This window comes from Zingiber officinale, chromosome 8B (genome assembly GCF_018446385.1).
Source record: "Zingiber officinale cultivar Zhangliang chromosome 8B, Zo_v1.1, whole genome shotgun sequence".
Classification (NCBI taxonomy): Eukaryota; Viridiplantae; Streptophyta; class Magnoliopsida; order Zingiberales; family Zingiberaceae; genus Zingiber; species Zingiber officinale.
In genome coordinates this window covers 21383278-21455366 of record NC_056001.1, presented here as the reverse complement: position 1 = coordinate 21455366, position 72089 = coordinate 21383278, and the positions used below count along the sequence as shown (strand labels likewise).

Sequence of the window (72089 nt, the reverse complement as noted above, 5' to 3'; positions counted from 1 at the left end):
TTCTGAGAGATTAGTCTTCAGAAAATCCCCCGGACAGAAAATCAGAGAGCAGATGAGCCAGCCAAACTAGTCAGCACATATCAAATTGAAGGACTGAATACTATGTATCCTAAGTTTTATTGATCTCCCAAATCAACCAAACCACAAGCCAAAGTGCACTTACCGACTAGAGAGTACTCATCATCGCCTATCTACAGTGTGGAGTCTGTCAATCTCGGGCAAGCTCGATTACTCAAAACTCAGAAGGAGAGCATCCCGTTTCACTTTGCTCCGGGATGTATTATATTGGTGGTCATTTTCTCGACCCCTCAAGTTCCTAGACCACAACGATGCTGACTATCTCATGCAGAAAATTCATGAGGGAATATGTGGTAATCATACAAGAGGAAAAATACTAGCCCGAAAGGTATTGTTGGCCGAGTACTTCTGGCTAACTCTATAGGCGGATACGACTGGATTCATTGTTGTTTGTCTTTATTGTCAGAAACACCAAAACCTCTCTCATCGCCCAACTGAGATTTTAAAAACTTCCATCTTGGTTTGTCCCTTTGATCAATGGAGTATGAATATTGTGGGTCCCCTTCCTATCGGATGGCAACAAAAGAAGTTCCTCTTGGTAACAGTGGACTATTTTTCCAGATTGGTAGAGGTTGTACCGTTAACCCGGATAACCGAACAGGAGGTCATGAAGTTTTTGTGGAAAAATATCGTCTGTCAATTTGGTCTTCCTTACAAACTTGTTTCAAACAACGACCAACAATTCCAGGACCGCCAATAGATAGAGTGATGCGAAAGATTTGACATTTAGCAAGCCTTCACCTCGATAACATATTCTCTAAGCAATGGGCAAGTCAAGGTGGTCAACAGGGAGATAGTAAGGGGGTTGAAGGTTAAATTAGATCATGTCTAGGGGAGTTGGGTAGATGAATTACCGAGTATCCTCTGGGCCTATAGAACGACCCCTCGAGAGAGTACAGGAATGACTTCATTCCATCTCGTTTATGGTGGGGAGGTGATGAATCTATCAAAAGAAATATTTATGGGCAAGACAACGATGAACTACGTCTTCTTGACTTTACCTAATTTTGAGACCAGGGAGAAAGCTGCCATCCGACTGGTGGCATACCATCAACGGATGCATCTCAACTACAATAAAAGGGTAATCCCTCGCTCATTCCAAGTCAGAGATTTAGTCTGGAAGAATGTGAAGCTAGTAGAGGATGTGGGCAAGCTAGAACTTCAACGGGATGGACCATTTTAGGTAATGGAAAATTTGAACTCGGGAGTGTACTACCTTGCAAATTCAAGTGGCAAGAGGCTGGATCGACCATGGAGTGTAAATCACTTGAAGCCTTATCATTCCTAAGTGTAAGGACACCGTGTTGGTTTTGATATGATTGACGAAGTCAAGTTAGGCTCTGCGTTACTTGATGCTTTTCGTCTGAGTGTGCAGAGACTTAGGAACGTAAGAAGTTGAGCGGAAGGTGCGACAGACGAGAAGGATGACATGGAAAATGAGTCGATAGGCTCAGTGCATCCGAGGGACGAGAAGTTGTGGAAGAGTATGCTGGTAGAGCGAGAAGGACATGTGCTGAGCTTCCGAGGGACTAGAAGTCGAAGCAGAAGCTTGCACGAGGAGAAGGCCGAAGTTGGATTCGGGTGAACTCAACTTTGGAAGGCCGGAGCATCACCTAGTAATCGGAGAAGGCGTCAGACGGTCAACACAAGGTAAGGTTGACTGATCCGGGTTCCCGGATTAGTTGGTACGGGCTCTCGGACAAGATGGTCTAGGCGCCAAAACCACTTTGGTGCCGAAAGGGCGCCTAATCACTATGGGTCACATTTGGGTCCACATCAGCACAGGTCCGGGCACCCGGACATGGTCCAGGCACCCGAAGATGAAAAAGTCTATCTTCTTACTGTTGTACAGCCGTTGCGTGGAGATAGAATTTACCGCACTAGGGGCACCTGGAGAGGGTCCGGGCGCCCCTACCGTGCCACGTCAGCAAACGATCACTTTGATTAGTGAGCCTATAAAAGGAGCCCTAATACTCTTCATTTCAACAACACTTTCTGTATTCGAGTTATTTCACTTTGTTCTTCAAAGTTTGAGCTATCAACATCCTGTACGAGGCTTCTTCGCCTCCGACTTATGTCGAAGAAGGAGTTGATTAGTTGAGTTCCGTTTGTCTTGGATTAGCAATCTCCCCAGTTGCAAACCAAGTAAATCGTTTGTGTCTCGTACTTATTTTATGCATTTCAGTTTTATTTATTAAAGTATTTTTCTAATCTAAAGTCGAAAGTTTAGAAAGGGTATATTTATATTTTAGGACAATTCACCCCCTCTTGTCGGCCGCACGAAACCTACAAGTGGTATCAGAATAAGGATGCTTCAAAAGGACTAACTGTCGACTGAAGCACATAAGAAATGGTCAGACCAAGCATCTACCAGCCTAAGTTCAAGGAGAAGTTCACGACTTGGAAAAGAAGATGGTGTCACGCCCCGGAGGAGTCCCTGTCCGAAGAAAATTTCGGTAGCATCTCCCTTGTATGGAGGACAATCTGAAACTTTCTACATCGTCCTCTGGGCCACATATACCTCGGCTAACACGACCGGAATAATAACAGATAATAAAACAATCACCCACGCAGTTAATAATTTAACAAACTGTAACAGTGATAATATGACTAAAAAACAACCCTACTCAACTACACCCATAAAGCTCAAAACATATTCCTACTCCACTATACTCATAAAGCTCAAATCCGACGATAAGATTAACTTACCTCTTCTGCCGTCCAGGCAGACATGTAGTAAAACAAATCCAAATAAAAACTCATCGACAATGCCCATATAAGATCCAAGTGTATCAAAATAGAACAAGTCTCAACATAGTGTAGTAAAAGACACCAAAAGATAAATAAACATCCTCGTGGACTGTAGGGGACTAGCGACTAGAACTCTCTCCGGACAGCATCAACCTGAAAATAACAACGGAGGAGGGTGTGAGTCCAACACTCAGCGGGTAACAACTGATATACATAATAAAGAAAATAACAACCAGCACTAATCATGCGTACAGTCTCCTGATACAAGAAAGGTAAATGCAACTGAAGAATGCAGGAGAAAACTGTACTAATCAGGGCTAAGGTATAAGGATAACAGGGTCGTCAGACCGAGTGTCATAATCCTGTATGCATGTCAATCATATGCATCCATATAAATGCAGCAAGTAAATGCAGCAAACACAAGCAATAAATGCATCATGCATATGATGCCAATGACATGGTCACCCCTGATGTCAGTCAGCCATCTCACACACAATGGTGAGACCGAGTGGGTAGGGTTGTGACAACCGTGCACTCTGACATCACTGCCCCTGATGAGTGACCGAGTGGACGGGATGCTGTCGGAGTACACACATACTCCTACCCCAAATCATAAATGGGGGAGCGCAATGCTCTCATCTCCCGGTACACGATGACAGGGAGGTATCTCTGCCAGCTACCACGCTGCGTCACACTACCCATGAGCGGACCAACGGAGCCAAACAAAGTCTAACCGCCTGCCGGCTACCACGCTGCTACTCTAAACCAGCGGAGCCAAACATAGCAGAACTGTCTGCCGGCTACCACGCTGAGTCACCAGACCAACGGAGCCAAACAGCAGAACTGTTACACACCTGTCTGATCTACCACTAACTCATGAGTGGTGGTGTGTACGGATACATGTAACTGACGATGTGCTCGACAATAATGGAGCAGACTATCGCACAGCATGCAATCATACAAGATGATGCATGACACTAAACATGACAATATCATGAACAACATAACAAGATCCATATATAAATATAAAATGTGTACCACAGGACAATGTATCAAATGAAAGGTATACAGATCAGATAGGGTATTAAATAAACCCTAGGTCCTGAACATAATATATAACATGGTTGTGTCACTACCTCTATAAGCATGTATGATCAGGTAATACTAACATGATGTGCATAACAATAAACAAACAAGCATATAACAGGTCGGGTAGTGATCAACCGAAGCAAATGAGAAACATAATCATTGCTATATGTTAAAAACATTATTATGCATATCAAAAGACATAAAGTCAAAGTACCCGCCTCCAAATAAGAAAAGTCCAAATCTGGTAATCGAGATACTCGTCTCGCGTCAAAGTCCTGTGATATCAAACATAATGTCTAGTTTAGCTAATTCTATCATACCACAATTAGTCAAACTAAATTCTAATCCAATTTAAGAAGTTCTAAATTAGATCCAACTAATCCATCCAACACAATTAATGAACCCTAATCAACACATAACAATCTATTTCTTAATTCCAACTCATACCTAATTCAACCTATACATGATCAACAGCACAAATCAAATCCCTATGTCATACCTTAAAATCTATAGCCGTTCTTATTGCTGGATATACCCGTTGTCGGAGATTCGTTGTCGGAAACTGTGAATAGTTGCTGCGGAGAACACACAATCACTGTACCACAGCGATTAACCCTTCCGGCTGAAATCTTCACTGAACAGAACATGAGGAGATAAAAAATCTAACTAAATATAGCATTAGATCTCAAATTCCAATCCAGTACTCCCTTACCTTCAAGATCGCCGGAGATCAGAGAGTAACAAGAAGAAGGATCGACCACTGATGCTAGGGCACAACACTGTATGGTGGTCGGCTGTGGCCCAAATCTAGGGCACGGTGCGGCTCGGGAAGGAGGTGAAGGTGAGGCCGGTGTCGCTGGCAGAAGGCCGGCGCTAGGGCTCCTGTGGCCGGTGTCAGTGGGCAGAGATCAGACGGGAGAGGGAGGGGTTTGAAAGTGCGGCATCGGCGAAGATGCTAGGGCACAGAGGAGGTGGTCGTCTGCCGTCTCTAGGGCTGAGGCACCGAGGCATCTGCCGGTGACGGCGCTGTCGAGTGGAGAAGGCGATCGGATCAGCGCCGCGCAAAGGAGAGGGGATGGGATTCGGCGACAAAGAAGAAGAGAGGGTTCGGGAGGAAAGTGAGAAATAGAAGGGGAGGAAGGTAACCGCCGCCGGTTAGGGCACGGCGTCGGGCGCGAGGGGGAGAAGGTCGCGGGCAAGGGGTTCGGCAGGGTCGGGCGACTCAGGCGCGCACGGTTTCGGCGAGGAAGAGAAAGAAAAGAAATAAAGAAAAGAAGAAAAAGAAATAAAAAGGAAAAGAAAACTTTTCCTCGTTAAAATGGGGTAGCCTAAACAGGCTTTTCCGGGCCCCATTTTTATCCCCGTTAACTCGTCCGTACGAGCTCCGAAAAATTCCCGAAAATTTTTCAAAAATTCCGAAAAATTCCCTTATTATTATTCTCTATTTTCCGGTATTTTACAGATGGAGGTATTGTTCAAAACATATTTTGATTTACTTTTAATTATGAAATATGATTTTGTAGAACCTTAGGATTAGCAAGGTGCCGAAAAAGAAGAATATCACTAGATGAAGAAGGAGCAAGCCAACTTCGTGGTAAATGGTAAGGTAGAATTCCCATCCGCTGAGCATTTTACCACCACAAGAATTCAACTGGATTGGAGTCTATGAGTTAGCCAAAGAGTTCTGGGAGAAATTCTTGGAACTACACGAAAGGACCTCGGAGGCAAAACTTGCAAGACGTGACCTGCTCCGGAACTAAATCAACAACCTCCGGATGGAAGAAGGCAAAACAGTCGCATATCTACACTCAAGGATCAAAGAACTGATCACTGGACTCACGAATCTCAGAGAAAAGGTAACAGACCAAGATTCGTTAAGGTACGCTTTAAATTCATTTCTGAGACACCTAAATAGACATCGATAGTCTATTGGGGTTGCAAGGTTACAAACATAGTCTCACATTGAAAATACATGGAAAATATCATGAGTTTATAAAAAAAAAAAAGATATCTTCATTGGTATGAGGCCTTTTAGGTAGAGCCCAAGAGAAAAATAATGAGGGCTTAGACTCAAAATGGATAATATCATGTCATTATGGAGATATCTAAATTCTTTTTAGTCCTAACATATTCGACTTGTTTTACATCTCTAAGGACTTCGAGATTAGTACCATAGAACATTTATTTTCTACATTTAAACTTCACGAATCAAGATGTGCATGCCTAAAAAATAAAGAAGAAAAGATAACACAAAACATAGCACTGAAAGCTAACCAAGAAGGCGAACCAGATTCTGACACATCACTTGACGAACACAAGGCAGCATTTATGGTAAGGAAATTTAGTAAATTCCTTAAAACTAATAAATTTAACAAGCTGTAAGATAAGAGACATGCACGAAGCAAACGAAAGATAAGATGCTACAAATGCTAAGAAGAAGGGCATATAAAGGACTATTGCCCAAAACTTAAAGACAAGGAAAAGAACAAAAGACCGACTCAGATGAAGCACAAAAATCTAAAGGCGATGTGGGATGAAACGTCGTTATCAAAATTGGAAATCATAGACTCGCGGGACTTGCACTGATGACAAGTCACCAAGAAGATGACGAAGAAAGTTCATCCAAAATGAGCATCGACGAAAGGAGAGCCACTTTAGAAGAAGCAGCAATACAGGGGAATATCAAATAACGAGATCGACAAAGTAAGTCAGGTACGATCTTTACCTCTTGATAAATTATATAAGTTTATAAAAATACTTTCAAAAAATTCTTGTAAATTTAAATTGAAAATGAAAAATTTTAAAAAGGAAAATGTAGAATTAAAAATAACTTAGCAAAAACTTGTCGATTAAAAGATTTCGACAAGGTAAAATTTAAAAATAAAAAATTAAGGGATTAAATAGAAAAACTTGAAAAGAATCAATTTCTAAATTCTAGGAACTATCAAAGGCTAAATTAGTATTATAGATTCCATAAGGATCAAATAAAAAAAGTAAAGTAGGAATCTATATTGGGTTCTAAAATAATGATTAGATTAAATTTTTATGCATGTTCTAATTTTATTTGCTTTAATATTTTCATTGCATACTTAAAATTATCTAACTTTTTCAAATAAATTTTTTCGATTTCTTTCTATTCAAAATTAATTAAATCTTAATTTTTCTGTGAAAAAGGATTTTATTACTTATCTGTAAGAAAAAATTTTAAAAATTTTGACCGTTATTTAATTTTCTATAATTTTTTTTATCAAAATACTAATGTTTAATATTAAAAATTTATTTTTTTATAGATATAATTCTTATTTTAGATACTCATAAAATTTTGTAAAATTTTTCGAGCTCAAAATATTTTTTTTTAAAAATATATCTCTCTATATAGAATAATTAATTACTGTTTATTTTAATTTTATTATTCATGAAAGTTTTATCACTGTTTTAGATAAGCATGTTTGACCTTTATAGAAATTTCTAGAATTTTTCAATGATTAAAGATAATTTTAAAATTATTTATTCTAAAAAGGTTTTTAAATCATAAAAATTTAGTTTTTCTAAAAAGAATTCTCAAAAAATTTTCTAAGTGTTAGTCACTATTTATGTAATTCTTAAAATTTTTAGCCCTATTTTTAATAGGATGGAGAATATTAGATTAAGTCTAAAGGGAGCTATATTTCTTGCATATTAATTATGTTAATATTGCATATTTATTAATTGCATGCATGTTTATTAATTATAATTATTTTATTGTTATTTTTCTATTCTTTTTAACCCTAACTTAATTTGAGTTGATCATATAAAAAAGGAAGAGATTGCGAGTACTCCATGTTGATTTTGATGTGATCAACCAAGTCAAGTTAGGCTCTGCGTTATTTGATGCATTGTGTCTAAGTGTGCAGCAACTTAGGAACGTAAGAAGTTGAGCAGCAGATGCGGCTGACGAGAAGGATGACATGGGAATTGAATTGATGGGCTCGATATATCCGAGGGACAAGAAGTTGCATAAGAGTTACAGGTGGAGTGAGAAGGATGCGTTCGACACTTTTGAGGGACGAGAAGTCAGAGCGGAAGCTTGCTCGAGGAGAAGACCAGAGTTGGGTTTGGGTTTGAGGAGAAGTTTTAGTCTTAGGACATTCTTTCTGTTTTTTTGAAATATTTGAAATGGTACAAATCGAAGGGTTTAGTATTGTCGCCCTCCTCTCTTCAACGGAAATGACTTTCCATATTGGAATAAGAGAATGGAGGTCGACCTGAATGTTGACATCAAGTAGTGATTCACCATCAGATGAGAATACTGTTGGGACTCGTTGGCCGGCTAGAAGGGGGGTTGAATAGTCCTACACAAAATAAAAAACAAACCCTTCTCAGACTTAAAGGAACACTTGTATAAAATAAAATAAAGAAATAAACTAAAAAACGAGGCTCACAGTTTTTACTTGGTTATAATCGGGGAGGTTGTTAATCCAAGGAATTGAATCGCACTAAGTATCTCCTTCAGGCGGAGAAGCCTCTTACAACAGTGAAAGCACAAAAAGATGAATCTAAACTAATAAAGTGAAGCGCACAAGTGTTGGAACTCAAATTGATTGTTGTTTTTTAGCTTCTGGACCAAGGCTGTATTTATAGCCTTGGTCAGGGCGCCTGGAAGGGTTCTAAGCGCCTAGAAGGGGACAAAACTTTATCCCCTTCACAACGGATTGTAGTCAAATGCAATCTCGATAATATCACATTTTGGGTGCCCGGACCCTTAAAGTCAACAATGTTGACTTTTTCCGGTCTGGGCCCTTTGCTCCACTCCGACTCCACTTGCTTGGGTAATTTCGGCCATTCGGAATAGGACTTACCCGAACCCAACTTCCGGCCTTCTCGAGCAACCTTCCGCTCCGGCTTCTCGTCCCTCGGAAATGCCTCGCGCCTCCTTCTCGTCCGCCCGCGTACTCTTCCACAGCATCTCGTCCCTCGAAAGCACCGATCCCGTCAGTTCTCTCCCGTGTCGTCCTTCTTGCTAGCTGCGTCTTTTGCTCGACTTCCTATGCTCCTAAGCTCCTGCACACTTAAACACAGGGTTAAACACAATAGGACCTAACTTAACTTGTTTGATCACATCAAAACAATCTTGGGGTACCAACAGATACAGGGCGTCGATAGACGAAGCAACTAAAGTACCCCTCAACTCAGACAAATGAAATCCAGAAGATAAGAAGAAGACCTAGATTGACTCGAAGGCATTGAATACGATCTAGTGTAAACTCACGAAAGAAGAACTCAGCCGTGTCGTCCCGCACGTGAATGCAAAGGAGTTGTGGGACAAGCTCATCGATTTACATGAAGGAACCAATAATGCTAAGGTAACTAAACGAGACCTGCTTCTAAATAAGTTGTTTAACATTAAAATGTTGGAAGGAGAAATAGCGAGCCAACTACACGCGAGGATCAAGGGCATCCTCAACGGGTTCCACTTAATCGACCACTAGATGGAAAACCAGGATATAATTAGGTATGCCTTAAATTCCTTTCCTCAAAATGAATTGTGGGCATCTATATTTGATGCTTATAAGGTTTCGAAGAATTTATCTTAATTAAAATTAGATGAACTCTTTTATGAACTCGAACTCCATGAACAAACTAACTCGAAAAGGTCCGAGAAAGGTGTTACACTTCTTGCAGTCCCTTAAAAGAAGTCAAAAATAAGAACAAACCTGAGCTGGAATCTGAGCCTGGCCCAGACTTAGATAAAGAAGAACAACTGATAAACATGGTAAGAAAGAAGTTTATCCAAAGAAAGAAGGACTTCAGTAAAAAGGATATTCAGAAAATTATCAAGTCAAATAAATCAAGCGTCACCTGTTACAGGTGCAACAAAAAGGGATACTACAAGCATAAATATTCAAAGCTGAAAGAAGACAAACCCAAGATGACCAAAATAAAGAAGGCATTAACAGCAACATGGGATGAATCATCGTCCGAAGAATCGGATGTCGAAAAACCAAAGCAACTGAATTACCTCGCACTGATGGCATCTGGACCGGAATAAGAAAGCAAAGCTGATGAAGATAACAAGTCAAGCCATGAGTCTGTACTCATTTTCGAAGGTCTCAACGAGGTAAATTCTAACCTAATTGCTAGCTTTTTCAAATCATTGCATGCTTGAATAAAAAGTTAAGAAAATCAGAAACTCAAATTAATCAACTTCTTAAAGAAAATTAAAATCTAAAAGAACAACTTAAAACAAATCTAACAGCTGAATCAGTTTAATCTAGAATTCCAACTCAAGTCCTAAAACTTGAGGAGGAAAATTTCAAATTGAAAAATGAAGTAATTTAACTAAAAGAATTTTTAGAAAAATTCACAACAAGATCCAAGTGTTAGTGTGTGCATTTATATGCCAAGACACTCCTTATATATTTTGTGGATAATTATTTAATAAAGATAAGTATTTATTATTAATTATTTACTTTTCTGTACGTATATAATTAATGATAAAGTCCCACAGATTAATGGGTATACTAATATGAAAATAGTCCTTGATCGGACAGATATCTAAAGGGGATATGGATATCTAGATCAACGCTGAGTATGACTAGGTCAAGATAGACCAGGGGATGGATATCTAAGTTGTACTTGGGGGTGCCTTGAGTTTAGAGGTACACTGGACACGACCCGTTCAAGAGGAGACCACATATTAAGCATCATTGGTTATTCCTCTTATGAACGAGTGTAATTGATCTTTTGACTTGAGATCTTCATTTATTTTATGCGTGGAGTTATGTGCTTTGACGCCGTTAAAAGCAGTCTTTAATCGGATTGTGATTAATATGGTAGTTGGGTGTATGGCAAAGCGTAGAGAGAATAATATTGAGTCAATAGAGGATTTATCGCTCTCTTGGATTAGGAGTTAACATCCTGACCGCTTGATAGAGATATTAATGACTCAAAATCCATGACCATGGGAGGAATGATTTATCATTCAAGAGGAGTCTATTATATCTTGGAAATCAAGTAAAACAATTAATTTGGTAATGATGCATAATGTATCGAATTAATTGGGATGTAGACTTAGATGAAGAGATTGAATTATACAGTAATCGGTTCATAGTGGTTTACAGTTTATGACTGATATTAATTTTATCGCGTTGGGTGGCTAAAAACTGTTGCTAGATGGTTACCTTAGTCTGTGTATGGATTTACACTGCCTTCGTGTATAAAACCTAGAGGGTCGCACGTATAGTACGTAGACATGAACAATGGTATCGAAAGCTAGTCGAGATCAATATCAAATATGGATTTATTTGATACAAAGAAGAGAGAATTCGAATAGCCATAATCATGATGATTAATGGAGAATTCGAAGAGTCATCATAATGATAATTAATGAAGAATTTGAAGAGTTATCATAATGAACGTTGTAAATGAAGAATTTATGGAGTCTATAACTCTTCATCTTCCTAATTAATGAAGATCATAAATGATGAATTTATTGAGAACTTAACTCTTTGTATTCCTTGGAGGCTATAAGTAGTCATCCTCGGAAAGATGCAAGGTGAGAATTGATTCTCTCCGAGTTTCCCTCGTCAACTTCTTCTTCGTTCGGAAGAGATCGTAGTGCTTCCAAGGCTTTGTCGATCCAAGAGGCTAGCACCTAACGGATCATGCCAAGTTCGTGATATAGTGTGCGTGGATACCGCTAGAGGAGTCACACGTGGGGCTCTTATCTGTCTTATCTGTTTGTGATATTATTCACACCTATCGACGACTCAAGGTATATTTTATATTATTTTGTGTAAAACTATATATACCATAAAAGATCCATGATTAAATATATGTCTTCCACTGCGCTCCAAACCCAACACCAAGTACCTCAACATAATACTTAGATCACAACGCAACAAATCTGGACTCGAATATAAGTTCAACTCAATAAAAAAAATATTTATATCACTTATAAGCCAAAACAAGAAACAACCCAAAGCTTGGGGTTCCAAAAACTTGTCTAATCAAGCAAGTAGGACTCAATCAATATTACATACATAAAAATAAAATTCATTATCTAAAACCAAATCAAAATACACCCAATAATTCAAACTCAAACATACAAACAAGATTTAAAACTACTAATTCAAATTCAAAACTAAAATGTAAAACTAAATCAAGTAAATCAAATTCCAATCAAAACCCTAAATTTAAATCAACTAACTATAAATCCAACTTAAACTCAAACTATAATCAAATTTATTATAACTATAAAACAAGTCGATATAAACCTAAAACTTAACTCAAGTTCAATAATTCAAGTGGAGACACCAAATTAGTTGGCACCTTCAAAATAATAATTTACCCGACAGGGTAATTATGACTAGGTAAATTAGGGACTAATTTAACTTGGCAAACGGTACTAAAGAAATTTGGGATGATAGTAAGTTAAAGAAGCTCTGTTGGATTGATTACACACGTGAGAGGGGGGAGGGGGGGGGGTGAATCACGTGGTTTTCAAAAACTCTATACTTTTTGATTTTGAAATTATGAGTATGCGTAGCAAAAATTAAAAGGGCAAACAACACAGGAAAACACAAGTGATTTTACTTGGTTCGGAGTCTTTGGCTACTCCTACTCCAAGACCTATGTCCTACGGACCTATCGATTAGTAATCCACTAAAAACCTCTTACGATACCTTCAGAAGAGGGAATCGAGTACAGAGAAAGTTCAAAGAAGTGTAACAAACTACACTTTCTGTTTAAATAATTTAATTACAACTAGAAATCTTGTTACCGACACTTTAGGAATTGATGTGAAAGCGCTCGTGTCAGAGTCGGTCTGCTTGTCATAATTGGAAGTCCTCAGAGCAGTCGTCGGATGCAACATCTTTATAGCAGAGTCATAGCAGGAGCTCGGAGCAGTCGAAGCCTCAAATGAATGCGTAGTAGCTCGTATATGTGTTATGTCTTGAATCATGCACAAATAGGGCTTATATAGGCTGTGGAAGGCGACTTCAACCTCCTCTAAGGCTCCTCCACAAGTAAATATTATCCCCTCATCTTCGATGATGATAAAATCTGCAAACTGCAAGTTTTATCCACTGGAAGGCACCTTCAAAGCACTTGAAGGCGCCTTCAAAGCAAGCTCAAGGCGCCTTCCACTACTTAAAGGCGCCTTCAACTGCTAGTCCGACACAACAATCTTTCAAAAGCCATAACTTTTAACTCCGAACTCGGAATCAATCTCTGTCAGTTGCTACACGTGAAGAATTCAAAGATCTATATTTTTCTACAACATGGAGTTAGAAAAATATATTTATGAATATTTTATAAAGATTTATGAGCTAGATCCTGTCTTCCCGATCAGGGTCTCAATTTAGATTTTTGAAATAGACCTAAATTGAACCGACGCCTACTGTCCCCTCAAACGAGGCGAGTCCTCACCGAGTCACTCTCCTCTAGTGACTTACATTTACTTACTAGCTTGTCAGTTGTCCGGTCTGTAGACCCAACTAGACTTCCTGCCAGATATCTAATCAGCTCGTCGACCTATCTAGACTTCTTGCCAGATATCCGGTCGGCCCATCGACCTATCTGGATTTTTTATCAGCTATTCGATCGGCCTGTTGACCTAATTGGGTTTCCTACATGGTGTCCGATCCTTTAGACTTGTCAATTTCTACACACTCAGTAAAGCAATTAGACAAATACCACATCTAGCTTTAACCTATTTATCATACATCAAAATTAGATTATTAGTCCAACTTGCACTAACAATCTTCCCTTTTTTGATGTAATGATAACCTGGATTAAAGTTAGAAAAATAAATACAAATAAGTATTAAGCATGAAATATTTAAAGTGAGTTGATTTTCTAACCTAACCCACTATCCTCCCTCTTTGGCATACATCAAAAAGATTGCATAAAGCATAATTAAATAAATAAAGGTTTAGTAAGTAGGATTTTGCAAACTTTGTTCTTCAAGCAAGTTTCAAACAAGTAAGTCAAGTATTTCAAGAATTTTTGAAGCAAGGTTTGATAAACTAACTACTTTTGCAAGTAATATTTTCAAATAAAACTTTATAAAGGTAAAAACTTAGGTTCATTTTAGGGAGGAATAAATGTTTTTAAGGAAACATTTTGGATACCAAGTTCATTTGAATAATAGTTCTAACTTTGAAAAGAGATTTTTACAAATAATTTTCAAAAGTTCAAATTAAAAAAATATTTTACAAAGATAATTTCAAAGATTTTTTTTTAATTTTCAAAGTAATTTTAAAAAAGAATTTTCTAAGAAAAATTTCCAAGATACTTGTAACGAAATAACTTTTTAAGACAAACTTTTAAAGTAATTTTTAAAGAAAGATTTATCAAAGAAATATTTTCAAAGTAATTTAAAAAAATTAAAGTAAGAAAAATAGTCTCACAAACTTTTAGGTAAACATTTCTCAAACAAAAATAATTTTTTAAAATATTCTAAAAATATTTTTCTAAGAGATTTTCAAAATATTTTCAAGGAAACTTTCAAAAAAAAATTTAAGGAAAAAAAATTTGAAATATGATTTTGAAAATAGTTTTTTTTTCAAATGATGTATTTTCAAAATATTTTTCAATGCGATTGTTCAAAAATTCCTAAGTAATTTTTTTAAAATTTCAAGGTAAGTTTGAAGAGAATTTTTCTATAATAGATTGTCAAAATAATTTAAAGAAAAAGTTTTTAAGTAAGATTTTCAAAGTCGTTTTTAAAGAAAATTTTTCCAATAAAAAATTTTAAAGGAAAACTTTTTTCCAACAATAATTTTTAGGCATACATTTTTCAACAAAAGATTAGTAAATGTTTTAAAAATGATTTTTGGTAGGAAATATTTTCAAAAAGTATATATATATAGTTTGTTTCTATAGTATCAATTCAAAACAATTTTTAACTATTCAAAAAAAAAAATCTGATTATTCAAACACTTTTAAAGTTGTGTATTTTCTTAAAAAATAATTTTTGAAAAACATTCTTAAGTTGTCCAAGAAAATCCTCCCCCTTAAGTTAACACTCACTCTTAAATTGTAGTAGGATTTGGGTATGTTAAATTTCAATGCAGATGTGACAAAGTGAATAATTAACACATTTTGATTATTTTTGTTAGCTATAAAAAATTCTACCTAAGTGTTTAGAGGATTTACTGTTCCTAACACTAATGTTCATCAAATATATTATTTTACACCTTATTTTGATTGTTCACTTATGTTTGATTAATCATTAATCAATTATTGTAAAAATAATTAACTTTAGGTGTATTAAGTTTCAGGTTAAATGAAATAATTTGTTACTAATTCAATAACAATCAATCATTATTAATGGTTTATTAATTATCTTTTACTCGACCCAATTCAATACTTATTTGATTAAAACAACTTACAACTAACATTTCATATTAACTGATTGAGTTAGTTGACTAGTGAAATCATTAGTTTTAATTTTAAGTGTTGATTAAGTTTAACTTAAACAAATTATTGATTAAAGTTGAGTTAGGTTTAACTAAGTTGTAAGCCTGAGTTAAATTTATTAAATAGAGTTAAGTAAAGTTAAGTTGAATTAAGGTTATGATTTTCGGTTAAGATTTTGATAAGCGTTAAAATTAAAGTTGATTAAGTTAAATTAAGGTTAAGTTTTAATTAACTTTTTAATGTAAAGTCAAATTTAAAGTGAATTAGAGTAAAGTTAATGTTTTAAGTAAAGTTAAGTTTAGATTAATATTTTGAGTTTTTAATTTAATTAAATTTTGATTAATTATTAATTCAGTTTAAAGTTTAAGTTAATTAAATTTTAATTGATTTAATTATTTGTTAAATAAGGTTTAAGTTTTAAATTACGTGTCTAAGGTTTTTATTAAAATTTTTAAAATGATTTTTTAAAATTATTTTTAAAATATTTTTTTCAAAATGATTTTTAAATAAAGTTTTTAAAAGGATTTTTAAAATAATTTTTAAATAATTTTTTAAATAAATTTTAAAAGGATTTTGAAAATATTTTTTAAAAGTATTTTTTAAAAGTATTTTTAAAAAGGATTTGTTAAATAATTTTTAAAATGATTTTTAAAATGATTTTTAAAATAATTTTTAAAAGACTTTTTTTTTAAAAAAAATAGCTCTTAAAAGATTTTGTTCTTAAAATATTTTTTTTAAAACTAATTTTAAAATTAAATTAATTTATTTTATTTTATTTTAATTTAGTTTAATTTAATTTTAATTTAATTTAATTTAATTTAATTTAATTTAAATTTAAATTAATTTAGTTTAAATTCCATTTTAATTTAATTTTAATTTTAAATATTTTGTCTTAGTCATCTCACCCGATCTATATTTTTAATCAGGGAGTCCTATGATTTTGTGAGATGAATCAAGTTCAATTTAAAGGTTGAGTTTAACTTTGTGTTAAATTCAAGTTTAGCTTTGACCTTAACAAATAAGCATTCTTTGGATAAACTTCTAGGCTATGGTGAGTCACCTAGACAACATTAGAGTAATCATGTCTTCGAGGTTTTTTAAATAGTCTTATCCGCTGAGTTTAATACAAAACCTTGGTCTAACTGTTAGGGTCGAAATGTGCTAGAGGGGGGTGAATAGCTCGTCATGCTCATCGTTGCTTGCTTCTTGGTGATGATATGCAACGAAAAATACAAGAAAACACAATTACAAGGATTTACTTGGTATCCACCTCAAGAAGAGGTGACTAATCCAAGGATCAACACACGACATACACTCTCCACTATGAAAATACTCTTCTACGGTAACTACCGAAGGCGGAAAAGCCTGTACAGGACTCACACACAAAGATACACAAGAGAAACAAACTACAAGCTAATAAAACAGTAAACCTTACAAGATTTACACGGTAGAAACCCTAGCTTGCATGTCTTCTTGCTTGTTGTTGCCTCTTGAACCTTGGAAATTGACCAGCACTTGTTTCCAAGAGTCTCCAAGAACTGGTCGTGAGCTATGGAGAAGTCGTTGTATCTGTTGGAGATGAATCGGGCGAAGGTCTGCTGATGAAAATGCTCGCAACGGCTTTATCTAGCGCCAACAGTCGGATCCCAATCGATTAGATTACTCCCAATCGATTGGGGAGGCTTTGGATCGATCGGTTGATCGATCTAGAGTGCCTCTGTGCTCTCTGAAAATCTCCTGAATCGATTGCCCGATCGATTCAGGGTTCTCGCGTGATTTCCTGCGCTCCAATCGATCGCCCGATCGATTGGAGGCTCCCAATCAATCGGGTTGGGAGGCATTCTGTGCGACGTCGATTCCTTCCCAATCGATTCATTGATCGATTTGGAGGAAATAAATGTCGCGGGACTCACCCAATCGATCGGGCATGAGTCAATCGATCGGTTGATCGATTGGACTCACTTGTGACTTGCCAAATCACATCTAAAGTCCCTAAAATCAACATCCGGTCAACCATAACCTGTTGGGACATCATGCCTAGCATCCGGTCACCCTCGACCTGCTAGAACTTCCTCACCAAGTGTCCGGTCAATCCCTTTGACCCACTTGGACTTTTCTCCTCATGCCAAGTATCCGGTCAACCCTTTGATCTACTTGGACTTCTCAATACCAGGTGTCCGGTCAACCTTGACCCACCTGGATTTCCACGTGCCTGGCTTCACTTACCAGGACTTTCACCTAGCTTCACTCACTAGGGTTTCCCATCTGCCTGGCTTCACTCACCAGGACTTTCACCTGGCTTCACTCACCAGGATTTTCCAACTACCTAGCTTCATTCACCAGGACTTCTCCTCTGCCTGACTTCACTCACTAGGTCTTTCACCTGGCTTCACTCACCAGGATTTTCCAACTGTCTGACTTCACTTACCAAGACCTCTCAGTCAAGTATTCAGTCAGTCTTGACCTACTTGACTCTTCTTCACATCTAACTGGCCAACCTTGATCAGAGGAGAATTGTACCAACAATCTCCCCAAATGAACGATTGCACCTGCAATCTCCATGTATTGTCAAATATCGAAACCCAAACATCAAGACTCAAGCTTGAGTCATCTCAAGCTTAGTCAACCAGGTCAACCTTGACCTAGGAAATATTGCACCAACACTAACTAGTTAGGATCCGTAAAGGGTAGCTTCAGTTAGTTCTACTAAGCTAAATGTACCAGGTCGAAGCCAAATCTTCCTAGACAAGTATAGACAGAGTTTCCCTAACTTATTATTATCCAAAACTTCACCAGTACCGTTGGTCAAGTTAAACTTTTATCCCTTTTTAAACTAGTCTTAATTACTCTACCGGGTAAGTTATTGTTTTGAAGGTGCCAACTAGTTTGGTGTCTCCCTCTAAATTATTAAACTTTTGTTTTGTTTAATTAAAGTTAATCAATTTTTAGTTAAGGTTTAATTAATTGTAATGTAAGTTCAAGTTTTTAATTTTGAATTAATTAAGTTATCTTTTCTTAAAAGATTATCTTTAATATTTGACTTTTTATTAATTTTGAGTTTTGAATTTTCTAAACTGGTTAAGTTATTTTGTTTAAAAGATTATTTAAGTTTTTATTAATTTTTAATTTGTTAAATTAATTGAATTATCTTTCCGATTTAAATTTTTATTAATTAATTTATCTTGATTTTGAATTGAATTTGTCTTGATATTATTTAGATTATTAAATATCTTATTAAAAAATTTATTAATTTTATCTAAATCAATATTAAATTTATCATTATTATCATTTAAAATTACAGATTTGTTTAAGTTTAAATTTAAATTTTTAAGATTAATATTTAACTCTTATGAATTTGTTAATTTGTTTGAATTATTTTTGTGTAAAGCTATATTTTTTGTATTTTGAGTTGAATTTTTCTTAGGAGTAAAGTTACTCAAATTGATTTCATCTATATTATTAAATGTTGTGTTAAGAAATATGTTGATTTTGTCTATATTGATTTGGTCATCATTTGAATTTTTAGGGTTATTAATTATTTTTGAATTTTCTAAATTTTCTAAATTAATTAGATTTATTTTATCAGATAATATCCTAGGGGTATTTTTGAAAGTATTGTCAAATACACTATTTTCATGTACATTTTCAGAACTATCTAAATTAAGATGCATATTTTTTAAACTATTACTAACAGGGGTATTTTGGTAAATATTATTAACCTTAAGTGCAACCCCTAATTCTGTAGTCTTCTCCATTGGGTTTAACTCGAGTATGGATTCACTTTTGATTTGCTCCTCTAGCTTCAATAACTCCGTGAAGTTTGATTAATTGGGTCTAGGGATGACAATGGGTCGAGTTCGGGTCGGATTTTATATCCTCTGTACCCATACCCATCGGGTATAGGATCTCCGATGGGTATATTCATACCCATTAAAGGATCAGATATCTTCTATAGTTATAATTTTTTTCTTTCTATCCAACTATTATCATTCAATAAAAATATATTAAAATTAACATCCTATTAAAAATATATATAAGTTTAAAAAATAGATTAAACATCTATATACTCTTCTTTTAATATCAATAAAAATAGTAAATTGATTTTGGAAAAAGAAAATTTTCTTTAATATATGTATATATATTATTTAATCGGGTATTCGGGTCGGGTATCGGGTATTGATAGTCCCTCCATACCCTCCTCCATTCGGGTCGGATATCGGATCCTCCATCGGATTCGGGTGAAATTGTCATCCTTAATTGGGTCCAAAGTTCGTATGCATTCTCGAACCTTTTTAATCTCCATAAAATATTGTTAGGTAAAATAGTACAAATTGACTCAGTTACCTTTTTACTCAACTCTGAGTCCTGAGAAGCCCTTCTTAATATCAGCAAGTAGTCAATATTTTTGCTTCCCAAGAAGCATTCCATTCCTTGCCTCCAGTAGTTGAAATCTTGATTATATGGTGGTGGTTCGTTGACGTTTCGTCCGAGCATCTCTTTGTGATCCATTTTTCTTGCAAAAAAAAAAAATTTAGAAGGAATGCCCCAAGACTAAGTCTTGGATTAATAGAGTTTGAAGTAAAAAAAAAATATCGATGACTCAAGTTGTGTTGTACCAACTTTGAGTAAAAACTGAACGAGAAAGAATTGCTTGAAGAGGTAAACTTTAGCAATTCAAACAAAATACGAAAAACTGAAATCCAAAAAGAAAATAAAATAATTTCCGCTGGCTTGATTGGTGCTTGCACCAATTCAGAGCAGAACCTGCTCTGATACCACTTGTTAGATCGATTACGCACATGAGGGGGGGGGGGGGGGGGGAATCATGTGGTTTTCAAAAACTTGTACTTTTTGGTTTTGAAATTACGAGTATGCGTAGTGGAAATTAAAAGGGAGAACAACATAGGAAAACATGAGTGGTTTTACTTGGTTCGGAGTCTTCGGTGACTCCTACTCCAAGACCCAGGTCCTGCGGACCTATCAATGGGTAATCCACTAAAAATCTCTTCCGGTACCTTTGGAAGAGGAAATCGAGTACAGAGAAAGTTCGGAGAAGTCTAACAGACTAACTTTCCGTTTGCAGAATTTAATTACAACTAGAAATCTTGTTACTGACACTTTAGGAATTGATGTGAAAGCGCTCGTGTCAAAGTCGATTTTTCTATCACGATCGGAAGTTCTCGGAGCAATCGTCGGATACAGCAATTTTGTAGCAGAGTCGTAGTAAGAGCCCGGAGCAGTCGGAGCCTCAAATGGACGCATAGTAGCTCGTATATATGTTCTGTCTTTAATGATGCACAAATAGGGCTTATATAGGCTATGAAAGGCGCCTTCAACCTCCTCCAAGGCGCCTCCACAAGTAAATATTATCTCCTCATCTTTGATGATGATAAAATTTACAAATAGTAAGTTTTATCTACTAGAAGGCGCCTTCAAAGTAAGCTCAAGGCGCCTTCCACTACTTGAAGGCGCCTTTAACTGCTGGTCCGGCACAACAATTTTTCAAAGGCCATAACTTTTGACTCCAAACTCAAAATTAAGCTCTGTCAGTTGCTACGTGTGTAGAATTCGAAGATCTACATTTTTCTCTATAACATAGAGTTAGAAAAATATATTCATGAATATTTTATAAAGATTTATGAGTTAGATCCTGTCTTCCCGAGACTAGAATCTAGTTAAGGTCTCAATTTAGGTTTCCGAAATGGACTTAAATTGGATTGACACCTACTGTCCCCTCAAATGGGACGCATCCTCACCGAGTCACTCTCCTCTAGTGACGTACCTTTACTTACCAGTTTGCCAGTTGTCCGATCTGTAGATCCAACTGGACTTCCTGCCAGATATCTGGTCAGCTCGTCGACCTATCTGGACTTCTTGCCAGATATCCGGTTGGCCCGTCGACCTATCTGGACTTCTTGCCAGATATCTGGTCGGCCCATCGACCTATCTGGACTTTTTGTCAGCTATTCGATCGACCCATTGACCTAGCTGAGTTTCCTGCTTGGTGTCCGATCCTTTGGACTCATCAATTTCTGCACACTCAGTAAAGCAATTAGACAAACACCACATCTAACTTTAACCTATTTGTCATACATCAAAACTAAATTTTTAGTGTAACCTGCACCAACAAGCTCTATCTATGGATGTCTAAGAAAAATCATATGTGTTTGACCTGTGCATTTGACTTAGCGGAACTAACTGAATCAACTCCTTACCAATCTAAACAAATTAGACCAAAGTTTGGTACTAAATTCTTTAGGCAAAACTATTTAAAATTTTTTAAAGCACGTGGTTTCTCTAATGATGTTCGTGTGACTCACCACAGCTTAGAAATTTATTCAAAGAATGTCTGCTTGATTAATCCAAAGCTAAACTTGAATATAACCCAACTTAAACCAACCCTTAAAAATCTAACTTAACTCATCTCTCAAAATGATAGAATAACTTTGTCTGAAAACTTAGACGGGGTGAGATTATTAGAAAAATTAAAATTAAAATTAAAATAAATTAAATTAAATTAAATTAAAACTAAATTAAAATTAAATTAAATTGAATTGAATTAAAATAAAAATAAAAAATTAAAAGTAAAATTAAAATTAAATTTAATTAAAATTAAATTTAAAATTAAATTAAAACTAAATTGAAATTAAAATTAAAATTAAAATTAAAATTAAAATTAAAATTAAAATTAAAATTAAAATTAAAATTAAAATTAAACTTTAAATTAAAAACTTAAACACAAATTTGAACTTAAATTAAACTATAAATTAAAACTCATGTTTTCCCAAATTCCCATTTCCCTAGTATTTTAAAATTTATTTTAGCCATAGTTTAGGATAAACCTCTAAAAAGTAGATCTAGGTAACAAGTATCTTACAAACACATTAGGTCTACTTAGATTGTGTATTCAAAAAACTTAGAATGATGTGAAATGCATAGGTCTCTTGCCAGACCTTCAGATGCTTATATTAGTACATCGATATAAGTTTGGATGAAAAATATAACAGTATATTAATCAAGTTAAGTAGTCTTTTTCAATAAATTTCTAACTCGACATTAGTACTTAACTTGACTAACCAAGTGAACATTATTATCTTCTGATAGTTAGTTAGTAGCTAAAGATTAGACATTTAAAGATATTTTTTAAATGAATATTATTTTTTAAAGTAATCTCAGATTTAGGGGAGGATATATGAACATTGTTAGTTAGAGCCCTAGAGCCAATCATTTGATGATTGTATTATGGACTTGTTGTATCATATTCTTATATAAATAAAGGCATTTGTTTTGGTTATTATATTTACTTGTATTGGTGCCAAATAAACTAAGTATAATAGTGTCCTTGAGTAGAAGGTTCTCACCTATATCAATCGGTTAGTTGAACCGATAGTGAGATGATGTAGGGAACACTACTCTTAATCATTCCTAGTCGAGTATTAATATTCATGGACAATGTTAATGCAATAAGACTGTTGGATCGTGAAACGTCGATAGAGGGGGGGTGAATATCGATTCGAAAAACAACGAGTATAAAAGAGTTAAGCGCAGCGGAAATAAAATAGCTTAGACAGATGAACATGATGAATATCGTTCGGAGCCTGTGATGACTCCTACTCGAAGGCCCATACTCCTTGAGTACTTTCGTTGGGCAATCACTAGCAGTTCGTATATTATTACAATTTAAAGTACAGAAATGCTAATGAAAATAAAACAAATACCGACAAGAATTAAAGACGAGGAAAAGAGCGTATTGTCGGATCTTCGTTAGCGTCGCAGGAGCGCAGAGCAGTAGAGCAAGCAGTCTAAGAGTTCTGAGTTGATTCTGATCTCTGCCTCCGCCCCATTTTTTATATGAAGCTCGGGGCGCCCTGGATCCCTTCTAGGCGCCTTGGTGAGACGTGGCAAGTCCAACCAGCGAGCTCCAAGTGGCGACGCGCGGTCAGGATAATTTTTGCCTCCAGGGCGCCCGGGTGCCTCTCGGGCGCCCGAACCACCTTTTTCCAGTGAACAACTTTCCTGCAAAACAAGGTTAGTCCGAGACAAATAGATCCTGTGAAATAAAGTGTTTAGCACAGTTTATGAGTTTAGTATAAGAAGTATGACTTAGCAAAACAGAGTATGACCTAGATTCCGTCTTTCCGAGACCGGAATCTAGTCACGATCTCGACTTAGATATCCGAAATTGATCTAAGCCGGATCGACGCCTAATGTTCCCTTCCCGGGAACGCGTCCTCGCAGTCACTCCCCTCCAGTGACTTACCTTACTTACTTGCCAGACGTCCGGTCAGCCCTTCGACCCGTCTGGACTTCTCGCCAACTATCCGGTCAGCCTGTCGACCTAGCTGGTCTTCTCGCCAAGCGTTCGGTCAGCCCGTCGACCCGCTTGGACTTCTCGTCAGCTATCCGGTCAGCCCGTCGACCTAGCTGGGTTTCGTGTCAGACATCCGGTCAGTCCGTAGACCTGTCTGGACTTCTCCTGCACACTCGATCAGAGTGTTTAGACAACAACAGACTAACTTAACCTGATTTGTCATTCATCAAAATCTAGGTTAAATCGTTAGTGCTAACCGCACCAACAATCTCCCCCTTTTTGATGGAATGACAACCTGGTTAAGTTAGTGAAAACATATGCAAGAAACAACATGTATTTATGTGGTTTTAAAGTTAGTTTGTATTTTTCAAGTTGGTCAAATTGGTTTAGCTAACTTAACCACCTAACCCTCCCCCTTTGGCATTCATCAAAAAAAAGTATGGATTAAGTAAGCATCAACATAGACTTCAGACAAAGTAAGAAATAATGTCAAGTTAATCTGGGGGAGTTAAACTTTTGAAAACTTGTTTAAAGCATTAGCTGTTTAGAAAAATAGCTAAGTTTAGATAGTCTGATTTTCAAACATAATTGTATAAGTTCTAAATTTCAATATCAAGTTTAAATTTTCAAAACAAGTTTCAACTTTGAAACATTTTTCAAACATAAGTTTACAAATTCAAAATTCTAAAACTAAGTTTTAGATTTAAGGAAACAATCAGTTTTAAAACTTTGAAATTTATTTTTCAACAAAAAGATTCACTTTTCAAAATTAAGGAAAAATGATTTTGTAAACTTAAGTTTTTTTTAAAAAAAAACTAATTTTCACAATTTTCAATATCAAAGCAATTTTTACAACTAATTTAAATCAAATTGTCAAAATTAATTAAAATCAAATTTTAAGAACTAGATTTTTAAATTCAATTTTCAAAACTAAGTTAAATCTAATTTTCAAAATCAATTTTCAATAAAAAGTAAAACCCAATTCTTAGAAACAACTTAGTTTTATAAGACTTAGTTTTCAAAAATAGGTTTAAGAAATTTTTTAAAAAAACATTTTTCAATACGAACATAAAATGTTGAAAGTATTTGCTAAAAATATTCAAAGTAGAATAATAATTTTTAAAACAAAGGAGTTTTCAAAATAATTTTGTAAAATTCTTTTTCAGAAATTTTCAAAAATAAGTTGAGTTTAAACTTTTGATGAAAAAATAAGTTTAAAATTCAATTTGAAAAACTGAAGTAGTTTTATATCTCCTCCTGAATCTGACATTAAATCAAATGTCTAACCAGTTTGTTACTGACTGATTTATCATAAGATAGCAGCTTTCACTTGGTTAGTCAAGTTAAGTTCAACCTTAACTTGATTAATATATATTTTGTATTTAACGCCCAGATTTATATCGATGCACTGAAATAAGCATCTTAAGTCTTAGGCAAGTGGCATATACATCTCACCCCTTTCTATGTTCGTCAAACACAAGCAAGGTAAGCCTAGGGTTTTGGTGAGATGTTCAAAACTAGTCCTATGGGTACATGCTTTCTAAGGATTTTAAACTAGTCTAAGGCTAAAAATTCATTTAAAAATCTAAAAATAGGAAAGTTTTGAAAACGAAATATGTTTTAACCTATAATTTGAGAATAACCATTTTTGAAAATATTTTTGAAATTTGAAACTCCTAGTCTATTAAGATCAAACATAATCAATCCATATCAGAAAGAACACTAGATAGATCAATAAGTATTCTACAAGTGATGTAGATAACTGAAGTGTCACAACTAGAGCTACTGAGATGAGGAAGGGGGTGGTCCAGATCCCAAGGAGCGGAGTAGTGTCATCAGCTCAGTGTGTCGGGTTTGCCCATCAGCTCGTAACTCGGAGACCTCTCGCCGCATGTCACGCTGAAAGTCAGAGTTCTCCTGCTGGAGACTCGCCATGGCTCTCTCTAGTCCAGTCATGCGGTCGGCTAGAGTGCGTGGTGCGTGACGTGGTGCTCGAGCTGGTGGTGGAGGTGGAACGACCTCCTCCGGAAACAGTGCAAGCATGAACTCATCCTGCTCGGCCTCCCCCTGTGCGTCTGGATCGTGCTGGTGTCGTGCCCCCCTCCGCCAAGACATAGTACCGTCACCCTCATCTATGTGGATACTAGCTAGAGAGAAGTTCCTAGCTGCTATGACGTCAAACTCAGTCATATAGCGAATGTCTCCTCTAGTGACATCAATGTGCAACGAGGACATATATGCTGTCAGAATGTGACAGAAAGGCATGTGGACTAGTCTATTAGTCACGTATCTAGCAGAGTAGATAATAGTGGAGAAGATATGTAGGCTGATGTCAATATCTAACCTATGACTCAGGGCATAGAGTAAAAAAGAATGGAATGTGCGCATCACAGCGATGTCCCGTGTAGTCAGTGGTAAAATGCAGAAGACTAAGACCCTGTAAAGAGCGTAGTCCTGGACTCGAAGTTCTACCGACCTAAACTGGATCACAGTGGGATCTCGCTCTCCCCCAAAAAAATACGAATAAATCGTATCAAGAGTGATATGTGAGTAGGGATCCCCGAATGGTAGATCCCCGGGAGGATAGCACAAAAAGGAACAATTGGATGGACGTAACCCTAAAAACTCCCGGATTGTCGTAGGGGATAGTGTGATATCAGTACCCGCTGCCCTAGTAGTATAGGTAAGGTCGTCTACTTTCACTAGGTTGTTATAAAATTCAGCACACAGACTTATGTTTACCGGACTAGTACATTCAACAAGGTTCCGTAAGTTATAGTGGTTTATAACCTCCATAACGGGAGCACAAGAAACTAGAAAGAACGATCTATCTATACATTTAGTCCTAATGACCATATAAATGGTTGACTCAAACTTGACTCTAAGTTCATCTGTGGGAAACCTAGGGTCAGTACTAGAGTTAGAGGGCCCAGCACTAGTATTTGTTCGTTTCCTACTATTATATCAAAGAGATATTCTAAATAAAAATATCAAGACAAATTTAAAGAATTTTTAGACAAGGAAAAGGATTTACCGAGGAGCCATCGTAAAATATAGAACTGATGACCTCGGTTGAGTTGCGGCAACGTCTTCACCGCAAGAAAATTTAATTTTAGAACACTCTCACACTGAGGTTCGGATAGAACCTTGGTAAGAGTGAAGAGATTTGGGGCAAGTGTTGGGGGCGTCTGCTGCCCCCTATTTATAGGGAACTCCGGGTGCCCGGAGCCTTTAATTTCCGGGCGCCCGGGGTTGATTTCGGGCGGGGCGCCTGGATCCCCTCCCGGGCGCCCCCGAAGGGAATACTAGGGGCGCCCGCCCTTGGTTTTTGACCCTTTAAATGATTTTTTTTAATTTAATTTTTAAAATAACTTTTAAAGATAATTTAATAATTTTAAAAGGGTTTTTAAGGTTAATAGTTTTTAAAGTTAATTTAATAATTTTTAAAATAGTTTTTAAAGTTAATTTAATAATTTTTTTTAAAGTTAATTTAATAATAATTTTTTTTTATTAAAATAGTTTTTAAAGTTAATTTAAAAGAATTTTTAAAATAGTTTTTGAGGTTAATTTGGTTTTAAAATAAAAAATAAATTAATCGTAATTTATTTTAGTTATTTAATTCAAAATTTGATTAGTTCAAAATTTAACTTAACTAATTCAGTTCGAAATTTAATTTGATTAATTTAATTTGAATTTTAATTTAATTAATTTAATTTGAAATTTAATTTTGATCCTTAGTCATCTCACCCGATTTAAGTTTTCAATAAGGGAATCCTATAATTTTGTGAGATGGGTTGGATTTTAATTATGGAGTTTGGTTTAACTTGGGTTAGATTCAGATTTAGTTTTGGTCTCTACAAATAGACATTCTTCGGATAAACTTCTAAGCTTGGTGAGTCACATGGACGTCATTAGAAGTAACCAACCTTTCGAGGTTTTCCGAATAGTCCTATCCACGGAGCTTAGTACTAAATCTTGGTCTAACTAGTTAGGATTCATTTAAGGGTAGCTTCGGTCAATTCCACTTGGCCAAATGCACCAGATCGAAACCATATCTTTCTAGACATGCGATGCCCAAGCTTCCCTAACGTACTATCATCCAAAAATTTCACCAGTACCATGATTCAAGTTAAACTTGATCTCTTTTTAACTAATCCTAATTACCCTGCAGGGTTAGTTTGTTTAGGTTACCCTGTCGGGTAAGTTAGTTTTGGAGGTGTCAGCTATTCTGGAGCCTCCCCCTGAATTATTGGCCTTTAATTTAAATTTTCATTTTAAGTTTGTGTCGATTTCTTTTATAATTATAATTAACTTGGTGATAATTTATATTTTGTTGAGTTTCTGATTTCTTTGACTTGTATTTTGGTTTTTGATTTTGTTTATTCGAGTTTATATAATATATTTTTTCTTTAGATATGTAATATTGATTCATTCCTACTTGCGTGGTCAAACACGCTTTCGGAACCCAAGCTTGATTAGTTGATTTGTATTGGGTTATTAATGACTTAAAGGTTTTATTTGAGTTCGACTTGTATCCAAGTTCGGTTTTATTATAACAAGCTTTTTATTAATTGTTAATTTTGAAATTTCTAGATTATTTTTGTTTAATATGTTATCTTTAACATTTAATTTTAAGTTTGTTAAATTCCGTTTTGATTTTATCAAAGTATTTGATTTTATCCTTATATTTTCTTTGCCTTTTAAATTGATATGGTTAATTGAATTTATTAGATTAGTTTTATCTTTAAAGTTTAATTTTTTTATTAATTAAATTATCTTGATTTTGGATAGCATTTTCTAGACTGATTTTATCTTGATTATTAAATATTTTATCAAGGTATTTATTGATTTTATCCATTTTTCTCATTCTTAGCATTTAAATTCAAATTTATTTTAATGTTTGACTTATTTATGTCTAAATGCTCACCTAATTTCAAATTTTCTGAATTAATTAAATTATTTGAATTGATTTGGTCATTGTTCTGTTTGACCAAGACAATGTTGATGCCAAATTGATCAGAGTCTTGATTGACTTGATCAGAGTCTAGATTATTTTGTGATTTTGAATTTAAATCATTTAAATCTAGATTATCATGCACCATACTTGGACTAATTTCATACTTATCATCATGCTGATTATTTAAACTGCTATTAGCAGGGGTATTTTTGTAAATATTACTAACCTTGAGCGCAACCCCTAATTCAGTAGGCTTCTCCGTTGGATTTGACTCGAGTCCATATTTGACTTTAACTTGATCTTCTAGCTTCATCGGCGTCTCGTGAAGCTTGATCAACTGGGTCCACAACTCATATGCATTCTTGTACTTTTCTAATCTGCATAAAATATTGTTAGGTAAAACATTAGAAATAATGTTACTTACCTTTTTGTTCAGTTCCGAGTTTTGAGAAGGTTTCCTTAAAATTAGCATATAATCGATGTCTACGCTTCCTAAGAAGCATTCCATTAATCGCTTCCAGTAGTTGAAGTCTTCATGATCGTAGGGTGGTGGTTCGCAGGGGTTCCGTCCTTCTAGAAGAGTCACAATTTCTTGCACACAGAGAAACAAACAAAAGATCCAAAGACTTGGTCTTGGATTAGTAGTGCTGAAAAAAAATAATATTTCACTATTTTCGAAAAAACTAATAAAATATTATTAAAATATTATTTCAAATTTTTGAAATTGTAATATCTTGTCAATACTAAGTAATGGTGAAGAGATGGCGATGTAATTTTCAAAAATAGTTTTGGAGGGAAAAAAATGAAAGGCGTAAGGTTTTATTTTAAAGACAAACGATATCTAATTTTTCTTTCAAAAAGTCCCCCATTTGCCTGATTGGTGGTTGCACCAAATCAGAGTGGTACCTGCTCTGATACCACTTGTTGGATCGTGAAACGTCGATAGAGAGGGGGGGGTGAATATCGATTCGAAAAACAACGAGTATAAAAGAGTTAAGCGCAGCGGAAATAAAACAGCTTAGACAGATGAACACGATGTTTTTTACTTCGTTCGGAGCCTGTGACGACTCCTACTCGAAGGCCCGTACTCCTTGAATACTTTCGTTGGGCAATCACTAACAGTTCGTATATTATTACAATTTAAAGTACAGAAATGCTAATGAAAATAAAACAAATACCGACAAGAATTAAAGACGAGGAAAAGAGCGTATTGTCGGATCTTCGTTAGCGTCGCAGGAGCGCAGAGCAGTAGAGCAAGCAGTCTAAGAGTTCTGAGTTGATTCTGATCTCTGCCTCCGCCCCATCTTTTATATGAAGCTCGGGGCGCCCTGGATCCCTTCCAGGCGCCCTGGTGAGACGTGGCAAGTCCAACCAGCGAGCTCCAAGTGGCAACGCGCGGTCAGGATAATTTTTGCCTCCAGGGCGCCCGGACCACCTTTTTCCAGCGAACAACTTTCCTGCAAAACAAGGTTAGTCCGAGACAAATAGATCCTGTGAAATAAAGTGTTTAACACAGTTTATGAGTTTAGTATAAGAAGTATGACTTAGCAAAACAGAGAATGACCTAGATTCCGTCTTTCCGAGACCAGAATCTAGTCATGATCTCGACTTAGATATCTGAAATGGATCTAAGCCGAATCGACGCCTAATGTTCCCTTCCCGGGAACGCGTCCTCGCAGTCACTCCCCTCCAGTGACTTACCTTACTTACCTGTCAGACGTCCGGTCAGCCCTTCGACCCGTCTGGACTTCTCGCCAACTATCCGGTCAGCCCGTCGACCTAGCTGGTCTTCTCGCCAAGCGTCCGGTCAGCCCGTCGACCCACTTGGACTTCTCGCCAGCTATCCGATCAGCCCGTCGACCTAGCTGGGCTTCGTGCCAGACATCCGGTCAGCCCGTCGACCTGTCTGGACTTCTCCTGCACACCCGATCAGAGTGTTTAGACAACAACAGACTAACTTAACCTGATTGATCATTTATCAAAACCTGGGTTAAATCGTTAGTGCTAACCGCACCAACAAAGACTAGCATGTAGGTCAACTCGATGAATTGATCTCACAAGTCATGGATATAGAGATATCAAGTTGACACATGGGTATGCATTGGAGAATGTATATTGAATGACCCGCCATGAGAAAGTATCATGGATCGTTATATGAGTGTCATATACTTTCTAATGTGGCTATTAGTATGACTACTAGTCCTTGGACCTGAAGTCACCATGGATCCCTACATAAGGAGTTATGTACTTTGGTTTCGTCAAACGTCACCCGTAACTGGGTGGACTATAAAGGCGATTACTGGGTATGTAACGAATTATGCAGAGGGATGTGAGTGATGTAGATGGGATCTATCCCTCCTATATGACGGGAGCGACATCGATATTCTTGATAGAGTGAGACCACGAAGTGCATGACCATGCCCAAATGAGTCAATATGAGATATTGAGCTCATTTGATTTAGTCAGTCTACTTGGAGTTCAAGATTTAGATTGGTCAGAGGATGACACGGTCTATGCCTCACGTTGATCAATCTAGATGTCTAGGATAGAAGGACACTTGTCATATTTTGTGAGGAGTCACAATTAGTAGTCACAAGGTGATGTTGGATCTCAACATTCTTGTAACTTGGGTAGTAATGATGTGTTGCTAAATACCGCTCATTACTTATGCTCCTAAATGAGTTTAGGGGCATTGCCAACGTTACAAGAACCTATAAGGTCATACACTAAGGACAATTAGATGGAGATTAGGTTCATATGATGAACCAAGAGGATTAGATTCATGTGATGAATCAAATTGGATTAAGAGTAATCCTAATTGGGCTAATTGAGTTGGACTCAAGTTGATTCATGTGTTCAATGAGTCTAATTTAGATTATGACTCATTGAATCAATTTAATTAAATGAATTAGATTCATTATATTAAATTGGCTTGAATTAAATGGTTAGATTAGATCAACCATGAGACAGATTAAGTCAAGTTTGACTTGACTTGAGATGTAGAGGAATAGTCAAGTTTGACTTGACTTTATGCCACATCATTTGTGACTTGGCATTAAGTGGCCAATGATGATGTGCCACATCATCAAGGCTAGCACATGTGTGTGCCACTTCATGGAGGTTACAACTCTCCTTTAATGGCTACATTAATTGTGAATGGAGGTTACAATCCAAGAGTGGCCGACCACTTTTGTAATGAATGGATTTCATTTTTTCATTCAAGGCAACTTCATCTTCTTCCTTGCTCTCTCTTCTTGCTCTCCCTCTCCTCTCTTGGCCAAACCTTACCAAGGTGCTAGCACACCTTTGTGTTAGGTTTTCTCCACCTAATAGTTCGTGTGGATACTTCTAAAGGGTTGTACACTTGACAACCTCGAGATCCGGCATCACTTGAAAGAGCGGGATACGCGAAGGGCTTCGCATCAAGGGTAATTCCTTCTCTTAGTTTAGAACTAGCATAAACTCGTACTCGTAATGTTTTCGAAAGTTTTACTTTGCACGGATCCGGTGGCATGGGGGTTTCGGGGTTTTCGCGACGCGAAAAGTGGTTTTCGCAGCCCGAAAGACCCAACAAACATTGCTTTCAAAGTATCATATTTTAAACAAAAATTCTTGCTATTTTTTTAAAAAACTGGTGGAATATCTTGAAACTTACTTAAATTTTTTGTTTATTTAAAAAATGTTTTGAAAATAATAGATAATTTGAAATTGCTTTGAATAAGCCTTGTAAAATTTTTTCACTTTGTTCTAAAAAAAAATATTTTGAAAATGTTTCTAAAACTAATTGAATTAATTTCTTTGAAAATTTGGTTTTAAAAACTCTTTTCAAAATTTACTTTCAAAACTTCCTTTCAAAATTTACTTTGAAAAACACTCTTATACTTTTTCAAATATCTATTTTTGAAAAATAAAATAAAAAATATTTTAAAAATTCTTTTATAACCTTCTTTAGCAATTTCCTTGAAAATAATTTGAAAAATATTATGAAAATTACTTTATAAATATTTTAAAAAAGATTTTGAAAGATGCTTTTGAAAATACTTTATTAACTTCTTGAAACTTCTCCAAAAACACTTTCAAAAATATTTTGCAAAATAAATTGCTTTGTCAAATGTTTATTTTTTGAAAAATATTTTTAAAATGTTTTCAAAAAACTTGCTTTTTTTTTTTTGAAAAGTTTTGCAAAATGCTTTCAAAACTTGATTTCAAAAGCATTTGAAAAATATTTTTGAAAATTATTTAAAAATACCTTTCAAAATTATCTTGAATTAATTTACTTCTCCCTAGAATAAACTTGCAAGTGTTTATTAAAAAAAATTACCTTTGAAAATGTATGACTTGAAATGCTTACTAATGTATTTACATATTTCATACTTATATGCAATTTTTTTTTTTTTTATAAAAGTAGAGAGAGTTAGGGTTTAAATAAGAAAAATCAAAGAAAATATGAAAAATTAGTAAGAACATCTAAAAAGTTAACCTTAAAATGATCAAGAGACTAAAATAAAAATTGAAATTATTTAATTTTTCTCTTGAATCATGTTGCTATTTCCTTTTTCATATATTTTTTTTTCTAATTTTAACCTAGGTTGTCATTGCATCAAAAGAGGGGGGGAGATTATTTGTGCAGTTGACATCAATGATCAAGCCTGAATTTTGATGAATGATAGGTGGATTAAAGTTAGATATGTTATGATCTAACCCTTTCTACCAAGTGTGCAGACCTTGACTGGTTTGACACTAGACTGAAATCAAGTTAGATCTGGATGATATGATAGTTGGTGTACAAGTCCAGATAGGTCAAGGAGTGACTTGATATCTAGCGAGAAATCTGACTGGGTCCGCCGGACCTGACAACTGACCAAAGTTCAGTTGAGTCTGCGGACCTAACAACTGGCAGGAAGACCTAGTGGACCGTAAGAAGTCAAGCGATTCTGCATGGTAAGGTAAATCACTGGAGAAGAGTGTTCCAGTGAGGACGAGTTACATTTGAGGACTTTAGGCGCAGGTCCAATTTAGATCCATTTCGAAAACCTAAATTGAGACCCTAACTAGATCCTGGTTTCAAAGAGACGGGATTTAATTATTAAACTGTTTATTTTTATTGTGCTAAACTTCGTCTTACAGGGTATACTATGTTTTGTTGGACTAACACATTTTACAGGACAAAAGGAGTACAAAATACCTCGAGTGAGCATTACCCGAGGCGCCTTCCAAGTGAAGGAAGACATCTTGAGCAAGGCTATGAAAGACGTCTTCGAGATCTTGAAAGGTGCCTTCAGTCGGATAACGCAGAAGACCTTGGTGATGATAAGAGCCAATTTTTAGGGGATAAGAGTTGGTATTGAATGCGCCTTCAGCGGTGTTGAATGCGCCTTCCATCTCCTTTAAAAGGGTTATTTGACCAAGGCTTTAGACACAACTCTTCTACAATTTTCTATGCGTTCATTCGACATTCCGACTGCTCTGACTTTGTGATGCTGCTCTGATATAATACTACTGCGCCCAACTACCGCTGAGAAGCCGCCCAACATCGAACTTGATCCATTAAAACTACAAATGTTGGGTAACGAAGTTTCCTTGTGTACTTAATTATTGCTTAAAGGAAAGTGTGACTTATTATACTTTTTCTATTCTTTTTATTGTACTCGATCCCCTCTTTTGGTGGTTCCGGAAGAGGTCTTTAGTGAATTATCCGTTAATAGGTCTGTGAGATAGAGTAGGATTCGTTGAAGGTTTCGAACCAGATAAAATCAACCGAGTTCACGTACTTGTGATTTTTGCTTTCTATTTTTGTGTTTAATTTTGTTATGATTTCAAAAGAAAAAGATAAGTCTTTTAAAATTCATGTGATTCACCCTCCTGTCATGTGTGTAATGATCCTTCAAAAAATATGCCTAAATGATCAATAGCGAGGAGACAAGGAACTTACTTAGGGACGGAAACATAAGGGGCCTGAAACAAAAACGAAGAAGATCGGTGTGCGTGCAAACTAGGGTTGCATAGAATGACAACACCCCTCACAATCTTATTTATATAGTGGGGCGTTTAATCAGGACCCTTGGATCTAGATCATCTAGGGAGCAAGAGAGGACCGTCTACCTCTCGATTGAACATAGATTATGACAATTCATAATAATCATTACGTTGAGATAGGCAGTCAGTCTTCATCGCTAAACGGTCACATCACTTTAATGTGATATAATCTTAGAGGCAATGACGTCTCTCCAACTCGAAAGTCAATGTTGATAGAGTATTCCCCACATTTAATGGGTGTAACAATAATTAAAACATAGATCTTGTTGAAGAATGTGCCTCTAATTTACTCTTTGCCACATGGCAGAAGAATCAAAAATAAAAGAGATGTCTTGCCACCTCACTTTAGTCGAGTCAATCGAACTTTTGCCTCCTTCGACTAGACTTGAGGGGGAGATTAGTGATATGTGAGTAATCAACGAAGGTCACATGACTAAAAAAGGTCAAAAGTGTTGGGGTTCAATCAAAGTCCCACATTGAAAAGATTTGGTAAAGATCATGAGTTTAAAAGGATGTAGAATATCTCCATTGACATAAGACTTATTAGGAAGAGCCTAAGAGCAAAGCCATGAGAGCTTAGACCCAAAGTGGACAATATCATATCATTGTGGAGATATGTTAACATCCTTTGGGCACAACAAATGGTATCAGAGTCATGGTCTAGACCAGATGCCATGTGGGGTGACCTTGAATGAAGTTGAGGGTGGGCCTGGGGCAGGTCAGGATGACTGGATGCTTGCGGGGAGGCCTGGAGCAGGTCAAGGTAACTGAATACTTGCGGGAATGCGAGTAGGTCAAGGTGACCGATGCTTGTGGGAAGGCCCCGAAGCAGGTCAGGGTGACTGGATGCTCGCGGGGAGGTCCGGACCATGAAAGTAATTATGGTCTTTCATTTGAAGGAGGATTATTGGAATTCAATCAAAGTCTCACATTAGAAAGATTTGGTAAAGATCATTGGTTTAAAAGGATGTAGGATATCTCTATTGGCATGAGACCTTTTGGAAAGAGCCCAAGAGCAAAGCTACGAGGGCCTAGGCCCAAAGTGGACAATATCATATTATTGTGGAGATATGTGAATATCCTTTGGGCACAACAAAAAGTCTTGTCATGATGGTAGTCAATGTCAGGTTACCGACTCCCTATTCCTGACTCCCGACTCTAGTTACTGACTCTTGACTCCAGGCTACCAACTCTCGACTCCAAGCTTTCGACTTCCGGCTCTAAGCTCCCGACTCCCGACTAAATTGAAATGGCCACAGCTATCAAGAATTAAAGCAGCGAACCATTATTCTTGGAAGACATGGATAATGTTACCATTATCGTGATAAAGACGAACAACATAGCTATTCACTTCGATATAAAATGGACTATAATGGGTATTTATCTCAGGGAACGTGGCCATGATTATTAGAAACCGAGGGGGAGCACTAGGAGAATGTGGCGGAGATTCCCGATTCTATATAAGGTAGTCAACCCTTATAAGCCAAGGTATGCGCATATAACGCATTAAACCCTAATTTTTATTATCAACTTCTCCTTCTCAACAACCTTACTTGAGCATCTGAGTGGTTGTGCAAAGAAATCCCCTGACTGTCATTCTAATCCGTTCCTTTGGATGTGTTCTTCGTCTCAGATACTTTGGAAGCAAGACCACGTGGTCCGGGAATCTCCCAGAAAGTCAACACCGTCGGTGAGTTGATCAATGACATTCTTAGATAGGATCACTCGTACAAAGAGTTGATGCATCGATGCCCCCATGATTTATTATTTTTTTATTACAATTCTATCATGCCTCATTCTTAATCACTCCTAATAATTCTCGCTCTAATCCATCAACCTCACAATTGTTAGCAATAATAATTACAGCACACAAAATTAGTTAGTAAACTAAGTCCATGTAAGTAAACAAGGGAATCAAAAAGAAAGGCTATATTGAAAAGAAATCTCAAGTTATCTCGGACATTGCCATCATTACTCACCCAATTGAAGCAGGTATTAGGTGGCCGTTGGGACCACTAGGCAGAGCGCAGCGCGATTACACGGTGAATTGTTCTGAGGCAAAGAGGGTTTCCATTCTTCGAACAAATGGTGGAGTTTTCTCAGGAGAATCCTACGGCACCACGAAATGAATAGGAGAGTCGCGTCGCGTCGCTCGCGGTGACGTTACCGCTCGTCTAGAATCCTGTAGGCGTCGGCGGTGATCTCCGACAGAAATGAGCCGGGGAACAGCGCCTGCGGAGAAGGACGAGGGGGCAAATGAAGAGATTATTAGTTGATTTTTGAGGAGGAAGACTTTGTATCACTTTGAAGAAAGGGAATGTAAGAAATCGTCGTTCGGCGGAGAAGAGTCGGAAAATCGTGGAAAATGATGCGGAGATAGGGTTTTTTTTGCCCTGGAACAAGAGGGGGAAGAGAATCGTCGAAGCAGAAGGGAGGGAAATGGAGGATGGAGCGCGACGAAGAGGCTTACCTCGAGCTGCTTTTGGACCACCCTCGGTCGTTTTCTTGGCCGGCGGCGAGCCCTGCACCCGGTCACGGCGTAGATGTCCTCGTCGATTTCCTCCCTCGTAAGCGAGATCGAGAATCTGGGCCGCTCCTTCTTCTTCGGATCATCCGACCTCAGCCAGACCTCCCTCTTCGCCGTCGTCGTGGGAGGCGGCGGCGACCCATATCGGTGCCGCTCGATCTCCCTGGCGACTCGGTGCCTGGTTCTCAGATTCCATGGAAGATCCGTCGACGCGTCGGAAGCCTCGCGATGCGGCATCTCCTCCTTCGCCGGCGCCGGCACGTCGTCGCCATAGCCCTCGGGTAGCACTAGCTTCATCCGGTCAGCCGCCTCTCGGAGGTGAACCAACAGCCGTTCCCTGACCTCCTCGACCCCAAGGTCACGAACCCTGCTCGAGGGGAGACGGATCCGTGGGCTGGAAGTCTCAGAAAGGTCCGACAATCGTGGGGCGCCGGCGGCTCCGACGTTCTCCTTGTCCATGCAGCGGACGACGCGATGGCCACCCCGAGTCTTCAAGACCGGGAAGGATAGATCGTGGAGGAGACCTCCTTGCTTCCCTCCGACAGTGACCGGCGCTTCGGCGGCTACGGTCGCCGCCGCCGCCGCGGGTTCTGGATCCCGGGAGGGCGTCTCGGGAGACATGAATATGCCAGACGTGAGGAGGAGTAGGGTATGGCGTCGGACTTCAAGACCAGCGGTGAAGGAAGGGGGTGATCTACGGTAGGTCCGTTGGCGTGACGGCGAACAGAGGAGGAAGGGAGGAAGAGACGGTCAGCCGTCGGTGGAGGAGTTATCTATATAATAATGATTGCTCATGATAAGGGTAGTTTCGTACTTTAGAGTATCTTCAAGGTTTCGGGGGAAATAAAAAAGGGGCGTGTTAGTGGGGCCACCATCCTCGGGGATCTTTTGTTTGGGCCCGCAACAGAACGTGGTGACGTGGCTTCTCTCGGTATAGTTTGGGTTCCAGACGTTCAGCTTCTCCGTCACGTGCGAGGGAGGCGGTCGAAGACGAACCGTTTGACCAAAATGTCTCAGCCAGATTAGTAGTAATAAAGCATAGGCAAGGCCCCAGAATAAGGATATTGTAGGAGAACAGACACGTATATGTGAAAAAAAACGATAATATTTATAAAAGCATGAGAATCAATTAAAGAAAATAAAAAGTATTTCAATAACACTTTATGTGGAGGCATGGTGAATTTTAATGGTTAAAAATTAAAAGACGTCCAAATGAAGAGAAACATTAAATGTGAGTTATATATATTTTTTAAAATGTATAGAAGTTAGTCCGGAGATAGAATGTCATGGTTAGATCATTTAATGTCAGTGTATTATTGAATTTTTTTTTTTAATAGATAATAAATAGGGAAAATTTACATGTAGTCCATATTGGTAAACATAACTTTGCATGTATTCTTCATTGAAAAAATTCTTTGTTTTTACTCCCTAGTCTAATATATTTACCTAATTGCCCTTGATATTTTAAGTATAAAAAGTCTAAAAATGAGTATGAATCCTCTTAAATTCAGTACATTAAACTATAATCTAGTATATTTTCTATCAAATTAAGTATGATTATTTTTCCACCTCAATTGGATGGAAAATATACTAGATTTTCTTTAAATGGTACTCAATTGGATGGAAAATATATTAGATTTTCTTTAAATGATATTCAATTGGAGAAAAAATATACTAGATTTTTTTCAAATGGTACTGAATTTAGGAGGAATTATATTAAATAGGAAAAAAGTCATACTCAATTAAATATAAAATATACTCGATTCTAATTTAAAATACTGAATTTAATAGGAATTATAGTCATTTTAGACTATTTATACCTAAAAAATATGAAGGGCAATTTTAATAGAAAATATACTCGAATATACTAGATTTTCTTTAAATGATACTCAATTGGATAGAAAATATACTAGATTTTCTTTAAATGATACTTAATTGGATAGAAAATATACTAGATTTTCTTTTTACATGGTGCTGAATTTAAGAAGAATTATATTAAAATAGGAAAAAATATACTCAATTTAATAGAAAATATACTCGATTCTAATGTAAAGTGCTGAATTTAAGAGGAATTATACTCATTTTTGGACCTTTTGTACTTAAAAATCTGAGGGACAATTAGGTCACAATATTTACATAAGGGAGTTGAAGTAAATAAAACTTTACATGCAGGGAGTGGAAACAAAGTTTTTTATGAGTGGGGATTACATGCAAAATTCAAGTTGTCATTAGGAATTTTTCTCTATTTTATTATCATGATATGATTTTATGTATATTTCTTTGATTTATTTTGACGTTCTATAAAAAAAACTTTCTCAATTTACCTTGCGATCCATGAGATGGAAAACTTTTATTATTAAATAGCTATTATAATATTATATAGAATTTACCTAGCAGTTACTATAGCATATTTAAGATGAGTTTATAATTTAGAATTTAGGGTTTACATTAGGTATAAACTATCGAATAACCGCTACAATATATAAAAATTATTCAGTAGCTACTATAATATATTTACGGTGAGTCTAGGGTTTTAGAATTTAGGTGATACGGTGATAAAGATAGGACTCCAAAAAATGGGTCAAAGTAGGGAGGATCAGTTAACGTGGAGGTCAAAATCAAGCGGTCAAAGTCACATGGTCAGATCAACCCAAAATCGCTGACCAGGCTATGACGGCCAAGTGAAACTCGCATTACCTGTCGAACGCGAAGTGCCAATCAGACCTCCAGAGCGGTCGCCCTTCACAACTTACAAGCGAGGTTTGAAGCTAAGTTATCTGGCCCATCGTCCTATTTGGTCGGACCTAAGGGTCGGTCGGACATATTGTGTCTCCTCGGCAAAATGAAGGGTCTAGTGAAGATCGAGTTGTTGACTGCATTGTGTAAGGTTGAGCTGGCGATCTCCCGGTCGAGTGGCGGCTGATCGGCCTACAACGGAACCCAGACACCTGTCATATCATACCTTTTTGGAAGTTTGTGCAGAAAAGGATAGAGAATATCCCGTAGGCAAATCGTCCTTTAGAACCTTCCAGTCTGTCAAATAACAAAGATTTGTGCTCTCGTCTAAAAAAAGATGTCAGAAGCACTTTATGACCTGCCCTTTCTTAGGAAAACTTTGAAAAATGTGCTAACACTTTGAGATACGTGTATAATACGACAATGACACTATAAAAAGGGGTCTCCATCTATAGGCGAAGGTATGCAATGCTTCATATTTGCACACGCTCTTAGCTACAGTTTTCGTCTACTATTCTCTTCTCTTAACCGGAGGGCCAACGTAGGGACCCATTCCCTGGTCCGGTACTAATGCTCATTGTGTTGTAGGATAACGCAGAGTTTTCATCCAGTTAACAGCAGAGCCATGTCTCCAGCTCACCGCCTTCATCGATTTTGGACAGGATCATATTTAATGTCGTCTGTAGAATCTCACTTGAATCCAAGACATGAAGATAGATGACGTTGGATGATTCACCACAGTGATGTTAATCCCAGAAGAGTTAGAGATGCTGATAAATGCTCGAGCTACAAAGATGGCGCAACAACAACAAGTTGCAGCCAAGTGTCGAACGCTGAATGACCCGGTCGTATCTGCTATGGGCCAACACGCTGAGCATAAGACCTGAGTGGAAGGCCCTGTCGGGCGTTAGCCAAACCACCAGCCGATGGGCGCTTTCCATCAAGCACCCATCCCGTCGACCAGTTTACCACCAGTGCCTAATCCTTCGAGAACGTGCCCACTCGGGATGCTCATAAGGGCAAAGTACCCTAAACCGACGATTCTCCCGAGCAGGTAAATCTACAATTTTCCTAAGAAATCCTAGACAACCAGCTGCCAGCTCATTTTCGACCCTTGTCAATTGGAGAATATAGAGGATGGACTGATCCTAAAGATCATTTACTTAAGTTTGATAATATAACCACACTCCACTAGTATACCGATGGATTCAAGTATCGAGTATTTCTTACTACTTTATCTGGCTCTGTAACGACCACCCTTCTCACTACTCTCTAAAGGTGACCGTTACGTAACTACTATAGATTCTTACTTAACTAGTGTAACAAACTGTACTTAAATTTTTTTCCAGAAAATTTAAAATTTCGGCAGAGTATATGCTATTCGTCAGGACTAAAATACAATACAATACTCCAAAATTTAGAACATACACATATAACTCATAATAGCAGAAACATATGAAACTATATCTCAATGCAAACACAACGTATCTACTTACTGAACAAAACTCATCTTAGCATGCGATCTAAAATAAGAATAATCTCAAATGACATGAATATAAGGTACAATCTCAAATGGTCTAAATACAAAATATCTTAATAAAATCTTAAACTAAATCCCCAGGGCTTCTATAGTCCAGACATCACACATCCATCCGCACCTCCTTGTCGCCTTCCTTTGCTATAGCTTTTCCTTTCCTTTATCTGTAGTAAGAGGAAATGCAATCTATAAGCAAAATTACTTAGTAAGCGCTGTCTAACTCACAAAAACTCGAATATGCATGTAAGCTGAAAGAAATCTAAAAACTGAATACTCAAAGGAAAATTCTACTCATGCTCATCTAATAGCAAAGCACTAAAATTTGCATACTCATGATATACAAGAATAAAACTGCATGCTGGAAGATAAGGCTAATCATGCTCAATAAACTAATCAGGAAACAAATAAAACTAATACTGCATGCTTCGAATTAAAAGAAACTAACTTGCTGAATTTTAAACTTAAGTGAAGCTTGTTTTATTTGTTTCAAAAACTTATAATCTTATACTTGAAAATAATAATAAACTTTTCTCTGGGCCCAGGCTTAGTACCAATGTGCGCTCCCTAATAGAGACTGTGGTAGCTAGTCACCAGTCCTACGAGGGTAAAGACCTTGGTCTTACCAGGGCCAAGACCTTGGAATTTGTCACCTGAATTTGTTTAACGACAACCTTGGAAGTTGGGTACTAGCCTTTTAAAAATAAAATACTTGTTATCTTTAATTACTTCTAATATATAATGCCTCGGCATTTTAATAAGTACCTTGTGTGCCAAAATCCCTAAAGTCTTGACCTTGGGATCTACTTAAGGCCTTGACCTTTTTCTTTCTTATACTTTATCTTTCTTATACTTGTTAATACCTCTAAAAAATGTCTCATACATATAAAGCAAATCTATACAATCATGCTGGCATAAAAACTAAACTTGCTAACGCACGAGTTACTTAAAGAAATTGCACTAAAATTCTGCAGGGATAAACATAAGCAAACTATTTGTTCATGGTACGTGCACCCAAATCTATCTAGAAGTTTAAAGTTATCTTGAAGAACCAAACTCAACAAGGAAATCAAATTTCAACATACTTAATTCTGTCTAGAATTTCAAGCCTATCAAAGAAAGCAAGAACTCATCAAAATTCAATCTAGAAGCTAGCACACATGGTAGAGAACTAGGATAAAGTCCAACACATATAGCATAAATTTCGTAAGCATAACTATTAAGGAAATTTCCAACTGAAGCATGCAAACACGTAGGGGAGCTACACTATAAATTAGCATATAGTTTATATAACGACTCTTGGAAGAAACAATTAAGGGCTTGTTTACATGGAAGGAACTAGAGTATAATTCAGTACTTAAAATGTATACCAACACTTGAAAGAATCAATCCATAAACTAGCATACATGATAGAGAACTAGAACAAACATCCAACCCCTACAGCATAATTCCATAACTTGCAAGGCTCTATATGATCCGAACATGCCAATTAAGGTCTCAAACAGGAAACCTAAATCAAAAGCTGGATTACTAATTTTCAAGCCTGAAGAAAACAACCCACATGCTTAACCTAAACCAATCATCCTCTTCTTTTCTTTGTGGTTCACGGCAGCAAGCACAGAACCAAAAAAATTTTCACAGCATGGTTCAAAGTCAAGAAAAAAACAAGAATCCAAATCCTCAATTCACGGCAGCAAGGAAAGAAAATTTCGGAACTACTCTTACTGCAGGTGAGTAGCAACTTACCGAAATCCCTCGACTTACAACCGGAGAAGAAAGCCTCTAGGGTTCGCGGAGAGCTCGAATTTCCGACTCCTCTTCGTGCCCACAAGCTCTCCTCGATGAGCCGGTCTCTATTTCATGAAGATCTCACGGAATTTTCCCTTCGTCGGCCACCGGAGACGAAGCCCTAGCTTCGGCTTTGTCTTCCGCCCGAGCACCGCCGACGCCGCGTGCGAGAGAAAGGAGAGGAAAGGGGGTTTAGGTCACGACAATTATTCCCCTTCTCCTCTTAACTTATCCTTTTATAACCTAGGGTTATTTTTAGGTTCGGTTATTGCTTAAGATAGTTTCGCTTCCCTTCTTATCACGAAACACACGTTGGGACTCCTGGCTAGCCAAAACCATTTAAGACTTGGAAAGGTCGGAGGTCGCGGGTTCGAACCTCGGCCGAACCTCTTTATTTTTGAAACTTCTTCCTTTTTGGTAAAAATACCAAACGACCTCCAAAAATTACATAAAAATACTTTAAAAATTTCTAAAAATCTCTAGAATATTTCTAAAGCATTTCTAAGTATTAATAAGGACTTTTAGAACTTAAGACAAGGAAATTTTGGGTTGTTATAATTTCTCATACCTTATAAAAAGTTCGTCCTCGAACTTAGAATAATTCTGGATATTTCTGTCTCATCCTGTCCTCACGCTCCCAAGTAACTTCCTCGTGCTTCTGGTTTTGCCAGATGACCTTCACTAGCGGCACTTCTTTGTTCCTTAGTCTCTTAACTTCTCTATCCACTATCTGTGTAGGTTTGCTCTCATAGCTAAGATCCTCCTGGATCTGCAATGACTGAGGCTGAATCACTTGGCTAACCATTGGTTCAAGTCAATTTTAATTTAATAAATCTCTATTCATTGAATTAAATTAATTAAATGAATCTAAGTCCAAATTAGACTCACTTAACGCATGAACCAAATTGAGTCCAACTCAATTAACCTAATTTGGATTACTCTTAATCCAATTTGGTTCATCACATGAACCTAATCCTTTAGGTTCATCAAATGAACCTAATCTCCATCTAATTGTCCTTTATGTGTGACCCTATAGGTTCTTGTAACGTTGACAATGCTCCTAAACCCATTTAGAAGCATAAGTAATGAGCGGTATCTAGCAACACACCATTACTACCCAAGTTATAAGAATGTTGAGATCCAACATCACCTTGTGACTACTAATTGTGACTCCTCACAATATATGACAAGTGTCCTTCTATCCTAGACATCTAGATTGATCAATATGAGGCATAGACCGTGTCATCCTCTAATCAATCTAAATCTTGAACTCCAAGTAGACTCACTCAATCAAATGACCTTAATATCTCATATTGACTCATTTGGGCATGGCTATGCACTTAGTGGTCTCACTCTATCAAGAATATCGATGTCACTCCCGTCATATAGGAGGGATAGATCCCATCTACATCACTCACATCCCTCCGCATAATTTGTTACATACCGAGTAATCACCTTTATAGTCCACCCAATTACGGGTGACGTTTGACGAAACCAAAATACGTAACTCCTTATGTAGGGAACCATGATGACTTCAGGTCCAAGGACTAGTAGTCATACTAATAGCCACATGAGAAAGTATATGACACTCATATAATGATCCATGATACTTTCTCATGGCGGGTCATTCAGTATACATTCTCCAATGCATACCCATGTGTCAACTTGAAATCTCCATATCCATGACTTGTGAGATCAAGTCATCGAGTTGACCTACATGCTAGTCTCGTCGCATTAACATTGCCCCTGAATGTTAATACTTGACTAGAAATGATTAAGAGTAGTGTTCCCTATATCATCTCACTATCGATTCAACCAATCGATTGATATAGGTAAGAACCTTCTACTCAAGGACGCTATTATACTTAGTTATTTGGCACCAATACAAGTAAGTATAATAACCAAAAACAAATGCCTTTATTTATATACAAGAATATGATACAACGAGTCCATACAACAATCATCAAATGATTGGCTCTAGGGCTCTAACTAACAGTACTCAGGGGTTAAAATCCTAGGGTTAAGGTTTTACCAGTAAATTGGCAACTAGACCAGTCATCTGGACCAGGGCACAAAATATTTTTATGTCCGACGGCTACAAAAATAGTAAATTGGTACTATAGAAATTATTGTAGAGATCACTATAGTAGTTACTATAGTAATTACTGTAGCAGTTGACTGATACTTTCATCAGTCGACTGGTATCGAGTCATTGACATGTAATGGTCGAATTCCATAGAGAACCAGTCGACTGATGATTTTACCAATTGACTGGTGACGAGAAACACAGCTAGGTATTTCCTCCCGAGCTCTATTTAAGAGAGTTTGGGGTGCTTGTCTAAGGTTGATGAAATTAGTAGTGGTTAATCCTAATTAGAGTCTTTAAGTTCTCAAGTGATCTAGTGTGGTCTTATGTGAGTTGTGGTGAGGTTTCTTCACCCACAAGGAGCTACACGAACTAGCCGAAAGTTCTTCGAGGAATCATCCACCGACGGATTGAGATCGTCCACCTTACGGACAGCTGTAGAGTAGGAGTAAGTGATCTTCGAACCACATTATATAAACGTGTTAGGGGTTTGATTGTCTTGGTTATTGCCTCTAGGTTTAGCTTTCTATTTGTTAGTTTTGTTTTGTATTTTCGCTGTGCACTAACAAGCGTAGGAAGTGACGATTTGGGTGATGAGCTATTTACCCCCTTTAATGGCGCCAAAGTCCCAACAGTACCCTCTCTTCCTCACAAAATTATAGATTTTATGCAACTCTTCATTTTTCTTCCCCCAACTTATTTTCTCCGTTTGAAGAGGCGGCGTCTGTGCATCATGCGCCTACGGCAACATCTTCGATCTTTCCTCGTGAGAGTTTCTGTTGTTCCTCGGCAACTTGTAACAACATCTTGTCTTTCCTCGGCAATGTCTTCTATCTTCCCTCGGCAACGTTTGACTGTGTCCTCTGTTATTCAGCGGAGTTCTGCAATACAACAATCTGGTCATGTGCTTCTCCCTTTTTAAATTTTTGTTTGATTTCTTACCACATTCATCATTCTTCATCAATCAGGGCAACGAATGCCACTTTTTGTTTTTTTTTTGTATGCCACATTCATCATTCTTCATCATGTTAAGCAACAAATGCTTTTTGAGTTATTTTGAAACAAATATGCACATATTTTTAGTTTACCAAAAGTGCAAACAGTAAATATTCCTTTATAACACATAAGATAAGGTTCCTTTAAAATAATCTTATTCATCTTTGAATGTAATCTTCATATAAGGTGTCACTATTCTATCAAGTTTTTTTTTAAATTTTTATAAGGTGCCTTTAATTTTTATTTTATAATAATTTAGCACTTTAAACTTTTGTACATTAATCTATATTATTATTATTATTATTATTATTACTCTTTGTAACGGTTTAATGAGATGGAATGAGATAATGGTGAAAAAGATGATCAAAATATTAATGATTATTATGACGAGAATGACAGTAGTTCGGATCAGAGTTTGGATGATGAAGTTTTTATAAATAGGAATTGTGTAGTTGGTTTTTAGATGGTATTGAAGGATATGAGAAAATATATAGATAGGGGTTTGACGGAGAGTAATGAGCAAAAAGATAATGTTTAACATGTTTTATTGCACAATCTTATGACTTCTAGCGACGCATGCCATTGTATTCTTAGGGTGAATTTGGATGGTTTTAGATGCTTGTGTGAGATATTAAAGAACAACAATAGGATAAAAGGCAATAGGAATTCAAGTGTTGAAGAAAAGGTTGCTAAATTTTTATATTTGCTTGGTCATGATGTCAAAAATCGAGAATTGAGTTTTTTCTTTCATCGTAGTACAATGACTACTAGTAATCACTTTCATGAAGTCTTGAAAGCCATTATTGGCGATCATGCTGAATTTATAAAGCAACCAGATGGATTTGAAATTCTTCTTCATATAGAGAATAGCAACATATTCTATCCTTACTTTAAGGTATTTTTTTTTTTTATCATTTTGAACTTCAAAAGTTTTGTAATATACTTTGTAGACACATATGTCGATTGTCTCTTGATTACAGGATTGTGTTAGTGTATTAGATGAAACTCATATACACGTTAAGGTATCTGATATAGATGCACTTCGATATAGAGGAAGAAAGGATTGGCCAACTACCAATGTATTGATTGGATGCTCCTTTGATTTGAAGTTCATATATGTCCTAGCCGGATGGGAAGGAATTGCATCTGATTCTCGAATCATAAAAAATACCTTACTCAAATGTGATAAATTGATAATTCCTCATGGTATCTATTTTACAATCAATGTTCATTAGTGGACAATATTTGAAAGTAAATATGACTAACTTATATTTTTGATTTAGTGGTAGGTAAATATTATTTAGTTAACTCTAGGTTTATGTTGCAGAGAGACTTGATTACCTCTTATCAAGGAATTCATTATCACTTGAAATAATATTCGAGATGTGGCCCTACAAATGCAAAAGAGCTATTCAATTTTCGACATGCATCTCTTCACGGTGCAATCGAGAGAGCTTTTGGGGGTTTAAAGAAGATATTTTCAATTATTGCTAGTGGAACAGAACCTCATTATGAAGTTGACATTCGTATAGACATTATCTTAACATGTTGTATTCTTCATAAGTTTTTAATGGGAGTGGATCCAGATGAGAGATTAATTAACGAAATCGATTGTGAATTGAGTGCAACTTCTAATGATGAAGTGAGTCACAATGAAAGACAAGACGATGACTGGAGGCAAGGAAGCATGATTAGAGATAACATAGCTAATGCTATGTGGTTAGATTACAATATTGACTAAAGAATAGTTATTTTGATTTATTAGAAAATTATCAAAAGAATCATGATGTTATGATGTAATATATTGATTATGTGTGACTTTTAATTGTACTTCTTATATGCTAGTAATGCTTGATTCGAACAATGTAATGGATTGAATATGTTTGTTGATAAATCTTAATGTTAGATGTTCATCTATTGGATTTTAATTTTTTTTGTATACGTGCATTTTGCTGGTCAACCCAATATTATTATACTTGAATGTTTACAATTGTGAATAAGATTTGATTTTTTTTCATGTTCATGTGTGCATTTGATGTAGGTGTTGATTAAGAATAGATACACCAATTGAACAAGTTAATAGAGATGTGATTAAGTGGACTGAAGAAATGGATAGGATTTTTATAGATGTTATGTTAGAACAACAAGTTAATGGTAACCGAAAAAGTGGTACTTTCACATCTACTATGTATAAAGATATGATTGTCATTTGTAGTGAAAATATTGAAATCCCATTGACGAAGGATAATTTGAAGAACAAAATTAAAACATTGAAAAGTTATTTCAATTCATGTTATGATTTGTTTAAGAATGCAAGCGTAGTTCAATGGCATGCAGAAAGTAGAAAACTTGAGGTTGAGGAGGAAGTTTGGAAACAACTTATTGATGTAAATATTAATTATAAACATTAATTCATATTTAGTCAACCAATGGTTTTTCTAATTATGTTTAAAATTGTCTAGATTAATCCATTAATCAATTATTTTCATTTATTTTCTTTAAATATTTTAGTCAAACTAGGTCACTTTTGATAATGCCCTGATACATTATCTACATCACTTTTGATACATCACGTTTGATAAGCTTATTTTGCTTTAGATGACAGAAGATATGTATGACATGCGTCTGTATATTTTATAAAAAGTATTATGTAAAACATTGTAATGAAAAAAAATAATTTTTAGGAGATGGTGGAGTTAATTGAATGTGGTCCAGTTTTGGAGGAATATTACAAACTCCAATTTATGTCAAGTTCTTCGGCAGCATGATAGCCAAACCCAGAACTCCATGTGCAATTTTTGGCTCTTTGCAAGCTGAAACTAGCAAATAACAATTTGACGAGATGTCACAGGCACAACAAGATAACTCAAAAATCTCTTATTTTTTTTCCTCCTCTGTTACACTGATTCACACCATGCTTGATTGATTTGCTTCACTCAGACCAATAATAAATGTAGTTACTACTATATTTCTAATTATATTTAAATTTATTTAGACTAATCCATCAATCAATCAAGAAGTGGAGATATACCCCTGCACTTCATTATGAGAAGTTGTTAGAGTTGTTTGCCCACGATAAGGCAAATGGTCAAAGAGCTTCTACTGCTGCAAAAAGAAATATTGAAATTATTTTAGAGGAAGAACAAATTAAAGAGATCTTGGACTAAATGATGAACATGAGAATTTTGAAGTGATCCCTGATAGTCTACCATTTGACGATCGATCAAGGAAGAGAAAGCTTGTATCTATTGATTCATATGGCAGTAAAAAAAATTCAGTTATCGACATTAATGTCAAGGAAGTTGTTGCCTCAATTGATCGTTCAACTTCAATGATTGAAAATAGGTAATTTCACCAACAAAATGTGAATGAGAAACTCTACAAAGCTCTAGTTTGTGTCGATGTTCCAGATAAAAATATACTTGCTGCATATCTATTTTTAGGAGAGAACAAGGAGAAAATTATGCTTTTCATGGGATGACCACCGGAGAAGAGATTGGAATTTCTAAATATGATATTCTCTTTCTAATTTTGATCAGTTATGTCAACATGATAGCCACAATTTTACAAAGCTCTAGAATATATATTAAGTATAAAAAAGTGAGCTACTTATTTTGATATCATGAAGTACAAACTTTGTAATTTACTATGAAGTATAGACTATTTTTATCGTACTTATAGACTATTTTTAAGTAATATTTGTGATTAATATTTTTTGTAGTTTAATATTTTAGTTGGTAATAATTTTATTATATTTGTACTTTAATATTTTAGTTGATAATAATTTTTTTTGGTTTCAAAGTAATGTTGAATTGTAATAATTATTATTTTTAAAAATAATATTGATAATTTAAAATTGTAGATTTTATTTTGATTAATAATAATTTTTAATTATCAAAATAAAATAAATATTAATTTAAAATTATATGTCACACACAATAGGAAGAATATTTTAAGTATTCTATAGTCCTTAGGTTGAGAAGGATAGGATATTTTGATCAATAAATAATTTTATTTTCTTTTTATTTTTTAAGTAAATAGTTTAAGGGATTAAGTTTTTTTTTTTCTTTGGATGAAGGTGAATAAACATAGTAGATTGTAAATTTGTTTTCCTTCCCCTACCTCTAGATTTATTTTATCCATCATGATTCACACCATCAGTTTAAGGGATTTGATTTTTGACTAATTTTAATGTTATTAAAATGCATCTTAACTTTATTTATTTAAAAATAAAAAAATAAAAAATAAAAAATAAAAAATCTGAATGTGTTTTGACAATACTGGTACTTCTAAGTTTCACTTTTTTATTTTCTTTTCATGGCCCGCAGCCGAACTGCTAATTGTCTTTCCCTAGCCCCTTCCCTCTTGCTTTGGAGACCAACGGCGCAGTCGAAGTCGCCGCCGCCCTGCCGCAGGTTGCCCGACCCAGTCAGCTTCCCAGCCGCCTCTCTCTCAGGCCAGTCTTCCCATTTCCCCACTCAGGCCAGTCTCTCTCCCTGGACGCCCTCCGTCGGTCATCGAACTCTCTCCCGTAGGTCAGTCTTCCCACCGATATGCAGGTCGTTCGTGGCCTTAATCTGGAAGGCCGATCTCCCTTACTCGTAGGCCAGACTATCTCCTTGAACATTCAATTTTCTCCAGCTGCTATAGTCTCGGCCCTATTCTCTCAAGGGACATAGTTCTATTTTTTTTTTTTTTTTTCATTTCATTTCTTATTTACTTATGCAGCTCTTACCCAATAACTTATCGTGAAGCTTATATTTATCCATTTGTCAACATGCAATTTGCAAATATGCTCATACATTTAATTTCCTTATATTATTTATCTTTACATATTTATATAAATTTTCTATTTTATTATTTTTGTCTAATTGCATGAGTTGTTAAAACTTGTTTTTCAAAATAATTTAATTATTTTCTTCATAAGAACTTATGCCAATTATTGAGGACTTTTTCATTCTTCTCCATTTTTTTAATTTTACATTAGAATCAATAAATTACACTAGCTTTATCCCATTGGAATTCCAAAGGTTTTAGGGCTGGGAGTTGATGTAAAAAAAATTATTTTTTGATTATTTTAAGCGATTAAATAATAGAGCTTATATATTTAGAAATTTACATTTTGATTATATTGAAATTATGTAATATATTTCGAAAAAAGATCAAATAATTTTTTTAATATATTTTATCATAAAACAGGCCGTGAATGGGTCATTTGATTTGTGTATTATGTATCTCTACATACATATGTTTGATATACTTTATATATTTGAATAAAACAACCAAAGTAAATAAGAAAATTAATGTGCATTGTATACACTTGTAGAAATTATGAAGGTTCATGAGCCTTTTGTTTTAAACTATTCACTAATGAAGATTGGAGAAGCTTTATTCATGAATTGTTTACAAATTATCTTCATGAACTTTAATCAGTTAAGCTCATAAGCAATGACTGAACTGTTTTTTCTTTTGAAGCAATGCAATAATATAACAACAGTTCCTTAAGCTTGCAGGCTTTAAGATGTAGCTCAACAATAAACAATCTTGTTAGATGCCATAAATAAACAAATATCCTTTTATTGTTTCTTTTAGAACTCTAAGTGACGGGCGGTGATCATTGCATTGTATATTGTGGATATGCAACGATTCAAAGTCCTTGCGCAAGTCCGGAGGTCCCTCTCCACCATCCGCTGTCCTCTCTTTACTACGACGAGACTCGTCTCTACCCACGATGATCAACCTCATAATGAGGTCAGCCTCCAGCATTAACTTCGTTTTCACTCTCATTTGACATCTTCTCTTGCTTCCTATTGTTGGATTCAGGTGCTCGTGGAGGGTAAGGCAAGCACCCGCGCTGCTATCCTCAATCGGCCTTCTAATCTCAATGCCCTCACAACAAATATGGTACTTTTCCTAATATGATTATGTTCATTTTTTGCTTGACTTAGATTAAAGTTAATTGTTATTTCTATTTCTCAGGCAATTCAGTTGAAAAAGCTATATGAGTCATGGGAGGATAACCCAGATATTGGGTTTGTTATCATGAAAGTGAGTTCTCACTTTCATAGGACCATCTAACTTACTATAGTTACTTTATCATCATTAATCATTGTGAACTTTCTTGCCTAAGAAATTTTAAGTGTTTATTATCAAAGCTGAAACTCGTGTTGTTTTGATGTTCTGAAGGGTAGTGGTAGAGCATTTTGTGCTGGCGGTGATGTTGTTGCTCTTTATCAATTACTTAATGAAGGTACCTTCTTGGTTTGAATAATCCTCAAATATTTATGTAGGCCGTAAATATTGTAGACATCTACACTAGTGGGTGTTGGTATTGATATGACAATAAAAAATAACAGAGAAGAGAGAATTTTTCATATTGCAAAGAACTATGCATCTTTCCCTTTGTACGGTACATGTTGGATATTGACACCTAATATATTTATTAATAATGTATAAAATTTCTTAGAGAGATGGTTCATTGGATCCACACCCATGTCAGATGCTAGCCCAAGAAACATGGATTAGTTATTAGCTATCCAGATATATAAGTTATTAAGTATTATATTAATACTATCCTAAGTCTAGGATTTTCAAGGATAATATTTTTAATTTATTAATTATAAATACGTATTGTTATCTACTATAATGAATGAATTACATAATGTAGTAAAATTTGAATTTGATAGTATTATAATATCTTAATTATGATACTTAGTATCTGCTATTCATAAATAATAACAGCAAACTTAAATTTAGTTATTTAGTTAATTCATAATTGATTTATTATAATCATCAACCCATGTTTGTATCAACTATTTGAAATCAATTAATTTATAGAATATGCATATTATTTCCCATTTCTCACTTGATCTGTCCATGCTCCTAGCACTTTCAAGGAGCAAAGACCTTGTCACCTTACGGTGCATGTGTCTTTCAACATTTGTAACAGACAAACTAAATTATAGCTTGTATAACAGTCCTATCCACTCCCCAATCCTTACACTGGTGGAAACACGGACAGTTGGAATTTTCTCTAATTCTGTGTCAGACCATATACGTCAATTTAATATGTTACTTTGACAATTTATTTTGCTAGTCACTGAGGTTTTCTTATGACATTTAGCTTTCTTGTGCAGGCAAGGTGGAAGTGTGCAAGGACTTTTTCAGGAATCTATACATGTTTATTTATACTTTAGGGACCTATTTAAAGCCTCATGTGAGTGTAACCTGAAACTCTTTGCACTTTGATTGCCATTTTGCAAGTAGATATTTTAAGGTATGAATTAGGTTTTTTCTCGCTTCTCATAAAATTTTAGGTTTAGAAGTAGGAGGATTGGTGCTCTTATTGCGAACATTGTACATCATTTTAATTTTTTTTCTTTGACCTAAAAATCAGAATGCTTGACTCAAGTGTTGCCGAGTTAGAAGATTAGGTTTATCACATCAGTATTTGATTATATAAAGCTTTATGAAGTTTGCTGATCTAACCTGTAAAAAAATTCAAAACATGATCATTTTTTCTATCTGCAATAGTAGTTATTTTCTGAGGTGTGCTTTGCTCTAGAGAACTAGGTAATTTTAAAGGATACTTAGAGCCTGAAGACCATAGACATGATTTGAGTTTAATTTAATTTATTTATTTTAAATTTCTTAACCTCAGCTGCTGTACCATTTGATGATATATCTTCCATAACTTTGTCATGGTAATAGTACACTTTTTTTTGACAATGTTCTGTGCACATAATGTTTTAGCTTATAAAATTTGTTCTTTTCCCCGTTCCTTTAATCCTTTATTTTTAGTGATATTTTCTTTTGTTCTATACTTTTCCATATTTGTCGTCTCTCTTTGTGAAATTCTTCTGGTGTTTAATCTTTCTTGCAGGTGGCTATTCTAGACGGTGTTACCATGGGGGGTGGAGCGGGAGTCTCAATTCCTGGAACATTTCGTGTTGCAACAGATAAGACTGTATGAGTTCTATCTTCTTGATATAATGATGCTACTTTTTCATAATTTTTAAGATAAGCTGTTTTTTTTTTAATTTTCTTGCACAGTCAGAAGTAAAGATCCATAAGCCGTGACTTAAATATTTCAAACCTAACCTTTACTAGTCATGATCAACTACTTATTGCCACATGTTATACAAAACATAACCAAGTCATATCATACTAGGTGGGGTTGACTGTATGGATCCTTCTATGCCATTGAACTTTATTTTCTACTATATCATCATCTATACTTAAATAAATTTTATTTTATTTTATTGTTGCTAACTAAGTCTATTTTGATCTTCCTTTTCCTCGTTTGATTTGCTTATTTGTCATAGTCACACATCGCCTAACTGGAGCATTTATTAACTGGTACATGTCTATACCATTTTAAACGTGTCTCGCGTAATTTTCCCTCAATAGATGCAACTCTGACTTTCTCTTTAATGCTCTCATTTCTTATTTTGCCCATCCTTATATGTTTACATATCCATCTTAACATCCTCATCTATGCAACTCTTATCTTTTGCTCATGTGCTCGAGTCATATCCCAACATTCAACGTCATATAACATAGTAGGTCTAACTGCCGTTTTGTAGAACTTTTCTTTAATTTTAGAGGTACTTTACGATCACATAAAACATATGACGCCCTCTTCCATTCCAACCGACTTATATTCTATGTAAAACATCTTTCTCGATCCCTCCATCATTTTACAAAAATGATCCTAAATATTTAAAGCTCTCAATTTCAGATATCTTAACAATTATTTCATTACATCTAATATTGCTAAACTTAAATTCTATATATTCTGTCTTTACTCTACTAAGCTTAAAACCTTTCACTTCTAGTGCTTCCCACCAAGATTCTAGTTAGCATTTACTCCTTTATGTGTCTCATCTACTAAAACAATATTATCTACAAACATCATGCACCATAGTACTGTGTTTTGGATGTATTCAGTGAATTCGTCCATAGACTCAAAGTTGATCCTTGATGTAACTTTATTTTATTGGAAATGCTTCAATTAATCAAGTTTTCACTTTGGTCGTTATATTCTTATATATATCTTAATTAGTTCAATATATGTTACGCTAATACATTTTTTTTCTAAAATTCTCTATATAATTTCTGAAGAACTTTATCATAAGTTTTTTCTAAGTTACTGAATATTATGTGTAGACATTGCTTTTGCTCCCAATATTTTTCAATTAGTTGCATGAGAAGATGTATAGCTTCCAGGCATGAAACCAAATTGATTTTCGACCACCATGATCTCCTTCTTTAATCTTTTTTCTATTACCCTTTCCCAAAGTTTCATAGTATGATTCATTAATTTAATATCTCTATAGTTTGCACAATTGTATACGTATCTCTTGTTCTTATATAAGGGAAATAGAGTATTTAACCTCAATTAATCAGACACTTTTTTTGTTTTTAATATTATGCTAAATAATTTTGTAACTCATTTAATACCTTGTTTCTCTAGGCACTTCCATACCTCTATCGAAATATCATTTGGTTTAACGACTTTTTCATTTTGCATCCCATTTAAAACTTATTTTACTTTTGAAATTTGAATTTGTTAGAATAATTATAGGGGTATTTTTGTCTTTTGGTGTATGTCTTCTTTTCTATATAAAGACCTAACTCGTGGTTCTCAATACACGAGAATTTAAGTTTTACTTTGTTCATGGTATCAGAGCCAAGTTAAAACCCTAATTCCTTTCCTCTACCCTGCGCCGTCTTTCCTCTACCCGCGCCGTCTTTCTTCCGAGCGGCTGCCAGCGACTCCCCCTCGCGATTTTCATCCGCCCGACGCAGCGCGGTAGAAGAAGACTAGCCGCCTCCCTCGCGATTTTCATCCGCTCCTTCCGAGGAACAGTCGCGGCCGCAGAAGAAGACTCGTCGCCTCCTCTTTGAGCACGAACCCCTGTTTTTCCACCTTCGCTCGACGCCGCGCTGCCTCAGCCCAACACCGCCTCCGCCGATTCCTTCCGAGGAACAGTCGCGGCCGCAGAAGAAGACTCGCCGCCTCCTCTCTGAGCTCGCGCCTCCTCTTCCACTCGCGTTCTGATCCCTCGCGGGAGAGGAGCACGAACCCCTGCGCCCAGGATGAGGAGGCGCTCGACGTCCCTAGCAGCCACCGAATCAGGCCAGGCCTTGACTGGACTCTTGTTTCAGCCCTTCGAGGAAATCAAGGAGGAGCTCTCTCTGTTGCCGACCCATCTGGATCTGCCGGCCTGTCTCCCTACGCCCAGGTTCCCCTTTCGTGCTCCTAGAATAACAAGGAGAGTATTTGCAGAAAATATCTCAGCATTTTGGTTTTCTGCAATTTGCTTATAAATTGGTCGAAGAAGCAAGCTCAGTTTGTCTCTGCTATTGCTCTGTCACCAGCAGCCAACATCACCTCTGAACCTGCTCTGTCACCAGCAAGCTCAGTTTATCTATTCATGGCTACATCTAGCGCCCCAAAGCCAGATATTTCAATTTTTACCAACCATATTACTGCACCCCTTTCTTCCGAGCAGTTTGATGGTAAAAATTATATCTCCTGGGCATCTCACATTGAACTTTGGCTTGTTGGACAGGGGTATAAGACACATCTCACTCAAACTGAAGAAGATGTTCAAGACGCTGATCGTCCTTTGTGGAAGAAGGTTGACGCTCAGTTGTGTTGTATTATCCGAGCCACCATCCATCCATCTCTCAGGGATGTCTTCCGTACTCACAAAACCTGTAAAGCTGTTTGGACACAGGCTCAACAACTCTTTACAAACACCTCTCGGCGACTCTATCAAGTTTGTGAAGATCTCATGACCATTCTCAGCGCTCATCAAATTAAGGATTCAATGTCAACTTATCTGAGTTCAGTCTCTAGTCTTCTTTGTGATTTCAATGAACTGCTCCCACTTGCGGCCAATCCTGCTGAAGAGCTTGAAAATCAGAAGAAATTTTTTATGTCTCTGGCTTTATATGGTCTGCCCACAGATTATTCTCATGTTCGTGATCAGATCCTGGGTAGCCCCACAGAAGCTACCATGGACAATATCTGGGCGACTCTTCTCCGTGTCCCGGCCAAAGTCTTGACGATACCTGCCGACTCGTCAGCGTTGGTCTCTCGACACAAAGGACCTCCATCTCGCAAGGGTGGCAAAGGATGCCCTTGGTGTGATCATTGCCACAAACTGGGACACACGATTGATAAGTGCTGGAGTCTACATGGTCGTCCTCCTCGTGCTGCTCAGATCGTTCAGAGTTCTGTTGCTTCTTCAGCTTCCACTTCACAGTTACCACCTGATTCGACTCCAACACCTTCCTATACTGACTTTCTGAAATGGTTTGAGGATCGTCAGGCTTCTGGTTCCACTGCTACCATTGCACACGCTGGTACTTCCTTTGCTGGCATATCTCGTTCTTCGGGTCCTTGGGTTCTTGATTCTGGGGCCACCGATCATATCACTGGTAATAAATCCCTATTTTCCTCTCTCACTACTTCTGGTACTCTACCAATGGTCACCATGGCCAATGGTTCTCAAACTCAATCCCTGGGTATTGGTATTGTTCATCCTTCTTCATCTCTTTCCATTCATAATGTTCTTTATGTTCCCGGCGCTCCATTTAATTTATTGTCAATAAGTCAACTTACTCGATCTCTTGATTGTGTCATTTCTTTTACTAACACATCTATTTCCTTACAGGACCGGAGTACGGGGAGAATGATTGACTTCGGATGTGAATCCCATGGCCTATATCGACTTCAACAACCTTCTTTTGTTGGTTCGGCGGCGGCATCTCCGCTACTTATTCATGCTCAGTTGGGACATCCAGGTCTTCATAAATTGAAACAGTTACATCCTAGTCTTTCTCACTTAGAGTCTTTATCTTGTGAGTCGTGTCCATTAGGTAAGCATATTCGTAGTTCTTTTTCTCCTCGCATTGAGAGTCGGGCTATGTCTCCTTTTGCTTTGGTTCATTCTGATGTTTGGGGTCCGAGTCGTGTTTCTTCTACAATGGGGTCAAGGTATTTTGTTACTTTTATAGACGATTTTTCCCATTGTACATGGTTATATCTGATGAAGGATCGTTCAGAATTGTTTTCATTTTCAATCCTTCTTCCTTGAAATAAAACTCAATTGCACTTCCTCTCGAACTTGCAAAGTGATAACGCACGCGAGTATTTGCTCACCCGCCAGTAGCTTCGACATCTCACGTGTGTCAGATCGCACGCCTCGCCTCATACCCTTAACGTATAGGGTGCAGTAACGCAAGAATCGCCATCTTCGAGACCACTGACTCTTCTTCTCCATTCTCACGTCCCTCATCGTTTTGGGGCGCACTGCGTGTTATCTCATCAATCGCATGCCTTCCACCACTCTCCAGGGTAAAATACCTCACGAGGTACTTTATCCGCATCAATCCCTTCATCCTCTACCACCCGGGTCTGGTTCTATACGCTCGATCCCAGATCGACAAACCTCTCCCGGCCTCATAAGTGTGTGTTCGGTACCCACCTCGTAAAGGGTACAAACGTAGGGTGTAAAACGAACCCGACTCGAAAAAATCGGGTTGGGTCGATTCGGTCTGGTCGGGTTCGAGGGTCGAGAGTAAAAAATTTTCGGGTCGGGTTCGGGTTGTGACTTAAATATAGGGTTTTGGGTTTTTAGAGTTAAATCAAATTTTATTTTAAAATTTAGATGTTTTAATATTAATATTATGATAATGATGGAATATCGAGATAAAAGTGAAGAATTATAGGAAAACCAAAAATCGTTTGATTTTTTATATGGGTTGGCGATCGGGTGGTCGGGTTCGGGTTGAGGTGTTTGGTTGTCGTTCGGGTTGGGTTAAAAAAAAACTCAACCCGACCCAACCCGACCCGACCCAGAATGACACCCCTACAAATGTTATTCCCCTACTCTTCGTCGGTACTTCTCTTTGCGTCACTTTCTTTTTTTGGTCCTTCCACTTCACAAGCCGAGGTTTCTCCTCTCCACCGCACCAAGAATATCTTTTGTCCTCCGAGGCGCCTATCATCTCCACTCGCCTCCTCCTTTCGCAGTTTATCAACGCCCCTCGCTCGCCACACGACCAACACCGACATCGCCAGGCACATCTTTGGAGCCAAGTCCTTCGTTGTTTCCTTCGGTCCCATCTCCTGCCTCTGATGTCCTATTGCACTTCGAAAGGGTATACGTTCTACTCGTAATCCTTCACCTCACTATATTTCTTTAAGCTATCATCATCTTTCACCATCCTATTATTATTGTCTGTCTTCCTTGTCGTCTGTTTCTCTTCCAAAGACTGCAGGTGATGCCTTTGCCCATCCAGGATGGAAACAGGCTATGCTTGATGAAATGAGTGCCTTACAGAGCAGTGGGACTTGGGACCTCGTTCCTCTACCTCCTGGGAAGTCAGTGGTTGGTTGTCGATGGGTGTTTACGGTGAAAGTCGGTCAGCACGGTTGATCGACTTAAGGCTCGCCTTGTCGCTAAAGGCTATACTGTATTCGATCGATTATGGAGATACTTTTTCTCCGCCAAGATGTCCTCCGCCTTTTTCTGCCTATCACGCACCGCCATCGCCCCTTCATCACTGACATCAAAATGCATTCTTACATGGTGACCTACTAAGAAGTCTACACGGAGCAACCTCCGTGTTTTGTTGGTCTTGCGTTGTCGCTCATGGAAATCTTTATACGGTCTCAAGCAATCACCGAGCACGGTTCAAGAGATTTAGTACCGTAATTCAACAGTTTGACATGACTCAGTCGATCATTCTGTCTTTTATCGCCACTCATCTACCGGTTGCATCTATGTAGTGGTTTATGCTGATGATATCGTAATGATCATCTCGGGATTTCACAAGTAAAACAACACCTTTTAAACATTTCCAAGGATCTCAGCAAACTCAAATATTTTCTAGGGATGTAAGCTAAAGATGGGATCATTATATCCCAAAGGAAGTATGAAATGGATATTTTGGAAGAAACAGGAATGTTAAACTCAAAGACAGTCGATAATCCCATGGATCCTAATGTCAAACTCCTGCCAAATCAGGGGGAGCCTCTTTCAGATCCTGAACGGTACAGGCGATTAGTAGGGAAACTAAACTACCTTACTGTCACTCGTCCGGATATCTCATTTGCAGTAAGTGTAGTAAGTCAGTTTCTCAACTCTTCGTGCAAAGAACATTGGGATGCCGTGACTCGCATTATTTGATATATCAGGGGTGCACCAGGAAAGGGTCTTCTATATGAAGACAAAGGACATACTCAAATTGTGGGGTATTCTGATGCAGATTGGGCAGGATCTCCCTTTGATAGAAGATCTACTTCTGGATTTTGTATATTTGTCGGAGGTAATCTTGTTTCTTCGAAAAGTAAAAAGCAGAATGTTGTGGCGAGATCCAGTGCAGAGGCAGAATATTGAGCTATGACTATAGCCAGTCAAGAACTTATATGGTTAAAACAGTTGCTTCAGGAACTAAGGTTTGGAGAGGTTACACAAATGTCACTCATATGCGACAACCAGGCCGCTATGCATATTGCCTCAAATCCAGTCTTTCATGAGAGAACAAAGCATATTGAAGTTGACTGTCACTTTGTCAGAGAGAAAGTCATATCTGGAGAAATATCTACTAGTTTTGTCAACTCAAATGATCAGCTAGCAGATATATTCACTAAGTCACTTAGAGGTCCCCGAATTGATTACATATGTAACAAGCTTGGTATATATGATCTATATTCTCAAGCTTGAGGGGGAGTGTTAGAATAATTATAGGGGTATTTTTGTCTTTTGGTGTATGCCTTCTTTTCTATATAAAGACCTAACTCGTGGTTCTCAATACACGAGAATTTAAGTTTTACTTTGTTCAGAATTCTATTATAAAAATTTAAATTTCTATAATCATTTGATCTACTTAAATTACCTAAGAGAAGATGGTCACCTAAACTTTCATTAAAAAGCTGCTCTTTTATTTCTCCATGATTTTCTAGTACTTTATTGTATTCATCTTTAATACATCTTATTTGGATAAGATCTTTTATTTTTCTTTTTCTCATTTTAGTTATTATATAAATATCTCTTTCCCCTTCTTTTGTATCCAATTTTTGATATAATTATTCAAAAGTTTTATTTATTTTTGCTTGATTTACTACTTTCTTAATTTTTTTCTGGGCCAAAATAAAACATTTCTCATCTTTTCAAGCTAAATTAAAAAACACTTGCATAAAAAGAAACTTAATTAAAGACAGAAAGAGGCAGATCGTTTACTTGGTTACAACCTAGGTGGTTATTAATTCAAGACAAGTAAAGCTCGCTAAAAGTCTCCTTCAAGCGGAGAAGCCTCTTACAGCAGTTGAAACGATCAATTACAAAGCTAAACAGAAAGAGAATTGATTACAAGTGCTGTTGTTTATCTTCTGCGATCAGGGCTGTATTTATAACCCTGATCGGGACGCCTGGAAGGGTTCTAGGCGCCTGGATGTGGATAGAATTTTATCCGCGTCACATCGGATCATGACAACACGTGTTTCGATAAACTTTCAATTCCGGGCTCCCGGACCAGACGGTGTTGTTCCAGCTCCCCCGAGGTGAGGCGCCCTAGTGATCCGAGCGTCCGGACCAAGTCAACTTCCCTATTGACTTGGTCCGAGCCTTCTATTCCGGTTCCACTCGTTTGGATGATTTTGGCTATCCGAAATAGGACTCACCCGAACTCATTTTTCGGCCTTCGAGCAATCTTCCGCTCCGGCTTCTCATCCCTCAGAATCGTCGCGCGCTTCTTTCTTGTCCGCCAGCGTACTCTTCCGCAACACCTCATCCCTAGGACGCATCGAACCCATCGACTCTCAGTCCTTCTCGCTAGCTACGTCTTTTGCTCGACTTCCTGTGCTCCTAAGTTCCTGCACACTTAGACACAGTGCATCAAAACACAACATGACCTAACTCTAACTTGGTTGATCACATCAAAACTTTCACGGGATACTTACAATCTCTCCCTTTTTTATGTGAACTACCCAAGTTAAGTTAGGGTAAAAGGAACACAGACAACTAATAACCAAGTAATAAATTTTGCGATGCGGAAAAATTAAATGAATATCCTCCCCTTACACTAACCTCCACTTCTCCCCTTTTGATCACATACAAAATGGGGTATTTGAAATAAGTCTAAAACAAAGTCTAAGGGAAAATACTATTATAACGATTATCCAAAAAATCATGAAAGTTTAAATTTCGACAAAATCTTGACTTTAATAAGTTATAAACGAATTTTGAAAAAAGCATAATTTGAAAAATATTTTTAAGTATTGAAAGATTCTGAAAATTTTAATAGGGATTGAATAGACATATATAAAGCAGATATAAAATTTTGAACAAACGAGTTAAGCAGAAAAATAAATTCCAAAAAAAAACTTAAATGTTAAAAATTACTTTTTTGAGTAATTATCAAATATTTTTAGATTGGGCAAATTAAAAAAAAATTATAACAGTTAACTATTTAACTATTAGTCTATTAAACATTCATTTCAATAATTGACTTCCAGGTTGTGGCGAGACACTAGGCCTTCTTGGATATTGGAATAACAACCACTTCTAGACAAAGCGTTTTAAAGAAATTAAACATTTAATTTTCTTTCTGCAAATGGTAAACAAAAAAAAAGACAACTCGGTGCACGATGCTCCTGGGGAAGGATCCATTGTACGCAGTTTTACCCTGCTTTTTTACCCTGCTTTTTGCAAGGGGTTGTTTCCAGGATTCGAACCCGTGACCTTTTGGTCACATGGCAACAACTTTACCGTTGCGTCAAGGCTCCCCTTCTACTAGATTTGGGAACCCAATATAGATTTCTTTCTACTGGATTGATCAAGTATCTTTTAGGAATATATTTTGATGATAACTTTCTAATTTGATCTTTATGGTATTTAAAATACCAATTTAATCCTTGATAATACTAGTTATCAGCGCTAGGCGTATGCTTCTATTTCTAACTCAGATGACGAGCTTTCATCCCAAGTGGCCTTGAGATTCTTGTGCTTGTTTTGCTTGGGGCCTTTACCTTTTTCCTTTTTGAGCTCCGGGCAATCCTCCTTTATATGTCCTTTTTGACACCGGTAGCATTGAACCTTCCTTCTATTTCATTAATTTTTTCTATTATGCAATTCTTTAAATTTATTAGGCTTAAAACTTTTTTTAAACTTTCTTACTATGTACGCTTCTTGGTCTCCTTCCAACTCGGGTTTGTCCTTCTTGGTGGCTCTTAATGCTAGATTCTGACTTGACTCTACTGTTGTACCTGCACATCGAGTCTTATATAATTCTAAAGTTGAAAACAAGCCCTCTAGGGTACTTACCTCCAAGTCCTTCGAGATGTAGTAGGCGTCTATGATCGAAGTTCTTTAGGGATTCTGGGAAAGACGTTTAGCGCGTAGCGTACTGAGTCCTGGTTGGTAACCGTTTCACCGAGGTTGCCCTAGTCTGGTGATCAGCTCTTTGATCTTCGCGTGGAGTTGGACTACCTTGTCATCTTTTTCCAGATGGATGTTCGTTAACTTGTTCCGAAGAATGTCCCGTCGTGCGAGCTTTGCTTCGAATGTTCCTTGGTGGGGTTCTAGGAACTCCTAGAGGTCTTTTGCTGATGTGATTTACTTCTTGAGACGGTAATACACTTAATAAGTGATATTTTGCTCTACTGTTGATTAGGAAATCACTTTGCTTCTTTTTCGTCCAGAGATATTCTTCTTTTTCTATGCCTTGCTGATCTTTGGGAACTACAAAATCATACTTGATTATTAAAAGAATTTCAAAGTCGGTTTCTAGGAATATCTCCATTCGGCGTTTCCAGTGCGCGAATTTTCCCTCGAACTTTGGTGGGATGAGGCTTGGACCGACCATTGGTTTCTTTGCTTCAGTCGGCAGTTAGTCCTTCTGAAGCGTCTTGACTTTGATACCACTTGTTGGTCCCTTGTCGGTCGACTAGAAGGGGGTGAATAGCCTAAAATAAAAATAAAACCGTTCTTGTCTTTTCAACTTAAATTAAGAAACACTTGCATAAAAAGAAACTTAATTAAAGAAAGAGAGAGACAGATCGTTTACTTGGTTGCAACCTAAGTGATTGTTAATCCAAGGCAAATAAAGCTCACTAAAAATCTCCTTCAGGCGGAGAAGTCTCTTACAGCTGTTGAAGCACTTAATTACAAAGCTAAACAGGAAGAGAATTGATTACAAGTGTTGTTTAACTTTTGGGATTAGGGTTGTATTTATAGTCCAGATCGGGGTGCCTAGAAGGGTTCCAGGTTCCTGGACGTGGATAGAATTTTATCCGCATCGCACCGGATTGCGACAACGCGTGTTTCGATAAACTTTCAATTCCGGGCGCCTGGAGGTGTTGTTCCAGCTCCCCCGGGGCGAGGTGCCCAGGTGATCCGAGCGCCTGGACTTAGTCCAAGCGCTCGGACCAAGTCAACTTCCCTGTTGACTTCACAGTCCGGGCCTTCCGTTCCGGTTTCGCTCGCTTGAGTGATTTCGGCCATCCGGAATAGGACTCATCCGAACCCATTTTCCGGCCTTCGAGCAGTCTTCCGCTCCAGCTTTTCGCCCCTCGGAACCGTTGCGCGCTTCCTTCTCGTTCGCCAGCGTACTCTTCCGCAGCACCTCGTCCATCGGACGCACCGAGCCCGTCGACTCTCTCTCGTGCCGTCTTTCTCACTAGCTGCGTCTTTCAGACACGGGGCATCAAAACACAACAGGACCTAACTCTAGCGTGGTTGATTACATCAAAACCTCAACGGGGTACTTATATTTTAAAATTTTCCTCGTCTTACAAATATATAATTCCTTATAGGCTTATTGTTTTTTCTTCACTTTCTCCACTACTTTCTCTAAACAATTTCTTGACCAATTATTGTCCCTTGTCTTGTTTCTTTCCTTAAGAATAAACACAGTCTGGTTATTATCTTTCTGTAGGGGAATATTTGGTCTTGACAGGTGAAAGACTTAATGGCATTGACATGCTTGCAGTTTGCCTTACTACACACTATGCCTTGCCACATGTTATATGCTACATTTTTTGCAATGCATAGTAACTTCCCTGAACAATTTCAGATGTTTTCTACACCAGAAATTCATATAGGCTTCCATCCTGATGCTGGAGCTTCCTTCTACTTGTCACATCTAACTGGTCATATAGGTATGACCTTTTTACAATGTTACTCCCGTGTTGCGTAACAAATTTTTTATTCTCTATTCATGTTTATTCTGCCAATATCTGATCCTTTACACTTATTGTTTGCTGCTCATACCTGGTGGCCCTACAAGTACCCTATATGTGATTGTCATGCATATAGATTTGTTCAATTTCATGGGAATATAATTCATTAATATTTAGGTGTCCATGAAATTTTTTCTCACACAAAATAAGAATCTGGATATACTAAAGTGGAAGTTACTAGAGTTTCTGTGATCATGAATATCCTTTGTATTTAAATGGCTAGCAAGGTTGACATCCTATAGGCATTGTTTAAGTTGGTCTTGAATTTTTATGATATTCTCGCAGTTCTTTCTTGACCAATTATTGCCACTTGTCTTTTTTCTTTCCTTAAGAGTAAACACAGTCTAGTTATTATCTTTCTGTAGGGGAATATTTGGCCTTGACAGGTGAAAGACTTAATGGCATTGATATGCTTGCAGTTGGCCTTGCTACACACTATACAATAAGCGCCGTGTGTTTCTCTGATCCATTTTGAAAATTTATCTTTGTGCAATTTTCCGTTTCCTTACTATGTAACTTCTTTCTTGGTGATAGAGGCTTGATTGGGTTGATGAACGTCTAGCTAAGTTGATCACTGATGATCCTTCAACAATAGATACTTCCCTTTCAACTTATGGTGATATTGTTTATCCAGATAAGAATAGCATTGTTAACAGGTATTTGCCCTCAAAAGGTTACGTACTCTTTCAAATATCAATCCAATTGATTATTTGCATGTTTTTCTTACACCATACCGTGTGGCATCAGACCAGCAGGATTGGTAGAAAATTGAAATTGTCAAAAAAAGCTACCAGCAATTCATATATGAGATAACAGTTTGAGTTCAATCATAATAAGACTATACACAAAGTCTCATCAAATTTTATATAATTAACTTGTATCTTAAACAATAAATATTAGAACTAATAAAGTTATCGTAGTGATACTAGATAGATTCATAATATTAGTAATGACATATAATTATCATAATCAAGTAACTATACCATATTATTTTTATTATTTGATAAAATCATGTGTGAGAAGTATTAGGTAATAGTAGATCTCTAATATAGTTGTAAATGTATTGGATCATTAATAAATAATAAATCATATCAACTAATTCGGAACGAATAAATAACAAAAATGTATTATGATAAATAGTAAAATCGAATTGTACTATAACAAATATTAAAATCATATTTATTACTATAAAGCTATTGAATAAAACTAGATAATTGTTTAATATCTCATACTATAGGGCTTTATTGGGACCTAAATCACATCCAAATCATGTTTATATATGATTTATCCCAATCAACAATAACTTCTCTCAGTCAACTTTGAAAGAAAGACGAGACACAGATTTTGCAAGTAGTTGTTTATGAGTATCAACAAGGTTAATAATCATTGATCTCATGATAATCTTTAGTGGCAAGGTTGAGAAATTTGCATTGGAATTCAAGAGTGTGAAGAAGACTCTCTTGCCCTCTCATGCTTGATTGTTTGGATTCAAGCTAGGATTAGCAAAAAGTTTGCTAAATGCTTGAGTTTTTTTGTATCATCCTTCTTCAGCCAATTTTCCTCAGATCTCATGGATTTTCACCCTCAACCTGGCCAAATTATAATTCTTTTCGTCTGTTTTGTAATCAAATTTAATTCTTTTGTAGGTGATGATTTTGAATCCTGAGTTTTCAACTATCTTTGTAAGAGAACCCATTTCTCGGGAAAAATTGTATTAGCCTTTTCTTGCACCAATAAAACTTGGGCGTTTTGTACTGGTATAAACTGGTCTTGACAACTGTATATGTTCTCAGTTACATCATTTCAAGTACGTAATATACATGAAAATTTGTGTCTAATTCAATGAAGTACAACCTACATAAAACAATGGGATGCCTAATGTATAAATTTGTTATTTTACTACCTTTTTGGTATATCATGCATATTCCATTTTGTCAATCGTTCTTATTTATAATTTCTATTAAGTCCTTTTTACAAGGTGTATTGGTACTTTTGCTAGTTCTTTTCATCTGTAATATCTAAAATAATTTTGATCTACTGAATTTTGTTTGAAGTTGGATTATTCCCCCTCCTGCAGGCTGGAGGTAATAGATAAATGTTTTGGTCTTGAATCAGTTGAAGAAATTTTGGATGCTTTGGTGAGCTTTCCCTCAATCTGTTTGATCTCTGTAGATTATTTAGTGATAAATTTGTGCACGCTACCTTCATGTTAGTCAGTATGATGGTTCAGTTATTAGCCAAAAAAAGTCTTAGGTTATAATGTTATATAGGACCAGTTTTGTTCATAAAGTATAACATGTTACACCCACGTTTTTAAGATAATACAGTTTCAAAAAATGCATCTTTGAATTTTAATCAATGCATTGTTCGTTACCTACTTACCTGTGTTTATCCCCAATTTTTTATCACAATTCAGGTTTTACTACTTTGTTTCTATGATTGATTTTATTTAAAGCAAACTATTCAAGAGAACAATTTGCTTGATAGTTGTTGCACTAAACCTTTATATTTTTACAGTGACATGTATTAAAAAAAAACCTTCAGCTTGCCTGCTTCATTCTTCAAGCAAAACCTTATTCAATCTTCTTTTATGTACATTATATTTACTAGATATTTGAATAGTAAATAATGTTACTCTTCCATTAAATTTATGGAGGTATAGTTTGTTTGTATAACTATCAATTACACTCATCAACCTTTTAATAAGCTTGGCAGTAATTAAGCAAGTTCTTCAACCTCTTTTTTTTTTTAATAATATCCATCATATTATTCATCTGAACAATCACCAATCAATTACAAACATGGATCAGTCATTTAGATTTCTAGTTCGTATTCTCACAAAATTAAAACAATGTCAAGTGACTCACTCTCAAGTACTAACTAGCCTTATAAATCTAGACACTAGATTTACTAACATTGCCTTTCTGGTGCAACATTATTTGTTACTCGTTTGTCATTAACAGGAGACTGAGGCAGCCAGATCAAAGCAAGAATGGTGTACTGTTGCATTAAAGAAATTGAAAGAAGCTTCTCCATTGAGTTTAAAAGTCGCCTTACGATCGGTGAGTTTCTAGAGCCTCGTGCTAGGATTAAATGAGTTGTAATTTGTTATTACGACCTGAAATTTAGTTCTACAATTTACTAGGTAAGAGAAGGCAGATTTCAGACTCTTGATGAATGCCTTGTTCGAGAGTACAGAATGTCTCTTCATGGGATCTCAAAGCCACTTTCTCATGACTTCCTTGAGGTAATGTACTCATTTTTCTCCTGAGAATATATTTAGTGTTCCTGAGGGTTTGTATGTCTTATGTTTGTATAGGGTGTCCGAGCACGGCTGGTCAACAAGGACTTCACTCCTAAGGTATCTACAGTGGTGCTTCACATAGTTCAATTTCTCATGTGGTGTTTATCACAGATTCCATGATTCTAACCATATACAATGCAGTGGGATCCCCCAACATTGGACAAAGTACCAGAAGACATGGTTGATCATTATTTCTCACCTCTCGGGGATTTGGATTCTGAACTAAAGCTACCTACACACTTGCGTGAAGCCTTTATTTGATTTAGTACCGAAAATGGTCTCATTGTGCCGGATGCAGCTCAGAGAACATAATCTAAAAGCCATTTTTTGATCATGAAGTTGCTTTTACATAAGAGGTGGCAGGTACTAACACAATCAATTTCCACCCATTATTTTGCTTCAAAGTGAAATTAATGATTTTGGACACGTGAAGAACCAAAATCTTAGTATCACTAGAGAGCTGCATTTTTATGCTCCATGCAAATAATGGTAGATTGAACTTGATATCTTTAATACCTTCACTTCCTTAACATATGGTCTCAAAACCTTGTTAGGCTGCATTTCCTTAACACCACCATGATGCTTAGACTGCTCTTTCTGCTTCAAAGATAATTAAAAAATGTTAAAAAAAATCCTATTAAATTTATAGGCACTGTCGTTATATTTGCAATTATCATGAAAGCATTTGATGTTAAAAGAGAGGAGACTCCCAAGTGGAGGGTGCCTTTTGCTGTTGATTACGTTCACTACTTTATTAATGGATGGAATGGTCTCTTTCATATTGTCCGTCTGTTTCCACTATTTATTTTCTTGTGGATTTTGGATTCATAGCAATTAATTTACCGATTAAATAATTCAAGCAAGATTGCCTGTAGATGATTATTTACCTTCCAGACTTACTGTTTAACGTTTGAATGATAACTTCCAACTTTTTAAAAGTCTATTTAGTCCCTCACTTAGCTTTACTTAGAGAACATAGTAACCAATATACATATGTTTACTTAGCACTCCTTCAATCTCCTTCCTTCTCCCTTCCCATTCCTGTTGAAAAACTTGGCCATTAACTGGACGTTCTCACTAGGCAGATATGAATGGAGTGGACGCTGTCACATTACAGTACCCTGCTTGGACCGTGGAACACAGAAAATGACACCTGACCTGTGCCGTGCCTCATCCTTTCACACTGACTGCCTTTTGGACTTCCACTCTGGTTGCACTAACTCGTCCTTCCACACTGCCATTGCTGCTGCGTCTCTGATCTGTTCTTTTCATGCAGCATCGCCACCTTCTTTCCTTCCGTAGGGAACCATCCTGGAAGCTCTCGTCCAGTGAGTTCTGACGTAACAACGATAACATCAGCAAAACAGCCAAAAACATAGGACGGGCTTAATTTGTTCACTGCTTCAAAATTCAAATACCCCATGTGATGTTTGAAAAGGTATATATATAAATTTTGTGTTCGCCTATAAGTATAATTTTTACACTCAGAAACTGACACTTTTCAAAAGAGGCTCTCGTGTAGTTGTTGCCACAGGTGATCGAGGGGGTGTTAGTTAATTGGAGAAGATGTGCGAATCTGTAGAAATCTAAAAGGCACCGTGGGGTAATAGTACAGCAGTCATCTTCTCCAACTCTAAATTTTAATAAATTAATTAATAAATTTTTCTTAATGAACAATTGACTTATAAATATTAGACTGATAGATCATTTGTTATAAATATTTTTTGATTTATTTTAATTGTTGATGAAAATTTTTTATAGGACCGAATTGGTTATTTCAAAATTTATTGACACATTTCTGGTTATTATTTTTTCTATATATATATATATATATATATATATATATATATTTTGATGTAGTGATAATGAGGGGCTCCCGTTTCCGTTGCCACGTAGAGGTCACAGGAGGTCAAAGTTAAGATGGTCAATGGGTTGATGATATTGGCCGGTAGGGTGAATCATACTCCGATCAGGGATTAAACACCAACCTATTGGTACAAAGAATAATCAAATCGATGCTCAAAGTACAAGATGAAGCCGAACCGAGCGGCTCCTCCGCACGGCCTAGCAACAAACTTGACATCAGCCGAGCACACGGACAGTGAATTGCCCGTCGAGCGGCTATCTCGCTCGGCCAAGCAATAGAGCATATGGACAGTGGGCTTTCGGTCAAGCGCCATCCTGCTCGGCCCAGCAACGGATGACACTTGGACAGGGGACTTTTAGCCAAGCGGCTATCTCGCTCGGCGTGACAGCAGAGAGCGCAGGGATAGCAGAATTTTGACCGGGCGGCCAAGCAACAGACACAGCAGAACATCCTTAGACATCCTTTTGGGAGCTAGTGCTGCTGACAGGTGACATGATCAGACAGAAGATCATACGACAAAAGCTTCCACTGTCACTTCAGAAATATGCTCAGTCCGTTAAGATACTGTGTTAGAGACACGTCTTTTCAGAGAAAATTTTGAGATGCGTGCTCATCTTGGGAAACGTGCACGCGCGCTCCCGAAGCTCTAAATAAAGGGGACCCAAGTATTAGCAGAGGTATGCTTTACACGCGATTTCTACTATTGCGCTACAGTTCTCGTTTCTTCTTCTTCTTCTTCTTGCTTCGTCGGAGATTGACTTAAACGTCAGAAGATCATCGTAGGGAATCTCTTTCCTGATTCGATACTGGTGTTGTTTGTGTACCGACAAGAGTGAAATCCACAAAAGATCAATAGAAGTACCACATCCTCAACATTCATTTCATTGACTTAAATTTTTAGTCGGCGGTGTTTAATTATTTGAACTGATTAATTTTGAAGTCAATTAATCTCATCTTATAAAAACTTTTCATCCTCTATTGAAAGAAATAAAAAATATCCTTGATCATCTATCTAAACAGCCCGTTTTCTTAGGCTCATTATCCAGCGGAGAGATAATCTCTAATAATTCGTCACAGATTCTCAACCCTGAGGATAAATGATAAAAGTATAAAAATTCCTACCAGAAATATATTATTTATTCGGTCAATACTCTTCTAAGTTTTAGAACCGAAACCTAATAAATGCAGCAACGCGGTCGTCCACTTTCAACAACTGTTTCGGGTTTAACGCACGTGGCACAGTGTCGCTATTAAAAGCGTTAAATACTTTAATCAACACATCGCATCTCTATCGCGCACGTTTTGCTATATTTGCACCACATGATTGAATTATTTCATTATCATTATATATTATGATTATTATAA

The 72089-nt window shown here is 36.7% G+C and overlaps 2 protein-coding genes across 3 annotated transcripts; one reads left to right on the top strand and one right to left on the bottom strand.

Annotated features, from left to right (window-relative positions):
• Positions 1-36560: 36560 nt before the first annotated feature.
• On the bottom strand, positions 36561-37895 carry LOC122016336. Its single transcript, XM_042573599.1, has 2 exons — positions 37099-37895; positions 36561-36860 (listed from the first exon to the last, which is right to left on the bottom strand). The coding sequence occupies exons 1-2, from the start codon at positions 37774-37776 to the stop codon at positions 36792-36794; spliced, it is 747 nt and encodes a 248-aa protein (XP_042429533.1). The 5' UTR covers positions 37777-37895; the 3' UTR covers positions 36561-36791.
• Positions 37896-50616: 12721 nt separating this feature from the next.
• LOC122015064 (3-hydroxyisobutyryl-CoA hydrolase-like protein 2, mitochondrial) lies at positions 50617-69556 on the top strand. 2 transcript variants are annotated; one of them, XM_042571718.1, is made up of 15 exons: positions 50617-50830; positions 51888-52046; positions 52119-52199; positions 52275-52343; positions 52482-52545; positions 53432-53511; positions 54178-54261; positions 65388-65472; positions 65940-66004; positions 66088-66209; positions 67631-67691; positions 68517-68615; positions 68699-68800; positions 68873-68914; positions 68999-69556. In XM_042571718.1, the coding sequence occupies exons 2-15, from the start codon at positions 51933-51935 to the stop codon at positions 69116-69118; spliced, it is 1188 nt and encodes a 395-aa protein (XP_042427652.1). In that variant the 5' UTR covers positions 50617-50830; positions 51888-51932; the 3' UTR covers positions 69119-69556. The 2 variants fall into 2 exon arrangements, with proteins under 2 accessions (XP_042427652.1, XP_042427651.1); XM_042571717.1 differs by having other exon boundaries at positions 65919-66004.
• The last annotated feature ends 2533 nt before the right edge of the window (positions 69557-72089 follow it).

Bases quoted from the DNA above. Each gene is read 5' to 3' on its own strand.
- LOC122016336 (XM_042573599.1), bottom strand. From the start codon at position 37,776: ATGTCTCCCGAGACGCCCTCCCGGGATCCAGAACCCGCGGCGGCGGCG. The intron at 36,861-37,098 runs GTAAGCCTCTTC...CCTTCTCCGCAG, and splicing joins TGGTCCAAAAGCAGCTCGAG to GCGCTGTTCCCCGGCTCATT.
- LOC122015064 (XM_042571717.1), top strand. From the start codon at position 51,933: ATGCAACGATTCAAAGTCCTTGCGCAAGTCCGGAGGTCCCTCTCCACC. The intron at 52,546-53,431 runs GTACCTTCTTGG...TTTCTTGTGCAG, and splicing joins TTATCAATTACTTAATGAAG to GCAAGGTGGAAGTGTGCAAG. The intron at 53,512-54,177 runs GTGAGTGTAACC...TCTTTCTTGCAG, and splicing joins GGACCTATTTAAAGCCTCAT to GTGGCTATTCTAGACGGTGT.